Below are 53,145 nucleotides of genomic sequence, written 5' to 3'. Positions count from 1 at the left end.
CCCCCCACCCCCACCCCCTCGCCAGCCCCAGCAAGCCACAGATAATCTCATCAAGCCTCCAGTTCAACAGCAGATGAAAACGTGGGCTCTGGCACGTTGAGGCCAAAAATCCATGAGAATTAATAAGTGTGAAAGTGCTCTGGCATTTCCTAGAATTATAGTAAATTTCCCATGCACAGTCAGTTGAATAAATAAAATGCAAAGAGGTGAATAGCTGTGAGGTATGTAGCCCTAAAATGTGCAAAATATAGTTAAATCTTGTTGATGAAGGTTATCTGGTCTTCATCATGTCTCTGGGTCCTCAGTGAGAATGTCAGTCTTTAATCCCCAGAGGCCCACAAACCATGGAAACTCTAGTGGTTTTGTTTTGTTCTGTTTTAGAGAAAGTCTTTTAAACTAAAGACTTTAAATAAAGTCTTAAAGATAATTTCCTTATCATTTGCTTCTTTCTCATCAGACAAAATTTTTAAAAACCTGATCATAAGAATTCCTTTATTATTAGGGATAAGCAGGCATTTACTCTAAATTTGTGGTGTTAGGACAGCTTTGTCACAACAGAACAGATTCACACCTGCAAAGTTTTGGGTAAAGAGGTTTTGTATTAAGCAGATTATATTTTCCATGACGACTTTTCACGCTTGTGTTTGTACGTTAGCCTAATTTTGCTTAAAGACATTCCTGTGCTTAATCTCTTAAGAGAATCGGGCTAATTATTTCTAAGAAGAGAACAACATATTTCTTAGGCATATAACACTCTGCTACGTTGTCGACCAAGATGCCAATTAAGCAAGTAACTAGCAAAAGAAGAGACACAGATAGCATAGAATTTAAAAAATATTTAGGTTAGAATTTTATTATATGACCATGTGCACCTTTAAAATTGATAAAGAATTTTACAGGTGGTCTTGATAAAGAATGGTTTAGTCAAGAAATGTAGTTAGCATAACTGGTTATTCATTTGGAGGAAAACGAAACTAAACCCCTATTTTATACCGAAACCTAAAATAACTCCAGAAGGACTGAGAATTTTAAAGTATATAACAAACAAATGAACTAACTCACTGAAAGAAGTGTTAGAAGATAATATAGGAGGATATGTTTACCATCTTTTTATAGAAAAAAAATTCTTAGCATGACCCCATTTTAAAATCCATAATGGAAAGGATTGACAGAGACATTCATTGATGAATGTCTTAAACTTTTGTGCCGAACAGGACAACGTAAAAGTTAAAGACCAAAGACAAATGATGAGCACATATTTATAACACGAGTGACAAAGAGCTGATATCCATGCTATGATGAGCTCCTAGAGCAGTTCTTAAGAAATAGGTGAACATTCCAATAGAAACACTTTGGACAATGACTTAGTCAAGCCAGAAAAAAATATATATAAATGACCAATAAACATCTGAAAAAATGCTTAATTTTATTAATAATCAAAGGCATAAAAATTAAAGCAATTAGATAAATAGTTGCCTATCAGTTTGGCAAATATTAAAAAGATGTTGGGGCAGTGTGATGAAACAGGCATTTCTACACCTTACCAGGGACTGTAAATGGTTACAAATTAGGAGGACCATTTGGCCATGTCTATCAAAACTCAAAATGTAATAACCTGGAATTAAAGATGCACAAGAAGGTTAACAGAAGGAACATTTGAGGCAGATTATAGGAGAGTCTAAATAACAAATTTGCCATGATAATGTGTTAGATTTTCATCTGTACATAATGTGAAGCCCAGAAGGTTTTTGAGTGTGGATTGGCATGATATTTGCAGGATAGGTAGAATGCCAGGCAACTGGCTTTAGGATAGGTAGAATGCCAGGCAACTGGCTTTATTTCTAGAAAAATCATTTGGGGAATATCATTGGAAAATGTGCTTTTACTTATTAGGAAATTATGATGAAAACACTGTTAATATGCTTAGGGAAGCTTAAAGAATGAGTGTTTTTTGGTAGATTTGAAACAATTGAGGTTTAGCAGTGTGAGCACTGAATGAAAAGTCAGATATTGTTTTACTCTTATTTAAAAATAGATCACGCAAGAACAGTTTGCAACATCTTTAATCTGACCTTTCACCCATGAAGACCCCATAAAGCCCGTTCTGTAGGTTCTTTCCAGTAGGCCTGATGAATTGTGTTTTCTCCCTTGAAGAGCTGAGTTTCCTTGGACACTGGTGACACTCACATTGTTAGGAGGATAGCTTTGAAACATATATTCTTCTTTTTCCTGAATAAAGAAAGCTTAATTGTCAGGAACTCGGATGGGGATCATGTTAATAATCATGACTCTAGTTATGAAGAAACCTAGGGGTAAAACAGGAATAAAGACACAGACCTACTGGAGAACAGACTTGAGGATATGGGGAGGGGGAAGGGTGAGGTGTGATAGGGCGAGAGAGAGACATGGACATATATATACTAACAAACGTAAGGTAGATAGCCAGTGGGAAGCAGCCGCATGGCACAGGGAAACCAGCTCGGTTCTTTGTGGCTGTCTGGAGGGGTGGGATAGGGAGGGTGGGAGGGAGGGAGACAGAGGGAAGAGATATGGGAACATATGTATATGTATAACTGATTCACTCTGTTATAAAGCAGAAACTAACACACCATTGTAAAGCAATTATACCCCAATAAAGATGTTAAAACAAACAAACAAACAAAAAAATCATGACTCTATTAAAATCATGGCCTAGCAACAAAACGAACTGGGCCCAGAGTCCAAGAGAAATAACAGGTTCTTTGGGGAGAGAAACTTAAGGAAATAGTCAATACATTCTTTTTATTTAGAATTTAGGTTTACCCTTCTCATTTTACACAAGTGTAACACCAAAATAATTCCTACTTAATTGCCAAAATAATCAAAGCAATACATATGAAAGCATTTTGTAAATTAGAAAGAATTATCCTATTTCTTCTTATGCAAATATCCCCGCCCTTGAGTGCGGTTCTGGTACTTTTTTCAAGCAAAAAGTCCAAGAGGAAGGTCAAATTCTCTGGGCTTTACTGATTGTCAGTAAGCAAATTCGAGTGGGGAAGATGGGAAACAATGACCTGGGGATTCCAGGAAGGCTGGGTCCCCAGTTGCTAAACTGAAGTCTTGGCTGAAGAAAGAGCTTGGCACCTTTTCTGGAATGCCATTAATCATGCTTTAAGGGCTTGGTGGTAACTTGTGTTCTACTGAACCATGAGTGACGGGAGCAAATCCTCAGTTACGGGGGGTTGGAATAGAGCCAACCCTTGAGGCTGGCAGTCAGGCTTTTTACAACAGAATTGAGCTAGACTTGTCTGTGAGTGATAAACTCAACCAGTACACCCAAAGCAGTATTGGGTGACCAGCTAAGAATGACGAGTCATTCTGTATCTCTTCTAAGAAACAAAGCAGAGATAAATGAATTTTAAAAAACCAGAATCCTTGTGAGGAGGGAGCAGACAGCTGAGTTAGGCGGACAGCACCAGTAACAGGAGAAATGCTCTCTAGCTGAAGTTCCAATTCATGGCAAAGGACAGAAGGCCTCGTCAGAAATGTATCTCAATTTTTGGATGGAAAAGAATCAGATAAGAGGCATGGTCACAAACTGGACTCTGAAGGGAGATCCATTCAGTGAAACATCAGAGAGTTTAAATAGGGCACAGAGAGACCCAAGCAACCCAGCAGTTGCTTTCAAAAGCAGGTCTGATCATGGCTCTTGGAGTTTTCCCCAAGTGGGTGGCACGAACACCCTGCCTGGGAAATTGGAGGCGCTCAATACACAAGGCTCTCGATACACAAGTGATTGGACAGATCAAAGTTTAGCAGATTGGTAAAGTGTCACAAGGAAAGGGACATCTTAGCTAAGTAATTCCTTTTGTCTCTTCCAGCCTTACAACTCCGTAGCTCTTAAAAAACCTACCGCTATTCTCAACCGAAGGGCTTAATTCTTATCAGGTTCTCAGCCCATCTCAAAAGATGTTCAGGAATGATAATAACCAGTATGAGGAGGACACAGAAACAGAGTCCAGTAAAAACAATTTAATCTTTCTAGACTCGGATTTGATGACTGACAGACACTAATGAAAAGAACAATTACATATACAAATAGAAACTGGGAAATGGGCATATAATAATGGAATCTGAACGTGAACAGATCTGAGTGCACCCTATTTTCTTGTTTACTTTATAGAAAAGGAAACTGAGTCCAGCAAGTTTTCTTTTTAACTTTCACAAAGTCTAGCAGATAAGGGACAATGCTGAAGTTAGGGTCTAATTCATCTATAGGTCTTTTCCCACTAAGTTTATTCAACATGAACACACTAAAAACATGCTGAAATATAAAATATGTGTTTAAAATTTTACTGGGAACACATGTTTATACAGACACTCACTGAACTTTTAAATAACTTTATAGTCCTTCCAAAAGAAGTTGGTCTAGCTCAAACAAATTACCAAACCACCAAACATTTTTCCATATATGACATTGGTTATCTTTTCTGTCTCCCACCTATATTCCCACCTGTCTTTACCATATCTGCCTACTGAAAGGAATGCAAAGAAACTCTTCTCAAAGGCAAATGGCCCAAGGACTCCTATACAAAGGCAGATCCCAATGAAAATGTGACTAAAAACTTTTAAAATAAGAGGTAAAATAAAACCAAGATTTTAAAGGTCCTCTGCCTATTAATCAGTTCTATTTGAATCCTGATTTCTTTCAGATCCCAGCTGGAGATCTGTTCTTTCCATTTGTGTGTGTGTGTGTGTGTGTGTGTGTGTGTGTGTGTGTGTGTTATGCATGTGTGCACATGTGAGTCCAAGGCAGAGAGGAGGGTGACAGTTCTACTGGGAATTCTTCTATTTATAGAGGAAGAAACATAATCCCATACATATTGATGCCAGGAAAACAGCCCAAGAGTTTAACTCTGCCTAAGAATAGAATGTTGCTAAAAATGCTGGAAAATGTATGTGAGAGCAGTGCCAGTTAAGCACCACTGTTGATAAGGAGACAGCTGTTGATATAAATAAATGATATTTGGATCCATAAATACATAACTGGAAGATTGAGGAGACAATGGGCAGCTGTCTCCAGAGGCGTAATAGCAAATTCTAATGATTGTTCTCTAAAAACTGAAGGACAGGGATTATCAGGAATGAATTCACTTGAATGAATTCAAGGAAGTGAGGGGAGTCCCACCACGGCCAAGCCTTCCCATGGATGCCGGGGCCTCCCATGGACGCCCGGGCCAACACAGCTGTAGGTCAGGCATCGCTGGCCCCCAGCTGCAGAGAGACACGTGTGTTGTAAACAAGCACACACACTCTGATGACAAAAACAGCTTCTTGTCTATGGCAAGGGAACATGGATTCTGAGAATTTTTTTTTAAATAATCAGGAGCCTTCCAGTTTAGAAGGGACGTGCTGAAAATACCACGGGGTTTGCCCCTAGCGAAGGCAAAATTAAGTTGGATTTAAGATTACACCTCCTCAACACACACACACACACACACACACACACACACACACACACACACATACACACACTATTTCTTGACCCTCTTTAGAGTCAGATAACTGAGCTACTGTAAAAATGTATTTTTACTACCTCCAAGCTGGGATCCCTCCATTTATACAGTGCTAGCTATTAACCCAGGGGCACCTTTTATTTGATCAGTTAATCTGCCTCAGACTGAAGTCAAGTTCTGACACAATCCAACAAGTAACTACAAAAACTGGTGGTGAGATTGAAACGCTAGTCATACTAATATCAGCAGCTATCAATCATTGAGGCTCACCACCTGTTAGGCATTGTTCTGAGTCCTCTATATTCAATTACTCATTCAATTCTCCGAAGAACCTCTGAATTAGATACGACTTTCCCCATCTTATAGATGAGCAAACCCAGGCATAGAAAGCCTAAAAAAGTGTCAAAAGGAGTCTGGTTGATAAACGCCAGGACCTGAAGCCTTTGCAGGCTAGCCACAGAGCCTGTTTTGATCCATGCACCTGGAGATAACGATTTTCCTCCTTTTGATTAGTTGTCAAATACAGCCCAGTTAAATTTGAATTTCAGAAAAACACCTGTAATTCTGGACAGTGAATAGTGTCCCAAATATTGTGTGGTGCATACTTACACTAAAAAATTATTTGTTATTTATCTGAAAGTCAATCTTCCAACCCTACCCCAGAAGGAGCTGAGTTAGAAAAGAAAACATTTTGATAAATTTGATGTTTGGTCCCAAATCCCAAAGGAGAATTCAAATCACAGTATTAGCCTCGGGGCAGAACTCTTTTTCCCTCTCCTAGAAGCAGTCTAGAATAACAGCTCTCAAAGCTGTCTGGGGGTCAGCCTCACTTGGGAAGCTTTAATAACGCACATGGCTGTGCCTGATCTGCATAAGATTTAGTAGACTTACTGTGGGATAGGGGCACCATTATTTTCAAATGAGCCCCTAAGTGTTTCCTTGTCTCCTTCCCAGCTCCTCCCCCTTTTTCATAGTCCGGCTATTCATGACTGGCCTATAGACCAGTGACTGGGAATCACTGGTCTGAAACCCTGATTATAAGTTCCAGTTTACCATTTCTAGCCAGTCCAAGGAGACAGCCCAGGCTCCACCCTCCAGTGTGGGAAGAAGAGAGAATTAACAGGCTGAGAGGATGAGAGAGTTTCCTCACAACGCTTGGAGCTGTCACCCAGGCCTCCTCACACGTTGGGTTTGCAGCCTCAGGCCTGAATGCTACATGCGAGAAAGAGATTTTTCAAAGAGAGAGAGATAGAGAGCAAGAGCCATATGAGGGCCAGGCCTCCCGTTTGGAAGCAGGCCCTGGCACAAGAGAGAGGGTAGATCATGTTAAAAATTGTCCCTGGAAGTGGAGGAAAATTGGGAAAGGGGCTGGAAAGAGCACAAGCTCCTTCTGCAATGTGGCTGCACTCCAGGAGGGTACCAGGAAATAAATTTAGCAGGATGTGGCAATTCACCAATAAATAAACAAACAAACAAATATATAAATAAAAACAAATAGAAAATATCCAAAGGGCACAGAAAAAGAAGTTCTATTTCACAAAACTGTTCAGTTATTTTACATATATATAAAATTTTCATTATATGTGTATATATATATATACATAATACAGATATATACACATTTTATTATGTGTGTATCTATATCCTGTTATAAAATATGTTTCTTTCTATGGGGTCAAAAATATTTGAAAAACACCACTCCAGAGACAAACATCCATCACTTTTGGAAAGCAGAAAGCACAGACCGGAGCAAATAGGACTCAGAGCAGGTTTTGGGAAGGAAGATGGGGAAGAATGATCTGGAGACTGGACGACTGCCCAAAGAAAGTTAAAGCAGTCGATTTAGGGGGAGGCTTGGCAGGCAGGTGGATGGGAGCACGCGAGGACCATTCACTAAGGGGAGAAGGTAAATACAAAACGGGTATGTGTCTCATGGTTTATTTTTCATGCTGCCCTAGAAAGCCCTAGAAAGAATCTCTGCTGATATGTAGGCCACATCTGTGGGAGTCGTTACCCTGTCTCTAATGCCTTTTCTCTTTTCTTTTTTTTAATCAATATTTTTTTTAATTGAAGTATAGCTGATTTACAATGTTGTATTAATTTCTGCTGTACAGCAAAGTGACTCAGTTATAGGTATATATACATTCTTTTTAAAAATATTCTTTTCCATTATGGTTTATCCCAGGATATTGAATATAGTCCCCTGTGCTATACAGTAGAACCTTGCTGTTATCCATTCTATATATAAAAGCTTACATCTGCTAATCCCCACCTCTCACTCCATCCTTCCCTACCTGTTCTCTTTTCTTGTAGGTCAGAGAGCAAAGCCTGAGGCCGCACTGTTGGGATGGCAAGGCGTGTATGAAGTTTAAAGTGCACCCAGGAAGCAAGGTAAGGGCTGGAGAACCAACCCTGGGCTTCTGTGCTGCCGTCCCCAGGCACTTATTCCAATGGTGGGTTATTGAGCTTGGGAATCATAGCTCTTCATCTTTTCCTATGGAGATGTAAAGAGAAAGGGAATTTTATGACCATGACTATGGACTTTTGTCTAAATTATTCTGAGATAATCATGAACTTGAGGACAATCTGTTGCTAACCACATCAACTATGACGAAGGCCACAGGGGAGTATTCCTTCATGTTCTGTCAATACTGGCCAATAAAACTTTTTAAAAAAATTTTGTTAACAAAACCCCACACAACATAAAATGTACCATCTTAGCCATTTTTTTTTTTTTTTTTTTTTTTTTTTTGCAAGCTCAGCGGCCATGGCCCACGGGCCCAGCCGCTCCGCGGCATGTGGGATCCTCCCGGACCGGGGCACGAACCCGTATCCCCTGCATCGGCAGGCGGACTCTCAACCACTGTGCCACCAGGGAGGCCCAGCCATTTTTAAGTGTAAAGTTCAGCAGTGTTAAATATATTCACACTGTTGTGCCACAGATTTCTAGAACTTTTCCTTTTGGCAAAATTGAAACTCTATACCCACTGAATAACAACTCCCTTCTACCCCTTCCTCCCAGCCCCTGGCAACTGCATTCTTCTGTCTATTTCTATGAGTCTGACTTCTTTAGATCCTCATATAAGTGGAATCATATAGTACTTGCCATTTTGTGATTGGCTTATGTCATTTAACATAATGCCCTTAAGGTTCATCCATGTTCATAGCACGTGACAGAATTTTTTTTCTTTTTAAAGGCTGAGTAATATTCCATGCCCAATAAAACTTTTGGCAATGATGAAAGTGTTCTGTGTCTACACTGCCTAACATGGTAACCACTAGCCACATGTGGTTATTGAGCACTTGAAATGTGGCTAGTATGACTGAGAAATTGAGTTTTTCATTCCATTTTATTCTAATTAAAATTAAATTTATTCTAATTAAAATTAGACTGTCACATGTGACCAGTGGCTACTACATTGGACAGAACAGTTCTAACTCGTGATTTTTTTCATTGCCACCAAATAACCTGTGTGTAAATGATTAAATCTTATGACCGTGACTATGGGCTGAGTTTGGTCTAAATTATTCTAAGATACCCATGAACTTGAGCACAGTTGGTTGCTAATTACATGAACTATGAACAAGGAAATTTGCTGGATTGGTTCACTATTATTTTTATGCTGAAATACTCAGAGTCTATCTTTATATTAATGGTTCTAGGGTCCTTGGTTATTTGAATGCCTGTCATTACTGAGATGAAAAGAAAACCTCAGTGAAATATAAAAAGCTGGATGTTAAATGCACCCAGCTACAAAGTTAAGCAAGCCATGATTTTAAAATAGCCTGTGTTGAGTCAAATTTGATCACTTAGATCAAACTTAAACTTAGAAGAGAGTTCTGGAGAAATTTTCTAGTAGGTTTGTAAAGAGAAAAATTCACCAGTTCTGCAGTGGGAGTGGAAGTGATGTTGTCTCTGGCGGAAAAAAATAACCAAATGCTCAGGGCTTCTGATGAGCCCAGCTAGGCTTTACCCCTGTGTGCATTTTAAAATGTTGGCTTGAATGACTTGTTTTTGTGCCTCAGCCTTGCATGGCGCAAACGTCTAGTCACAGACTGTGACTCCAGCTGTTCTTGTCCTGTCCAGAAGCAGGAGGGGCCAGGGGAAGATGAGAGTTCCTGTGCCCTGGCTCCTCTCTTTCTTCATGATCACCGAGTGCTGGAATGGCTTCCTGGGGGTGAGTTTGTGTACGTCCCGTTTTCTTCTCTACCACCTCCCTTCTGTCCTTCTGGCACTTTGAGCGTCTGTCACTCTCTAGGCAACTGCAATGACAAAATTTCATAGACTTGGCATCAGAAGTGCTGGATTCTCAACAATACCAGCATTAGCTGTGTGACCTTGGATGAGTCACTTCATCTCTTGGAGCTTGGATGACCTGACTGCAAAAACCGGGATCTTGGACTAAGCCATACTGGAGATGTTTTCTAACTCAGCGCATCCTCTCCTATGGCCTCTTTGATGGAGAAAAAGTATATAGATCGACATTAGCAGCCCTTGGCCTCTTCCCTACCTATACTCACTTTCCTTTTTTTTCCCCAATAACCTTTTTTTTAATTGAAGTAACAATTTACATATTTTAGTTTAGTTTACATAGCTAATTTACAATATGTTAGTTTCAGGCATACAGCAAAGTGATTCAGTTATACATATTCTTTTTCAGATTCCTTTCCATTATAGGTTATTATAAGACTTTGAGTATAGCTCCCTGTGCCATACAGTAGGTCCTTGTTGTTTATCTGTTTTATACATAGTAGTGTGTATCTGTTAATCCCCAACTCCTGATTTATCCCTCCCTCCCTGCCCCTGTCCCCTCTGGTGACCATAAGTCCGTTCTCTAAGTCTGTGAGTCTGTTTCTGTTTTGTAAGTAAGTTCGTTTGTATCATTGTTTTAGATTCCCCGTGTAAGTGACATCATATGGTATTTGTCTTTCTCTTTCTGACACACTTCCCTTAGTATGATCATCTCTAGGTGCATCCATGTTGCTGCAAATGGCATTATTTCATTCTTTTATATGCCTGAGTAATATTCCACATCTATACCACGTCTTCTTTATCCATTCATCTGTCAATGGGCACTTAGGTAGCTTCCATGTCTTGGCTATTGTAAATAGTGCTGCTGTGAACATTGGGGTGTATGTATCTTTTCAGATTAGAGTTTTCTCTGGGTATATGCCCAGGAGTGGGATTGCAGGATCATATGGCAACACTATTTTTAGTTTTTTTAAGGAACCTCCATACTGCTCTCCATAGTGGCTGCACCAGTTTACATTCCCACCAACAGTGTAGGAGGGTTCCTTTCTCTCCACACTCTACTCACTTTCTTGATGCTTTCATCTGGGGTCATGGTTTTAATGTTCTCTGCATGCCAATGACTCCAAAATCTGTGTCTCCTTCTCACACCTGTCCCCCAAACGCCACACTCACCTATCTACTACCTACTTGGTATCTCCAGTTGGGTGCCAATATCCCCTCAACTTAGTATGTCCAAAATTAAACTCTCGGTTTTTTCTCACCAAACCTGCTTCTCCTTGCCCATCTCAGCAAGTGGTATCACTGTCTCTCCAGCTGCTTAGGCAGAAAACTTATTATTACGCTTGACACTTCTCATAATCCACATCTAAACCATTAGATCTTTTTTTCTGGTTTTCTCTTTAAAATATATCCAGACTCCAAACACTTCTCACCAACTCCATGGCTACCATCCTGATCCACACCTTCATCATCTCTCACCTATATTATTTCGGTAGCTCCTGAAACACTCTCATTGCTTCGGTGCTTGTCTATTCCCAACACGGCTGCAGGATTGAGCCTTCTAAAAAGTGGAGCAGAGCACATCTTTCCTCTGTTCGGAACTCTCCAGAGGGCTCCCATCCCACTCAAGCAAAAGCTTAGCCCTTGCCACAGCCCAGAAGGATCTACAGGACCTGCCTCCCCAGAGATTCTCTCTGATGTCACTTCCTGCCCCGCCTCCCCGACTCCACTTAGCTACTCTGGCCTTCACGTGCCAGGTATATTCTTTTTTTTTTTTTTTTTTTTTTTTGACCGTGTGTTTTTTTTTGCGTTATGCGGGCCTCTCACTGTTGTGGCCTCTCCCATTTGCGGAGCACAGGCTCCGGACGCGCAGGCTCAGCGGCCATGGCTCACGGGCCCAGCCGCTCCGCGGCATGTGGGATCTTCCCGAAACGGGGCACGAACCCGCGTCCCCTGCATCGGCAGGCGGACTCTCAAGCACTGCGCCACCAGGGAAGCCCGCCAGGTATATTCTTATCCCAGGGCCTTTGCACCTGTTCCTGCCTCCTCCTGGGAAGTTCTTTCTCAGGGATCCTCACTTTCCTGCTTCTTTCAGGTTTGTGCACAAAAGGTGCCTCAGCGATGTCCTTTTCTGCCCCCCTCCCCCACCATCCCTGGCTTGCATTTTAGATCCATGATTTCAGTTTATCTGGGAAATCCAACAAGGCCTTATGAAATACAATATGACCAAGCCTCGCTGTAATTCTTCTTTTTTTTCTTTTTTTTCCTCTTAACAGAGTGATGATGGCATCAAAACAAAGCAAGAACTCATTTTGAATAAGAAAAAGCCTCTAGGTGAGACTCCCTCAGATAGCATGGTACAGCACACTCTGGAGCCCAGAGAGCAGGGTTCAAATCCCAGAGGTGCTCCTGATGGGTTTTATGATCTTTGGCACATCGTTAAATACCTCAAATCTGTAAAACGATAATTACAGTAATTCCTTGTGAGGATGAAATAATATGATAAAGGCACAGTATCCTGTCCCATAACCAGCCAGTAGCTGCTCCATACTCGTCCTTTCCTCCTTCATCTTGATCCCAATAATGTATTGAATGGCACAGACTTCAGTCTAATGAGCTGTGGTCTGAAATTTGATTTGCGGGTCTGATGTTTCAAGCATGGTATATATTTCCTCATGGAAACAATGGTACACACAGATGGTGGTTAGATTCCTGGGTCAGTCCTCAAAAGCCTTTTTATGGTGCCATGAATCTGCCATCTAACAATGTGCTAATAGGGCCATAGACCTTACCACACTGTAGCAAGGCTACAATTCTTTGGGAAAATGAAACCAGAACTTGGAATGCCATGGAAAGGTAAAAGCACAAGTATACATTGAACTGTTACCAGTGCCAGGCACTATTCTAAGTGTGTTAGATGAATTAAATCCTCACAAAGACCCTCTGAGTTAGGTACAATCGCCATCTTTATTTTACAGATAGTGAAACTGACAAGACCGGTGGGTAGGTGGGGCAGGATTCAACGCCCAGTCAGTCTGGCTCCAGAACCAGAGCCATTCATCTTTCCCCCCTTCCCCACCTATTACCTGCTTGGGCCACGGGAGTGGATATCCCCTTAGCTTACATCCCTTGGAGTAATTCCCAAGGCCGGGACAGAGTTTCCGGCCTTAAGGAGATGCGGGGAGGGGTGAGTTGGTGGCAACCACAGCAGGCAGGAGTCTCCCGTAAATGTCCTGGGACATGCTGCAGCTTCTGGATTTCCTTCTGAGAAGCCTAGGGACTTATCCAGCTGCTTTTCTTCCCTATAAATCTCCCAGCTCCCCTGGACCCTTAAGAAATGGGACAGTCTCATAGAAGCTCCCCATCTCACCTGTGCCTGTAGAAAGCATGGTCCCGTCCTGAGAGATCTAAGGGATTCTAAGAGGTTTCACTGCCGATGATAACAAAATGAGACCCAGGAAAAAAGGATGTTCACCTTTTGCCTCTTTTTCTCTGAGGCCCTTCACATTCTTAACCTGGGGTCCACAGAGGACCTTGGGAGGATCTTGAGACCCCATGGAACTTTATACAGAGTTTCATGTGAATGTGCCTCAGTGAATTCTGGGTGCGATTCCTGTTCTCTCCCAGCCCAAAACACCTAATGGTCTCTTCTTAGGGAAACAAAAGGTACTGCTCAGAAACGATAAGATGGAGGTGAGGGTGCATCAAGGCTCAAGTAAGGTTTGGTTTGGTTTTACTCGTGCCTTTCATCTCAGTATCAAACTCAGCTAATTAGTGGAACATTTGTACAGGAGAGGGAAGGGCTCTTTGGAGAGGAAAGAGGGGACTGGGGGTTTTATATCAGAGATACGTCCAGGAGACCAGAGCTGGGGGAGGAGCGGGGGGAGTATGACCAGGACTTTCTCACCTGTTCTCCCTTCAGTCTTGACCCTGAAACTTGACTCTGGATGTGACCTGAGAAGTGTGTAAAGTCAGGAGGGCGATGCTCGGGTGGGTCAGAGAACACAGAGCAGCTGGTCTGGCCGAAGTCAGAGGAGAGAGGTGTCTTCGGCATCTGTGGACCGTCTGATGCTTTGCTCGGGATGCTCATTTTTAGTCCATGTCTGGATGAATGGAAGTGACCAAGCCATGATCCGTGATCCTCAGGCTGAATCTGACAAGTGCTCCGAGGTCACTTGCTCTGCAGTATCTCCCTCGCAGCCTGAGAAAAGAAGCCTTTGAAGGTCTCTCTTTCTTTCTAGGTCCAATCCAGGAATATGAGCTGTTGCTTCAGGTAGCCTATCGAGATTCCAAGGGGAAAAGAGACGTGAAGAACTTTCTGAGGCTTTTGGAGCCTTGCCCTTTTTTGGGGCCGGTGAAGATTATCAGAGCAAAGGCCACCACGTGTGAGTGGGTCTCTGGTAACTGGGAGTGGAAATGGGGAAGGTGGTGTGTGAGTCGGGAGAGGTTAGGTTATGCTGGGGGATCAATCATCCCCTCAATATCTGTGGCTGAAAAGAATAAATGCTTGTAAAACATATCTGGCCAACAGCACTAATGACCACCACAATGGGGTTAGGAGAAGTTAAATGATTTATCTAAAGCAAGGGTTCTCAGAGTGTGGTACCCAGACCTACAGTAGCAGCAGCATCAGGGAACTTAAAAGAAACGCAGATCCCTGGCTCTATTCCAGACTTACTGAATCATAAACTTTGGGATGAGACCCCTCCCAGAAGGTTCTGATGCATGATCACGTTTGAGAACCATTTACTGCACACCACTGTGCATATTTTCACAACCGTATGTGATGCCTTTCCCCCATTTTTTTTTTTTTTTGTCTATTGGAAAGGTTTTTTAGTGGGAGTTTCAGGTCCAATACAAGCATACAGGATTGGTTAATAAAATTTTTCATCATGACTCTCAACAGAAAGGTCTCTCTGCCTTTGGGGTAGTGTGATGCTAGGTGGATGGGAGCCTTCGATAAGACAGTGGACAAATACCATCTAGATCCCTTTAAATAACTCTCAAGTTGACATATCCTCTTGTGCTTCTTTCTCCATGTAAGTGGTACCAACTGGGCACACATCCTTCTTTTGTATGCTAGCCCCAGACATTTATTGTTATGTTAGCTGGGTTTCTGATCCAACCTCAGTATCTATTGAGTGGGATGTTTCCTTAACCTTAAACATACTTGTTTCCATCTTGTTTTCATCCTTATAGCTTTTGGAGAGAAAATCTCTAGCTTTTTTTTTTTTTTTTTTTGGCGGTACGTGGGCCTCTCACTGTTGTGGCCTCTCCTGTCGCAGAGCACAGGCTCCGGACGCGCAGGCTCAGCGGCCATGGCTCACGGGCCCAGCCGCTCCGTGGCACGTGGGGTCTTCCCAGACTGGGGCACGAACCCGCGTCCCCTGCATCGGCAGGCGGGCTCTCAACCACTGCGCCACCAGGGAAGCCCAAATATCTCTAGCTTTTGGTTCAGATTCTATATCAGAACCAAAGATGAGAACTCAGCCATAGCCAATTTATTAACCAGGTCCTGTGAGACCAAGCTCTGTTTTTTTGTGCAGACTGTGGCATCCAGAACGGGGTCTTTCGCTGTGCCTGTGACGACGGCTACTCCTGGTTTCCTCCCTCATGCCTTGATCCCCAGAAATGCTACCTTCACACGGAGGGATCTCTCCAGAGCTGTGATTGTCATCTCAACAACCTCACCCAGAGTGTCCATTTCTGTGAGAGAACAAGTAAGTGTGTAAGGATACCAAGAGGGGAGCTGGGGCCCCTGCCACCTCCACATGTGACAGAGAGAGAAGGACCACCAGGTCTGTACCCCAGTGTTTCTCTTTGCCTCCCAGAGAAGAGCCAGTGTTTACAGGGAATTGGAAGGGCAGTGATGACGTACCCTGCTAGGCTTGGCTGGACACAGTGAGAGCTTCGTAAGTGCAGAAAATTCAGAAATGCGAGCTGATGTTTGGGTGCCAGTTCAGCCTGGAGGTACATCCAGCTCACCTCGACAATTCTACGGTCCTTCTGAGATTTAGGGAGATTCCCTGAAATTCCAAGTAGGGGAACAGCTTGAGTAAATAACGTTTTTCTCCCACCTTCTGTTTACTTCTTTGGCCAACTTCAATTTTCAGAAAATAAAAATTTAGAGGTGTGCAGGCAGGGAGGGTTGCCTAGTGATTATATTGCAAGAAATTCTGTAAATTGCCAACAAATATGTGTGTTGAATGAATTGCCAAAACCAAACAAAAGTTGAAAGTCTAGTTTAGGAGCCAGTGAACACTGAGGGAGCTACTACTGACTTAGGTTGATGTTCAGTGGATGATGGCGTGAGCCAGATGACGTGGGCTCCGACAGCTTGAAGGACTTTAAGAAACGTCCCCAAAGACAAGTCCAGTTATCTTGAAGCTCCAGATTTTGGTAAAGTGGAGCAAAGAGTGAAGGAGGACCTGAAATAACCCAGCTTTCCTGGGTCTCCCTGGGTCCCTTTCCCAGAACCACAGCAGTTCAGGTTAAGGTAACACTTATTTATTTATTTATTTTAAAAATTTGATTGAACTATAGTTGATTTACAATGTTGTGTTTAATTTCTGCTGTACAGAAAAGTGACTCAGTTTTATATCTATCTATCTATCATCTATCTATCTACACTTTTTCATATTCTTTTCCATTATGGGTTATCAAAGGATATTGAATACAGTTCCCTGTGCTATGCAGTAGGACCTGTTGATAATCCATCCTATATATAATAGTTTGCATCTGCTAATCCCAGACTCCTAATCCTTCCCGCCTCAAGTAACACGTATTTATTAAACACCATCTTTATACCCAGATCTGGGGCAAATTCTGGGAGGTCACCATGAGGCATTTCTCTCGCTGTCGATCAATTAGCAAGCTACTTGGGGAGGCCAGGCTGTTAACACATGAAAGAAGACAATGTGATCTCTTCAACAAATTTTGATGAAAGCCTACACTTTTAAAAGTGGTCCAAGTCTGATCCATCTTTGGGGGATACGAAGGTGGATCAGACAGGGATTACACTCACAAGGAGATTCCCAAAGTAGAGTGGGGACACACATACATGAGGTGTGTTCACAGATAGATGTGTAGGTGAAGAGGCTGGAAGGGACGTATGGATAACGTACTGTAAGAATTTAAAGGAGAGGAAGACTCTTTTCATCTGGGGCCCAGGGAAGGTCTTGCTAAAGAGGCCCATTTAACTAAGTCCTGAATGAAAGATACACAGGATTTGTCCATCCAGAAGTTGGGAATAACCTGTCCCAGAGGAGAGAAACACCAGTGATGGGTAAGCAAGGGGTAAGTTGGAGTTAGCAAGTAGCGATTTTTTTTTTTTTTTAATTTTTAAATAGGGACAACGTTTAAGCTCAGGGTCTAGACTGGGATAAGTGACTGCCTCGTATAACCACATGTGAGTGGCTACTCATTTACCTGCTTATAAGGTCATCTTGATTATCGCACTTTCCCATTATGTTCCAAATCCACAAAAGAAAATTCCGGTTTTATGGATGCTTCCTATATTACTTTAGGTGAACATTCATCATAAAAAGAAATTGACAAAGAAAAAAGAAGAATAAAAGGAGTTGAAGTGTACCACTGTCAAATAGATGGGCTGAATTAGACTTCTGTAATTTTAAGTTATAATATATCAAGTGAGCAATTTTTATCTCTGTAAATTTCTTTTTGTTTTCCATAGAGGTTTGGGGTACTTTCAAAATTAATGAAAGATTTACAAAAGACCTTTTGGATTCATCTTCTGCTATATACTCCAAATATACCACTGGAATTGAAATTCAAGTAAGCACCTTCTACTTATTACAAAAGAAATCGTTGCCTAAACGTAAGTTCAGAACACGTATTCTTAATTTTTCATTTTCAATGAGTTATTACATAGCAGTTAATCACTCTGCCCACAAGTGATGTACTTTGAACATTTTCTTTCAAGGAGCGTTAAGCAATTGACTTCTTCCCGTTTCTTTAGTGTTTAGTTTTGCTCATTAGTTAGGGTAATAGTAAACCAAGCCCTCTTGATTATTTTCTTTTTTCTTTCTTTCTTTTTTTTTTTTAAGTACTAAGGACCTTTATTCTCAGGTCTGATATTGAATCTGTGGCTGCAGATAACGTCACTATTTTGAGAATAAAAGTTCCCACTATCTTCATTCTTTGCAAGTCTTCAGCCACAAAGTTACACCTTATTCTCATAACAAGATAAGTGAATCAAGCCTTCTTGATTATTTTCTGATTTTTATATGTCAAAAGAAAGTTTTCATGATCTAAGCTCAATTGTTAACATTTGGGATTTGTTCCTTAAAGAAGCCTCTCTTGTTAGAGGCTAAAGAGGGTTACTGACCAAAATTTTGGACTTCATAATGAAGTGACATAAAACCACCTCTGCCTAGGATGGTGGTTTAGATGTGGCTCTAACTGAAGACATGCACAAACACTTCGCAGGTAGATTCAGTTTAAGCATCTATTGAAATCAATGACTTATTTAGGGGAAGGAGAAAATAGATTTGGGGTGAATTTATTACATTATCTGGCACCCGACCCATCCCCTAGTCTAAGCAGGTGGTTCTACCTTCTTTATTAGCAACCTCAAAATTAAATTATATGTGTGTACACAGGCGTGTGTGTGTACATTTTCTGATATCATTTTAAATGTATTTCTACAACATGCAGCTACCTCTCACCATATCTCTTTCCTTTTCTTGGTGCTTCCGTTGGTTATTTATTGTCTGTGACCATTTTTTGCTCAAATGTCTTTCTTGTGTGGGAACAAAGATCAACATATTGCTCTTTGCTCTCTTTGTAAAGCTTAAAGAAGCATACAAAAGTATCCAAGGTTTTGAGTCAGTTCAAGTCACCCAATTTCGGTAAGTAATACAATGGTCTTAGAAGGGCATCCCTGGAATCATGCACCCGTCCTGCAGGATGCCTCATGCTGTTTCCAAGTGACCTTGACAGAAAATAAGTCAACTGCTTTTTGAAGAGGGATTCTTAACTAAAACTAGATAAAAGTCTGTGGTGCTTTAAAAAATCTTAAGAAGAAAGCCTATATTCTCATTTAAATGCCTTTGCGAATATAAATATTAAATGGCATTCTCGAAGCTATGGATCAGAAACTAGAATTGGAAACCCGCATGGCTTGGAAGGAAGCAGGAGGACGTGGTGTGCATGCATGGGAAGGGGCGAGTGGTGGTGACAAGGGTTGTGGGTTGCGGAGGGATGGGTTTTCTCCTTCCATTAACACAGAGGGTGTGATGTTGTATAACTGGGGGCCAGAAGGGGCTCCTTGGGTAAAATATTATATTTTTGTATAGATATCATGTACGCACCCATAGTTCAAAGCCCAGTAGTCATTGTCTACAGCAAATAAAGAGATATTTAGTAAATTACCCTTTTGTTTATACTTTAATTCAAAAGTTATTTGGTTAGTTACCCATGTGTGTATTGATTACCAGCTATTTATAGTCTGCTTGATAGAGGAAGTGACTTAGAGGTCAGAGAACTTAACTTCTTATATACTTTTTTCACAGCTAAAGAATAGCTATAGGAAATTTTCAGTAGCTTTTGCTATAAATATACTGTCCTGGACATTATCCTTTAAGCCCTCTCATGTACCTATAAAAAGGCTCACATGTATAATATTCTTTAAAATTCAGTGCTAGGAAAAACACTGCTTCTTTCTTCTTATATCAAGGTCTATATAATTAATCTAACTTCTGTTTTTGACTTTGCCGTCATTGAATTCATGGACAGCATTGAAACTCAATCAACAGTTTTGTATTCAATATTCACATGTTTCTTTTCCTTGGTCCTGGTTTTCTATTTATATTTCTAATTTATATTCCATCATACATATATATATATGTCTTACAAACTGTCTCCAATAATTTGTAGACAAAATCACAGTAAAAGTAGACATAAGTCTATAAAATACAACTCTCTTGGTTTTACTCTTTACATACATGATCTAAAGTAAATCTTAGTCTCTCACAGTCTCAATTTATTTATCTGTCAAACAGGACTGTTAATACCTGTGGAATTTGATTTAACCTCATTACATAAAATGAAATAATAGAAAAATACTTTTCACATCCTATAGAAAGGCCGTATCAATGAAAAGACATTGTGATCATCACAGCATAAAAGTGTATTTGGGTTTATTTATTGTGAGTTCAATGTAGTTCAATGTTAGTTCAATGTAGTGATTAAGAATTTTTTGAGCTTTTGAGCTTTAGGGCTTCCCTGTTGGCGCGGTGGTTGAGAGTCCGCCTGCCGATGCAGGGGACACGGGTTCGTGCCCCGGTCCGGGAAGATCCCACATGCCGCGGAGCGGCTGGGCCCGTGAGCCGTGGCCGCTGAGCCTGCGCGTCCGTAGCCTGTGCTCCGCAACGGGAGAGGCCACAGCAGTGAGAGGCCTGCATACCGCAAAAAAAAAAAAAAAAAAAAAAAAAAAAAAAAGAATTTGAGCTTTAGAGAGCCAGAGGTTCATATCCATCAATTAATAATTAATGACTTGACCCAGCTTCTTTAGGACACAGTTCTCGTATCTATAAAATGAGAATTACCCTAACCCTCATGGATTTGCAGGATTAAATTAATCCATGTTATCTCACCTGCTTTCATAACTTCAAATACCATCTGTATACAGATGGGTTCTAAATTTATTACTTGACCTCAGCCTCTCCCCTAAACTCTGGACTCCAATATCCAATGCCTGTTAACATCTCCAGGTGATTTTCTAGTAGGCCTGTCAAATGTAACATGTCCAAAATGGGAGTCCTCCAACTGCCCCCCGTCATAAGCTTTCATCTCCTTCTCCCACTGTCTTCCCCATCTCATTTCCAGAGATGCTATGCTGTTCTTCTAACTGCACAGACCCAAATCTTAGAGCTATCCTGTCTTAATTTATTTTACAATAAATTATACTTAATTATTGAAGTATAATTTACATACAGTGATATGCTCAAAACTTAATTGTACAGCTTTATTAGCTTTGACAAATACTAATACACGCCACCTCCTATCAAGGCAGACCATTTCCATTATCCCCAAAGTTCCCTTGTGCCCCTTTCCAGCCAATCTCCATGCACATTCCTACCTCCCTACCAGAAATAACCACTGATCTTATTTCTATCACCATAGGCTGGTTTTGCTTATGCTAGAACTTTACCTAAATGGAATCATCTAGTGTATAGTTCTTTTGTGCCTGGCTTCTTTCACTCAGCCTAAGGCCTTTGAGACTCATCCTTGGCTTTTTGAGTATCAGTGATTCCTTCCTTTTTATTGCCCAGTAATAGTCCATTGTATGAATATACTACAATTTGTTTTTCAATTCCTTGGGGTCATTCTTGCCTGGTTTCTTTCTCCCACACCCCAAATCTGCTCTGTTAGCAAGTCTTCTGGCTCTGTCTTCAAATACAACCTGAAACTGACCAGTTCACTTCTCCCCCCACACACTGCTACTCAATCAGTTCAGGGCACCACCCTCTCCTTCCTAACTAGTTTTCCTGCTTCTCTGCTTCCTCCCTTCACCGATTTTCTACACAGCAGCCAGAGTGATGATCTTAAATTATAAATCTGATCATGCCATGCCTTTTCAAAAAGAATAAAACCTTTTAATAAAAGATGAAATTCAGACTCAAAGGCCCTGTTCCATCTGGCTCCTGGGTACCTCTCGAGGGTCATCTCCTATCCATCTCTCACCTGCTCATTGAATTTTAGTCACGTTAGCCTTGAAGTTTGTCAGACTCACAGGCATTTTCTTGCCTCCAGCCCTTCTCAGGTGCTGGCCACGCTGTACCAATTCTCTTTGCATCACTGGCTGTTTCTTTTCATTCTTCAGGTCTCAGCTTCAAAGATCCTCTGCACAGAGAAGCCTTTCCTGACCATTCTTATTTAAAGTGGGCCTCACGTCTACTTGATATTCTTTTTTTTCACAGATCTACATGAAGAAAACTTTATTTTATTTTTTAAGTTTTATTGGTGTGTTGTTGATTTTCAATGTTGTCTTAGTTTCAGGTGTACAGCACAGTGAATCAGTTATACATATACATATATCCACCCTTTTTAAGATTCTTTCCCCATATAGGCCATTATAAAGTATTAGGTAGAGTTCTCTGTGCTGTACAGTAAGTCCTTATTAGTTATCTATTTTGTATATAGTAGTGTGTATATGTCCATCCCAATCTCCCAATTTATCCCTCCCCCCACCTTACCCTCTGGTAACCATAAGTTTGTTTTCTACATCTGTAACTCTATCCCTGAACTTGTCTCTCATAACACGTAACAAAATTTGGAATTATATGTATATATATATATATAAATATTTATAATTATTATATATATATATTTATAAATATTATATATATATATTTGGTGGTTATTTGTTTCTTATTTGCTTTGCCTTCTCCACTGGCACGTAAGCTCCAAGAAGGCAAAGACCAAATCTCTTTGATCTATTCCCACGGACCCAATGCCATCCCCACACAGAATAAGCCTTGAGTGACCAAATGAACGAATCTCATTTTTCTTTCCACGTCATCATTGTAGAAATGGAAGCATCATGGCTGGGTATGAAGTTGTTGGATCCAGCAACACATCTGAACTGCTGTCAGGCATTGGGCAGGCGGCTAAGAAGGCTAAGACAGGCCTGCATCAGCTGTTTCCACTAGAAGACAACTCTTTCAGAGTGTTCGGAAAAGGTAACACTGGATTCCCGTCCTCTGTAGGAAAGTAGATTAGGGGAGCCTAATTAGTAGGTTGCATTATATATTGGAGATGTTCCCAAAACAGAATTGTTCTAAGCTCACTATTTCAGACGCTTGCCCATGGGTCAGCTGACCTCCAGTTCTTAGTGTAAACGTCACACAAGACTGATTCACTGCAGGCGCTGACGGAAATGATTCAGCAATAGTTTCCTGGTATACATGCTGGAAGAGCCCTGAGGCTGATGAAATTCCTAAATCATAATCCAAGGGACCCAGGAAAGAAAGCATTTTTTCCAGGTCATTCACATACACCCAGACACACAAACACACACAGATATACATCGACACACACACCCTGCTTCTCTTCTTCAGATGTTTAAAAAATTCTTTACATTCAGTTTTAAACCTCTTACCAAGCTTTGCGCCACTTTCAACATTTATTCAACAAATATTTACTAAGTATCCAAAGTGATTAGGCACTTAAGACACATCAGCGGGGAAAAGAAACAAAATTCATAGCCCTTGTGGTTCTTCCTTTCAAGGCTTCCTCTTCGCAGTCCCAACGTGGTAAGAATATATTATGAAGGGCCAGCTGCAAGAGGAACTAGTGGCTGATCACGATGTGAGAAGCCTTTAAAGGGGTACAAAGTAGGACATGTCACCCCCAAATGGCAACTGCGCATCTTTTAACCCCATCATGCCTGCTTTTTCCCATAGTGTCTTGAAGATTTTCTGGTTTTCTAGCATTCCCTTAAAGAGTGAAAATATTTCCTGGGAGGGATCATACCCTGTCTTATTTGCACCGAATACTTAACTGTTCGATAGCCCATTAAATTCAGATTGTTGGCATAGATCAGACACCTGGAGGGAAAGGGGGCCAGTCTTGGGGAGGGTAGGACATCAGGAAAGAGGAAAAGGGGTTGAGGGGGTGAAGCTGGGCATCAAAGACAAACTTCTCCTACTCCTGGGTTTTGTCTGAAAACATGACTTAAAAAGTACTGCTTTAGAGTTTATAGAGAGTGTCAAAATATTCAGGGACATTTTTCTCCTTTGTTTCCATTCTTTTCCAGCCCAGTGTAACAGCATAGTCTTTGGATTTGGGTCTAAGAATGATGAGTATACTCTTCCCTGTAGCAGCGGCTACTCCGGAAGCATCACGGCCAGGTGCCAACCCTCTGGGTGGCATGTCCTCAGGGAGACATGTGTGCTCTCTGAGCTGCAAGAACTGAAGAAGGTAAGAAAAGCATTTCCACCTTTGCAGATTTGCCTTGTTTTTGAGTTTCACAGCGGGTGTCTCCCAGTGAGCATGGCTGGGTGGAAGGTGAAATGTATCAATTTGTCTCATTGGCCAGAAGTCAGTGACATCAGACCCTGGGAAACCCAGGGAGTGTAGGCGTGAGTAGTGAGTCTAGGTAGCAGCCGAGAACCTCAGAAACCTAAGATTGGGTGGTTTTCGGGGGAGGGTGCTGCATAGGTGTGAATCAATGCTGAAGAGAGCTGAAGATGGCAGAACACAACTAAGCTGGCCTCTGAAAGCCTGGGAATCAAAGATCCAAGTGAAGTTATAAGTCAGAAGCTATAAGCTTAGTACATTTGTCAGAAACCGGGGCAGGGAATGAGTCAGCCATATAGAATGATAGAACTTCAGTGGCTCTCCAGGGCCATGTGCCTCACCAACTTCCTTCTATAGATCAGAAAAGGGGAGACTAAGGGGCTAGTGGTCCCTCTGGTAGCAGTAGTGTTGAACTAGAAACATGGTCACTTGATTTCCAGTCCAGTGCTATGACCTTCACATGATGCTCTCTTAGGAAGTTTCAAGTACTTAAGATGTAGTAGATAGAAAGATGGAAGCAAATGGTGAGGATTTAAAACTCAAGTCATGGAAGAGGAACTCCAGGACCAGTTCACAGACACTATCCTGCAAATAGTTCACAGTGAGCAGAACTTCAGTCCCAGCCAGAGACCCTGCTTTGGAAGGAGAGAACCCCACAATATTCACCAAGGGACCGTGGAAGGTTTACTGCTCTCTTTCTGGACCTCAGTTTTCCCATCTGTAAACTGGGGAGGTAGATTGGAGCACATGTCTTCTGAGGTTCATCCTTGTTCTTGCCTTCTTTGGCCCAGTTTCTGGACACGAATCGTAGCTGGGACTAGGTCACCCCAGGGTGTGAGGACAGTCAGATCCCAGGCGCCCTAGGCAGAAAACAGCTCTGTCAGCTGAGAAGAGTAAAAAGGAATACAGGGGGGGATCTGGGATCCTGGGTTGATGTGCTTTGAGCAAAGGGAATATCCCTCTTGGCTGCCTTCCAAATTAGCTCAGTGTCGCGGAAGCAGATGGGAGCCTCAAGGAAGAAGTGAAACCCCAAATCCTGTGACCAAGTGTAGGAAAATCTCCACGTATGTCCCTCTAAATCCTCTGTAGGGATTTCTCAGCATAGTATAATGGATATAACATAGGATTTAGTGCCGCGTAGACCCTACCTTTCCACTTCCTAGCTGGGTACTGTTTGGAAAGTCACTGAATCTCACTGAATGTCAGGTTCTGTATAATCAGGGTAACAATTTATATAGAAGTGCTTCTTAGTGAATCTCTTCAAGTTTCCATTTCCTTAATCATAAAATGAAAATATCATGGTACCTCCTTTAAAGGGTACTGTAAGGATGAAATCAGTGAATCCCCAGTGAAACGTTTAGCACACTGTATGGAAAATAAAAAGCACTGAATGACAGCCGTTATATCGTTGTTATCATTGTTATATGATTATCCTACGTTATAATGCACCATACAAATGCTGGTTATTCGTGGCCATGAAATCTGATTTAAGTCTGATGAGGCACAAGCATTTCATTGTTTTCTAGAACATAACCATTTCTATTCCTAGAATTTCAGTGTGATTGCCAGCAACGCCACTGAGGCAACCGTGTCATCCTTGGTGCAGAATCTTTCAATGGTCATTCAGCAAAACCCATCAACCACAGCCGGGAATCTGGCTTCTGTGGTGTCAATTCTGGGCAATATCTCGTCCCTGTCCCTAGAAAGACACTTCAGTGTGTCCAATTCGACAATGGAGGTAAGGTCTGCCTGAGCTTGAATGGCTCACTTTAAATACTCAATCTTGCAGGAGGAATGGCAGAAGCCCCAGTTGATGGGGTGCTGTTGAAAAGGACCAAAGAGCCATGTAACAGTCTTGACGTGAGCTTCACTGCTTCCTCAGCAGTGTATAAGCAACCCCCAGGGTCAATTATGTGAGTTCAAAGTGAGAGGGAGCTGCCTCCAGGCAGACTGCCTGGACAGCATCTGGCTGAGGGGAAGGCGTGAGCCTCTGCCCTGAATGACGCTGAATGACACAGGTGCCAACTTTTTAATATTTAGTATTGAGTCGGCCGTTGTTCCTTCCCATGGCCATAAGCTCTGACTTTAGTATATCATATTTAGTATATTTTAAGAATTCCATTTTTTCGACTGGGGAATTCATGACTTAGTTTGGATATTTAAAAATTAACTTTAAAAATTACTCAAATGAGACATGCTCACTATAAGATATACAAATAAACAAAAAGAAAAATAAGTAATATGTAATCTTGTCACCCTAGAATAGCCACTGCTTACATTTTACGTGTCACCTCAGTGCCTAGAAAATTGACAAGGGACACATAGCAGGTACTCAATAAATATTTGTTAAATAAATATCCTTCCAAACACTTTGGATGTGTGCATATTATATGTTAAAGCATATACTATTTTACAAAATTGGGTTGTATAATGTATATTGTTACATAATCACACAATCCTGTTTAACTGTATAAGGTGAACATAACATCAGAGATGACATTAAGTGTGAATAAGTTAAACTCCCTGAATCAAAGATGCTCAGATTTGTTTTTTTTTTAAAGTCTGACTCTGCATTGTTTACAAGAGACCAACTAAAACAAGATGACACAAAAAGCCTAAAAATAAAACGAAGGACAAAAGCAGAGCAGCAAACACAAACAAAAAGAAGGCAGAGGTTGCTGGGGCAATAGGAGAAGCTCACTATGGGATTCGGGCCAGAAGCCACAGAGGGCTCAGTTAGGGTGAGACTGAGCCAGAGGGATAGACGCCCGCAGCAGATGGCTGGGAACCAGACCCATAAGAGTGAGTGAAGGTCCTGGGTGAGAAAATGCTGCCTTTCAGGTACGTTTGGAAAAGGAACCTGGTTTTTGTTGTTGCTATTGTTTTTGTTTGCTTGTTTGGCCTTACTGTTTGAGGGATCTTCGTTCCCCAACCAGGGATCGATCCTGGGCCCTCAGCAGTGAAAGCACAGAATCCTAACCACTGAATTGCCAGGGAATTCCTTGAAAAGGAATCTCAAACTGAGACTGACCCTTAAAACCCACAACAATTCAATGCTTCCTTGTTGCATGTCCAGTGTTTAAGGATTTTTGCTTTATATTCCCCTCTATTAAAGAAAAATCATAAATACAAATGAATTAAAACTTGAACATTCATGACATGAATTTAGAACTTCTGATATTAGCAAAAAAACATGATATGGGAAAGCAATTACAAGTAACGTTTCACTCTTGGACCCTCAGCCTGAGGAGTCACGCAGTCCCGTTTGCCATCTCAGAAGGAGGGAGATGCACACTCTGCAGCACCCATTGCAGGATTCTCCTTCTCTATGCCAAAGCCCCAACTGGAGTATGAATTCCCGGGGGTGATCACCCTGGAACTGACATGATTCTGCTGACCCTCATTTCTTTTTTTTTTTTTTTTTTTTTTTTTGGTCACACCACATGGCTTGCAGGATCTTAGTTCCCTGACCAGGGATTGAACCTGGGTCCCCAGCAGTGAAAGTGCCGAGTCCTAACCACTGGACCACCAAGGAATTCCCCTCAATAGCTTTTAACAATGTAAAGGGGTTCTGAGACCAAAAAGTTTTGAGAACTGATGTTCGGCACGTGGGATCCTCCCGGACCGGGGCACGAACCCGTGTCCCCTGCATCGGCAGACGGACTTTCAACCACTGCGCCACCAGGGAAGCCCTGCCCCTCCTTTCTTAACCCAATGCTTCCACTGCGTGGAGCCCCAGAGCTGAATTTCATTGCTGAGTTTTAATGTGGTCCTAAAACTGAGCCAATTCTCTGGGCCATTTTCCTGAGCTTAAGACTAATGACTACCCACCCGTAGTCCTCTGACCTGTTTACTCAAAATCCAAACTGACTTTCACCCTTGTATTTCAGAATGTCATCAGTATATCTGACTACATCCTTAATTCTACCTCGGTAACCAACTGGACAGTGTTACTTCAGAAAGAAAAGAATGCCGGGTCCCAGTTACTAGCGTCACTGGAAAACATCAGTGTTCTGGTCCCTTCGACAGCTCTGCCTCTGGAATTTTCTCGAGAATTCATTAACTGGAAAGGGATTCCAGTATCCTCAAATCAAAGCAATTTGGGTTACAACTATCAGACTGAAATGTTCCCCCCAAACCCCTCCATTCCCATCAGAGGCCATGCATTAATTAGGTCAGACCAATTCCAGGAGCCCCTTCCAGAAACTATCATCAGCATGAGCTCCTTGACCCTGGGGAGCATTCTACCTGCTACCAAAAATGGAAATGCTCAGGTCAATGGGCCCGTGATATCCATGGCTATCCCAAACTATTCCATCAATGAAATTTTCCTGACTTTTTCCAAAATAGAAGCAAATCTGAGCCAGCCTCATTGTGTGTTTTGGGATTTCAACCATTCTCAGTGGAACGATAATGGCTGCCACCTAGTGAATGAAACATTAGACTCGGTGACATGCCGCTGTACTCACCTGACCTCCTTCTCTGTGCTGATGTCACCCTCTGTCCCCCCTGCCATCGTTCCCGTTGTGAAATGGATCACCTTTGTGGGACTGGGGGTCTCCATCGGAAGTCTCTTCTTATGCCTGACCATCGAAGCTCTGTTTTGGAAGCAGGTCAAGAGAAGCCAAACCTCACACGTGCGTCACATTTGCATGGTGAACATAGCCCTGTGCCTCCTGATCGCAGACATCTGGTTTATTGTCGCTGCCTCCGTGGACACCACGGCAAACCCTTCTGGAGTCTGCACAGCTGCAGTGTTCTTTACACACTTTTTCTACCTCTCCTTATTCTTCTGGATGCTTCTGCTCGGCTTCCTGCTGGCTTATCGGGTTATCCTCGTGTTCCACCAAATGGCCACACCTTTGTTGGTGGCTGTCGGGTTCTGCCTGGGCTACGGGTGTCCTCTCATTATATCCATCGTCACCATTGCGGTCACACAACCCAGCAATGGCTATGAAAGGAAAGATGTGTGTTGGCTTAACTGGTCCGATGGGAGCAAACCTCTCCTGGCCTTTGCGGGTCCCGCCCTGACTATTGTGGCTGTGAATCTGGTGGTGGTCCTGTTAGTTCTCACGAAGCTCTGGAGGCCCGCTGTTGGAGAAAGGCTGACTCAGGACACCAAGGCCACTGTCGTCCGCATGGGGAGGAGCCTTCTCGTTCTGACCCCGCTGCTAGGGCTCACCTGGGGGTTTGGCATAGGAACAATGGTTGACAGCCGGAATCTGGCCTGGCACGTTATTTTCGCATCACTCAATGCATCCCAGGTGAGAGCGATGAGAACAACCTATTACATCATCGGGTAATTGGAATAATTGTAGAGAATTGAGGATGGGAAGACCACTCTGGGGGCGATCGATCTCATTTCCCTGCCTCTAGCCGGACTATTTTAACCCAAATTGCCTGGCAACCGTGAATAGAAAAAAATAAAATAAAAAAAGATCCAGTCTTCCCAACAATTATTCTCATAGTGAAGCAGAATATTAGGCTTCTTCAGTCATCCATTCCAGGGTTTTAAATCTGTTAGAGTTCACATAGCTAACACTAATCTCTCTTGCCGTTGACCCAGTCCTCTTTGTCTTGTGCTGATGTCTGTTAAAGCACACAGGGAAAGGGAGATAAATCCAGAGTGCTTTTTGAGTCTGAATGGTGCAAAGGAAGTCCCTAATGTGCCATAAAGCAGGGCCTGGCCAACTGTAGGCAGCACTGTCTTTGTAAATAAAGTTTTATTGGAACACAGCCATGCCCATTCATCTACATAGGGTCTGTGGCTGTTTTCCTTACACAGGCAGAACTGAGCAGTTGTAAGAGACTGGATGACCTGCAAAACCTGAAATATTTACTCTCTGGCTCTTTACAGAAAAAGTTTGCCGAACTCCGCTGCCAAGGATGGGTTTTACATGCCATGGTCAGAGAGTGTTCAGAGAGTAGGTGGGCAAAGCAATCCTTAGGTTTTGGTGAATCTGGAAGAGAGCCTTCAGTCCTGGTTCAAGAAATATTTGCTGGGTCTCCTCTGGACAACGACTCAGGGTAGTGGTGGTTAAACGTTTGAGCTCTGGAGTTAAATAGCTCTGGGCTCAAATGTGTCATGCTATCCAACTGTGTGACTGCTAACAAATTATTTAAATTGTCTATACCTTAATTCTCTCAATTATTTAATTTCTCTATACCTTAATTCTCTCTTAATTTCTCTATACCTTAACTCTCTCGTTAATTAATTAATTAATTACCTGTAATATTGAGTACCTGATAATATTATTAATATTAATTAATATTATTAATATTAATTATCTGATAATATTATTACCTGTATCTTAGAGTAAATGTGAAGATTAAATGAGATCATTTAGCACTTAGTGCAGTGCCTGGCACAGAGTAAGTGCTCAGCAAGTATCTCCTGAATCCAGTTGGTTCTCCACCTACTGCAACAAACCAGGGTACATTTAGGTGGTGGCACAGAGGGCAGTCATGGAGAGCACACACCTAATGGTGACAGGTTTAGGGAACTGCTGTCCAGGGCCCTTGGTGACACGCTGTCTGAACAGGCACCAACTGAGGGTCCTCTGCCTGCGAGGAGAATTTCAAGGTCCAAGAAAGACTCTGCCAAGGGTTACCCAAGGGCTGGATGGACCTGATGGAAAGGATGCTGATATAGTCAACTTCCTCTCCTTGGCCTTGGGGTCGGACTTCAGTACTGCTGACATCATAGACGCTTAGTTAACGTTTGTTTAATGCCTAAAGGAAGACTAAGACATAGAAGCAAATGGAAGTTCTTTGTTTTGGGTTTAGGATGACACCAAGGGGAAGATGGTGCTCCACGTGTGTTTCAGACTTTATTCACGCAATAATTTAATTATATGTTCAACCAAAAAAAAAAAAATGTTTGTGTACTTTGTGTTAATCCAGGCATCGTGGAGTTTACACAGTATCCTTACCTTCAAGGACCCACAGTCAACAGGGGGACAGACAAGGAAATAATTTCAATGTTGGGGGATATAATAGAATAGTAATACATATAAATGCTTTCTTTACTGGAAAAGGAAAAGATAATACATGTGCCTTATTCCTTTTTTTAAGGGCTTTTTCATCTTATGTTTTGGAATGCTCTTGGATAGTAAGGTATGTGTATTCATTTCTCTCTTTCTCCTTTAACCCAGGCATCTAGTCCCCCCCCTTCAGTTCTAGGGCCCTTATTCATATATAAGAAGTTAGACCATGGGTACCTGCATAATAAAATTCTATAATTTCACAAAAGGCAGGTTCCGTCAGGAGACAAAGAAACTAAACACTCATTGCTGATAATAGAGCTGTAGAGAACTAACCACAACATATAATGTGAACATTGTAGAAAAAAAGGGGAAACTTGTTTTTACTTTTAAATTATGATTTGGCATAATTAACCAGCAGAAAAACTTTCCTTAGGGGTGAATTCCTTTTTGCTCCTTTACTTAATTTATTCATTCACTTAGAATATGCTGAAAAGCCTATCTACTTGTATGTTTCTAGAATTTTATATAGTAAATATTACATAGCCTCTAACATTAAATAGAATTCCTAATGAAGGATGACCAATGAAAGTAAAAGATAATAGAAAAAAACTTAAACTTCTTTCATTATTTTTCCAAGCTTTGCTCAATTCTGCAGAGAGAGGTAAAGACAATAAGCTAAAAAATGTAGCCTCTGTTTTAATAAGAAGATAAAGATATTTTATAATTATCATAATTGTTGCCCATGCCTGCAAACCCCTGTTTACAAAGAAGCAATTTGCCTCCTTCTTGATTGGACTAAATAATTCTGTTGTTTGCACCACTCACTTGATGAGGACACTCTTCACTTCAAAGACAAACTTCGATTTGCCAATTACTAATGTCTAGAATCTGAATTATTATGTTTTCTGGAACTGTTGCTCTTTGTTTCATTCTAGATTTGCTTACAGGTAAAGAAAAGAAATAAAACAAAAGAAATCCTTTCATCAGATCCACATGCTTATCGTCTATTAAATGCTTCCGGGAAATACTACTGCTAAATAACAATTACACTCTGCAGTTTTGTTCTTGATTTGCCTCTGTATGATTGCCTATGTGTAGTTTCTCACTATTTCTTTTTTGCCCTGTAGCTGCGACAGCTGCTACTCAACAAGTTGTCTCCTTTAAGCTTTTGGAACCAAGCATCAAAGGTAATCATCTCCTGCAGCCGTGGAGGCAATTCGTGAAGTTCCAGTTTTGCACTTTTTTACACAGTCCCACGGCAAGCCCACTTTTGTGTAAACCCCTTGAGTTTCTGTCACGTTATATTCCTGGTATCTGGCACGATGTCCAGCACATGGTCAATACTCATTAAAGAGCTGTTGAATGAATGAGTGAATGGGTGAATGGATGAATGGATGCGAGGGTGTGGAAAGCTTCAAGGATGCTCAGGCATGGGGGTCTGTGGTGCTCTTGTGAGCAAATACATTTCAACGGTGTTGCTTGTTATATTCTGACTTGTCTCCCAATATCCAAAATCAGTAGGGTCCTTTTCTCTGCCTGCCTGTCTAGATCTCCTGCAGACCCCTTTTCCTTCTCCAGAAAATCAGAGGGGGAAGTCTTCATTAACTTCTAATACGTAAAATGATCTTTATGAATTTTCTCTTATGCTGGTGTACCTGACTTTGTCACTTGCAATTTTAGCTCTTCAGTCTACAAACTGACAAGTTTGTATGGAAACAAAGGATTCTTGTTTTCATTCTTTGCCACAAAAGTGCAATCCACGTAAGGAACAGTATAGTTAGGAACAAAAGTACTTGCCTCTCGGTTTTGTATTTTTGACGTTAACTCAGACTTTTGTCTTTTAGCAAGACACGGAGGGCCTTTCAGAAAGGGTTCTAAAGCAGAAATTTCTGTGTGTGATAAAAATCAGCCGATTTAAGTGCATGAAAAACTACAGGGATATTTAGAGATTTTTAACAAGGGATAATATAACGTTTTGAAATTAAAAAAATAAAACAGTTAGGAAATTAGCCTCTGGCATTTTTATAAAATAATTTTCCTGGGTCTGCATTTCATAGGAGAGGGTTAGGAAGCTCTGACCCCAGGAGCTGACAGACCTGCCTTGTATTTCTGATTCAGTAACCAATTGGCTGTGTTACCTCAGGAAAGTCACTTAGTACCTTTTGGTTTCAATGTTCTCAAGATGTAAAAATTAAGTGTTAGACTAGTTACTCAAAACAGAAGTTCTAATATTCTGTGATTTTGATTTTATGTCTTGAAGAACTAAAATCCCTTGAACCAGAAAATGTGAAACTAATGAATCATTCTCTACTCTTAAGAAAAGGAGGGAGTTACAGCATGTGTGACTGCATTAAAGTCAAACCTTTAGTTAGTAAATCAAGACAGGACACTCCCCACCCTACAAAGCAGGAAGTCAGAATTTTTCTCACTGGAAGGCTAAAGAGAGAAAAACACTGAAAAGTAAAATACACCAAGACCAAAAGTAAAGATGCCTGACAGTGGTTTATCTCCCTGTTTTTAATGTAAATTGTTGACCCTTTTCAGAAGGCAGAAGTGGTCAGTGAGGGCTTTGCATCTTCTGGATTATACCCCTTCTCCAGTTTCACTTTCAAATTAGGTGACAAAAATGAGATTTTGTTTTCTGGGTAGGTGGCTCATTTGCTTTAAAGTAAATGCACATTTGGCAGAAGAAAAATTGAGTATTTGTAATCTTCTGAGGGAATTTGAACGAAAAAGCAGGCACCTGAAAGAATACTTTGAATGCCTAAATGACTTGGTTTTCTTTTGTGCAGCAAAACTCATCAGATTCATCTGTCAAACCCAGATTCAAAAAGACTTTCAACCCATTCCAATACAAATGTGAGTTACAACAAACCAAAGGATCTAAGGGGTAGGAAGAAAGAACATGAATCCATCACGGGCAACTCACTTTAGAGTCCAATCAAAATTCTTTGGATTTCAGATAAAGTTCAAGTGTCGGAACTTGAAAAAGCATATTTCCCTCCCAAAATGCTCAATGTGCTCATCCAGAAGCTTTGGGTCCTGTTATCACTGCCACCAACCAGCCTGAGGGCTTTTAATAAATCTCTTTACCTTTTTGGACCTTTGTTCCTCATCAGTAAAAAGAAAAACTAAGAGATCACTAAGTTTCCTTCCAGCAGTAACATTCAGTGATCTCAAACCAATCTCATTCCCCAACGTCTGAAAATATGGTGCTTCTCTTCTCAAATGAGAGATGTCTGACAAATGTAAGCTTCTATGGCATTAATAAAATGCCATACACCCTAACCTCTTCCTAACACTGTCCAGAATTGTAAGGAATTGCATAGGCTTATTTTCATTTTGGTCTTATGCTTGATTCCAACATAGTAGCAATAATTCTTATCCTCTTTTTCCTCTTTTAGGCAACAAATATGTACTTTCTTATACTGGAGAGTCCTCAAGCGACATCACGCTAACTCAGTTTTCATCAACTGAATAAGGCCGGGAACCCTAAAATCAAGGAAAATTTTTTGGAGCAAATCGACATTAGAGCTAAATGTCAGTGAAGAAATCATGCTGAATATTCAATGGATTTTTCTGATTTCGGAGTCTGAGAATATAATAAGGAACTCTCAGCAGTTTCATGACAGTCATCTTTATCTTCAATTAAATGGAGAGATTTACTTCCATGGGGTTTGATTCAAAGGAATTGCTTCATAAATGTAGATTAGGTTTTTGCTGGAAATTATGTCAGTTGTACTAGCTTCTCACTGCCACAAACTATGGTTTCCTTTTTCATAAAATAGCATTATTCTTGTGACATTTCTAATCACCTGAATTGGAGTAAGGAAATGTCATGAAATCACTTTAGATACATTGATGGACCATGTTCACTTTCTTATAAAAAAGTCACTGGTGAAATTTCCTAGAGAAAAGGCGTTTTCCTCCAAAAACTTCCAGTTGGACTTTATGCTTGCTTTTGTTTTTTAGGTACAGTCACTGAACTTTGAAAGTTAATCAGAAACAAAATAGAAGTGTCCATTTCAGATAGCTTCATAGCCGTTACTTAGGAAGTATAAAGCAGTATTTTATATATATATATATATATATATATATATAAAATGCATTATTTTTCAGTTTACAAGGCACTTTCATCTGGTCCCCCATCCAATGATGTGAGGTGTCTAGACAGACCTAGTGCAGACATGATGAAATAGAGGCTTGGACAGCTGAAGTGACTTCCCAAAGTGAAGCCAGTAAAGGGCGCTTTTAGGACTTTTGGTTCCTAGTCCGTTTCTACAGCCTCATAACAGCCTTGAAAATTACCTGCAGTCCTAAGGAAGCCTTATGAGGTTAGATATGAGATTCATCACTCCCAGAATTCTCTCTATGTAAGAGGAAAATTGAGGGAGAATTTGGTTGTCAGCATCCAGAAAGACCTTAAAGCACCTGGTTTTCTTTCATAATACACTGTCGGCACTTTTGGAAGTCATTTACATGTGTGGCCGATGCTACTTTTGGATGAGATAGAGAGCAGCAGGTGAAGGCACTGTAGGAAGCAACATTTCCCTTCCGTACTGCCATCACTTTGGGCTCACCTGAGTTTCAGTCCTGACCACAGTGCCCAGAAGAACTAAGCCCTTTGATTCATCCTTGCTTCCAGAGTCTCCTAAAAATCTGCTGTGTCATTTTTAAAGCAAGTGTTGATTTCTTTCAATAACAATTGCAGTGATGATGATGATGATGGTGGTGGTAAGAAGTCATAAAAGAAGAAGCAACATGTAGAGAGTACTCACTATGTGTCAGGCATTATTCTAAGTGCTTTGCATCTATTAACTCATGTAATCTTCACAATAAGCTTGTGAAGGGGGAGTAATATTTATCCCTGTTTTACAGCTGCCGAAACTAAGACACAGAGAGGTGAGATGTGAGCAGGGCAACATGGATGGCAAATGGCTGTGCCAGGGTAGTAGTTATGGAAGTGGAATTACAATAAGAAGAGGGTTATATAAGTCAGCCTAGCAGGATTGGAGCTGCTAATTTAATAGTAATTAGGATCCTAGACTCCTTGGTCTGCAAGGGAGCTCAGGCATCATCTAGCTACTATTGTACGAGTAGCCCTGATGTCCTAAGTCACAGCAGCCTGTGATTACAAAAGTAAGTCAAGTCCACATTTACTGCTATCTGTAGGAGTATATTAGTCAGCTCAGACTGCCATAACGGAACATCACAGACCAGTGGTTTAGACAACAGAAATTTATTTTCTCACAGTTCTGGAGTCCAGGAAGTCCAAGTTGAAGCTGCCGCTGGGCTTGTTTTCTAGTGAGACTGCTCTTCTGTCTTGTCTGTGTCCTCACACGGCCCCTTCTCCATGCACATGCAAATAGAGCTCTCTGGTGTCTCCTTCTCTTCTTATAAGGACACCGATCCTATCAGATTAGGGCCCCAGCCTTATCAGCTCATTTCACCTTAATTAATTCCCTACTGACCCTGTCTCCATATAATCACACAGGCGGTTAGAGCTTTGACATATGAATTTTGAAGGGACACTATTCAGTCCATAACAAGTAGCTAGGATTTTTATTGGCCTATTTAATTGAAATTAGGGTCTTTTAAAAGTGTGTTGGATCACATACCATGTATCATGTTTGTCTAACCCAGTGACTACACACACATTCAGCTCAGCTCCCTTCCAGAATGCTACTGAAACAACAATAAAAGAATTAAAAAAGGAGAAAGACATTGGAATATTTTCTATGGCTGTGTAAAAAACTGCCACAAACTTAGGGGTTTAAAACAACCTGCATTTATTTTCTCAGTTTCCCTGGGTCAAGAGCCCAGACACAGCTTAATTGGGTCCTCTGCTCAGGGTCTCACAAGACTGAAGGAGCTAGCTGGTCTACCTCTTTATCTGGAGGCTCGACTGGACAAGAATCCACCTCCAACTCATTCAGTTTACGGGAAGAACTTATTTCCTTGCAGCTGTGGTAAAGAGAACCTTGGCTTTTCGCTGACTATTGGCCAGAGGCTACCTTGGGACACTAGAGGTCACCTACACATCCCTGCCACTGGGATTTTCCAAAATGGCCTCTTATGTCATTAAGCCTGCAAGGAGAGTCTCTTAGTCCAGTCTGCTTTTAAGACAGAGTTTGTACAATATAAGGTAATCAGGGGAGTGACATCCTATAACTTTTTCCATATTCTATCGGCTAGAAGTGAGTCACAAGTCCTGGCCACACTCAAGGGAAAGGAATTTCTAAAGGTGTGAACAGCAGGAGGAAGGGATTACCAGACCTGAACTACTAAGGATAAGGAGAGAGAGAGAGGAAGCAACAGCAACAGAACTTTGGAAAGCAGGTGGGGTGAGTGCAAATTGACTTAGCTGGCCTAAGAAAACTAAGTATGAAGCCAGAAGTGGGGGAAGCCAAGAAGCAAAAGCTGCTTTACCCTGCAGAACCCCCCAAGAGACTTGAGACTTGGCAGCACCAGTGTCCGTAAGAAGTGAAGTGAAGGTGGAACTAAATCGTACAGTTGTTCAAAGCCAGTTTAGGAAACAGACTCTCAGATGCCTCCCTCACCCCAAGCAACCAAGTAACCATCCCTTCCTTCATCTTAACAATAGAATATATGGATATGTGGGGAAAACATGGGATTTGGGGACTGAGAGACTCCAGAAGCATTTGAGAGAGAGTTTACTGTCTCCAAAACAGAGATTCAGTGAAAGTTAACATACAACACCAGAAGCGAGGCTTACCTCCTCCTGGCAAGAGACTGGGACGGTCCTCTCTGGAGAATCTGATCACCAGGAGAAAACACTGAAAGATACTGACTCTGGGTGTTTGCTAATGAAATGTTCACACCTACAGTGAAGCCAAGAGCCATCATACGCACTTTGTTCACAGACCTTCCAATCAGCTCTTCAATGTCCTACTCTGAAAAGTATAGCCAAACTGTCACAGCCCACTAGGCTCTCCAGGAAAGCACCCAGTATTAAATGCAGAAGCCAAAACAAACTGAAAGAGCCAGTATGGTGTCACCTAGAATCCAGTTCTATGAGCTCAACTAGAAGATGAAGGAGAAAACAGAGAAAGGAAGCTGGGGCAGGGGCAGGGGGTTGGGGGGACATGACTAGAAAGAGGGAGAAGGGCAGGGATCAATACTAACCTCCAGCAGAACATTGCCTTTATGAACAGGGTGCTATAAAAAGGCACACTGGGGCCACAAAAAGAATCTTTGGAACTAAAAATAGAATAACATAACCACTAAAATACTTCAACTGAGGGGATGGAAGATAAAGTTGAGGCAATGACCTGGAAAATAGAAATAAAAGAAAAAGACGTAAAATGAAAGAGAAGAAAATTAGAGGACTAGACCCAGAATTTCACCATTTGAATAGTAGGATTTTCAGAAAGAAAGACCAGAGGAACAAAAGGAAGACATCATTAAAGTAATAAGAAAAGAACAATTTTTGGTCACTTAGGGTCATGAGTTTCTCTACTGAAAAGGCCCACAGAATGCCCAGTATGATAAGTGAAAATAGACCCACAGTCAGACATGCTACCATCTGAATGTTTGTGTCTTCCCCAAATTCATATGTTATGAATTCATACCTAGTCCCCAAGGTGATGGTAGTAGGAAGTGGGGCCTTTGGGAAGTGTTTGGGCCATGAGGGTGGATGTTGCATGAATGAGATTCAAGCTCTTATAAAAGAGGTCTCACAGAGCTCCCCAGCCCTTCCCGCCACCCGAGGATTTAGCAAGAAGCCGGACGTCTGCAACCCGGAAGAACCTTCACCAGATCTTGTAGTTCCCACCTCCAGAACTGTATTGAATAAGTATTTGTTGTTTATATGGCATCCAGTCTATAGTATTTTTCTATAGCAGCCCAAATGGACTGAGACAACATTATTGTGAAATTTCAGGTCACAGAAGAAAAAAAAGAAGATGCAAATATTTTCAGAGAGAAAAAGTGGGATTTACCTGAAGGGTCCAAATCAGAATATTATCAGGACTCTTCACAGCAGCAGTATAAGCGGGAAAACAATGGAAAACATCTTCAAAATGCTGAGAAGAAAAGACTGCAGCCTAAAAGCAATTAAGTGTGAGGAAGAATAAAGGTAGTTTCAGACGCAGAAATTCTTGACACATTTTCCTGCAATACTTTCTTTCCCAAAGGTTACTGGGGAATAGACTGCACCAAAGGCAGCAGTAAGCCCAGAAAGACCTGGGACACAAGATGCAGTAGAAGAGAGAGAGAGAGGGAACCTCTAGGGTGGGAATAAGGGAGTCGCTAGCCAGACAGCAGCCGTGGGGCAGGTCCAGGCTGGACCCACAGGAGAGACTGCTCAGCAAGGTGAAAATGATAGGATACCTGATATACTTGAGTGTTATTTAGAAGAGACCTACATACTTTGAGGTAGGTTGGGTATGGATTTTTCATAAGAGCACAGAAATCTAAGCAAGTAAAAAAAAGTTACACCTAACAGAAATAAAATGTTGTGCAGAAAAGGAAGAGCAATTAAGCATACTACCTGGCTCAGCTATGAATAGAGCATACAGAGTGCCAATAACGTGAAATGATTTTGATAGAACCAAAATAATAACGATGTATCGGGAAGGTGGAAAATCGCAAGTATATTTGAGAGGATAGGAAAAGAGATCTAAATACTCATTCTTTGTTTTTTGGAAATCAATAAAACTGAGAAACCAAGAAGTAGCATTATAGTCACGTTATTTAGAAACAGAAATAAATATCAAAAGAATCAACTAAATCAGTTAAAAGAGTTTGTCTGTATGTGACTTTGGTTTAATGTGTGTGTGTGTATAATTGGAGACAGCATGAGACATCCTGAAATAGGAAGTCCCCTTGATTGATTTGATTGGCCACAAGCTTAGGTAGCCTTGGTCAGCTGCTTGAGTTCTTGGAGATGCCTATGAAACCTTCAATTTGTGATGTCCAGTAGGCCACTTGGCATACCAATCTGTTGTTCAAGGGAAAATCTGGGATAGAGATTCACTCTTAGGGTCTTCACCCTGGAGATTATGGTTAAAGCCACGGGACCAGATGAAATCACCTGGCAGGCACAGGGAAAGAAGTGACTAGGTCCAAGCATTGAGCTTTGAGGGTACCCCATCATTTAGAAGTAAGGAGCGGACGAGGATTCAGTAAAGAGGAAGGGGAAGGGCAGCCTGTGAAGTAGGAGGGAAACCAGGACAATGAAACCCAGAAGCAAAGAAAAGCATTTCAAGGAGTTCAAGGACAGCAACTGGGTTAACTACTGCTGAGAGTCAAGAAAGATAAAGGCCCGACTTGCCCATTCCAGTTTGAATGTGAAGATCATTAACGTATGAATATAATAGGCACTCAGAGTAAGAAATTCCACCAGTGGAAAGTTTCACACTGAATACAGAGAACGGAATCGTGTTTAGATGTTGCCATCCCTCATGTTGGATAAGCTCTTCCAGATCTGCAACTAGCTATTTTAGAAAGATTAATTTTCTCCCTGTTTTTTGGATGCTTCCAGAACAGATGGAGGGGCTGAGGGATGGTCATTTTGTCACACCTAGAATGTTTCCCAGCCTGATGCAGGTTTTGGTAGCAGTCCCAAATCTATTTCTTTCTCAATGATTCTTATGAGGAAAGACAATGTGCCTTTTGTTAAAAGAAGGCAGCAAAACTGTGCTGTACTTACCTTTATTAAACTTCAGGGGGCGGGCTCTGACCAAGAAATAAATCCTGGACAAATTGCTCAAAGCTTAAATACACCTGAGATCCAGCCTGGAATGTGGCGAGGTGAAAGGCTTTTTAATCCAACTACTCTAATTAGGAACAATGTACAGTGTTGTTACTGTGTTTTGTCTAGTAAAAGAGATGAGGGAGCTAAGAACATAATAACTCTGTTTGGGGTTGGGAAACAATACCTCTGTTTCCTGGGTTTAAGCCCAAGGGTGCTGACGAACAGTTGAAGGCTGCTTTTAAGCAAAGCAGGAATTAGCCATGGTTGGCAGGGGATTTTTGCCTGCTAGAAAACCATTGCTTTACTTAAAATGTAGGCTGTCTTAACAGGATATACCTTGGGTAACTTGGGCAAATGCAAGTTAATTCAAGTATGTGGCACCAAATAGATTGGGGATATTCCTAGATTTTTGGATTCATTGTTTACTTTGGGGGAAAATGGTTTGGCAGATTTTGTACAGTTTTGTCATACATGAGCTTCCATGAATGAATTGCCCTAACTCTTCAGGGCAGAGGGAACAAAACAAAAGAAACATAAAATAGGGACTTCATTCAGAGCAAAGATTTACTAGGTCCTCAAAGATTAATCAGGAAAGATCAGGGATGCTTGCAATTTATTCCTCAGCCCTCCCCTTGCTGCCAGGGCTTGCGTTAGTGTTATGCAGTACAAGCTCATACTGCTCGCTGCACAACAGGCCAATAAATCAAGAGACAAGGTGTTGGGACAAGGAATAGTGACCTTATTTGGAAAGCCAGCAGAACAAGAAGTTGGTGGACTAGTGTCCCAAAGAACCATCTTGCCCAGATTTTGGGTGCTAGTTTCTTTTATAGAGCCAAGAGGGGAAGGTGAGGAGGTAAAGTTAAAAAAAGTGTTAAGTTTTGCAAATATTTCCTGGTTCTGGCCAGACTCTGGAGGGGATGTGTTGATTTCTTCTTTCCTGCAGCCATTCATAGGTTGGCCTGGTCAGTATGTTTCCTGTGAGCTAAACAAAGGTATTTTAGCTTAATCCTCAGGCATGGGAGGCAGGGTTCCCCAGGATGGGCCATTATGTATACTTTAAGCCTTAGGCAACATCCCTTTAGTGATTTACTTGTAGCAAAAGCAATAGAATACAAAGATTAAAATAAAAGAGACAGATCCAATATGGAGTCAGATTTGCTCTTCCCTATTACATTATTGAAAGAAAGGGTGGGAAAGGGAACAGAGGTGACCAAAGCCCTCAGGATTCCAGTTTCTGTGCTAGACTCAGCATAGATCATGCCTTTTAATCCTCAAAACAACACAGTAAGTTGCATATTATTTTCCACCTTCTATAGATAAGGAAGCTGGGACTCGGAGAGTTTGGGTAAGCTGCACACAGCAGAAAGGATCCACAGCACTCCACTCTGCCTCACTTCCCTTGTTCAGAAAGCCTCCTTGCTTCACTCTATGCAAGCAGCAATCATTCCTAATATTTTGTGAATAGAGATTTATTGCTTTGGGATAAATATTGAACCCTCAGGCTGTACCATGAAGTAATTTATCCAGACACTTGACTCCAGATTCTCCTGATAACCCGGGCAAGGTCAGGGAAGGGTTAGAACTTGAGAAAAGGACAAGTGATGGGGGGAAAGTCCATTGGTGACCACAAACTCTTCTGTAATTTGTCTCCATTTCACCTGCTTGATCCAAAAAAAAAAAAAAAAAAGTGCCCATGTACATTTCCATGATGGGCTCCATGGGGCTTATGTAGAGGGTTCTCTCTGGGATGGAGTCCTTGGGAGGCCCACCTCTAGTCTGCCTCAATCACTTCTCTGTGGGTCAACTTCCCATCAGTAAAACCACAGATCTGCATTAATTAGATAAGCTCAGAGAGCCCTTCCAGTCCTGACTTTCTCTGATTCTGTGTCTCTTCATAGGTAACACCCTGGGAGAAGAGAAATTTATCACCAAAGAGTACCAAGTGGGTTTGGCAAGACCTTATCTTGCTGGGTAGGAATCACAGATAAAGCATTGCCAACAGCTACTTTTATGCCAGCCAGATGGGAGGCAACACCCCTCGGGAATTCTGACCTGACACTTGAAACCAGAGCAGAGGAGTGCCCCAGTGTGATGTGTTGCCAAGGGACACATTGCTTTTATGGATAAGGTTTCCTGGTTCTTAGATCTCAGCCATGCCCCCCAGTAGGGCACGGCAAGGCAGCTGTGGATTCCATGACAACACACAGCCAGGCACTGCCAAGGACAACTCTTTGTGGCATGAAAGCTTTGCCTGGTGCTGGTGATAATGTGACTTTGTTTTCCTGAAGTAGGCTGGGTGTGGGGAGCCAGCCCCACCTGTCGTCTATGTCACCTGATGCAGGGAATGTTATACAGCCCCCCTCCCCATCAGCTTTCAAAGGAATATGTAAGAAGTCACATTCATGGAATCACTTTCAAAATTTATGTTGATAATTTTTTACATATTAAATTCTGCAAACATGCAGTGCACCTGCCCTGCTTTCTTTTAGACTAGAGCAATGATTCCCAAACTATATCTCCAACCGGCAGCATCAGCATGACTGGAACTTGTTAGAAATGCCAATTCCTGGACCCCACCCCAGACCTCCTAAATCAGAAACTCTGGAGTGGTGCCCAGGGAGTGCTGTTTTAACAAGCCCTCCTGGGGATTCTGATGCACACTCAGATTTGGGAACCACCGACTTAGAGAACTGAAAGGGGGAATGTTTCAGGCTGAGAGCAGGAGATTAGGATCTGAATAAACCTTGCCCTGTGCAGGAGGGTAGGGCAGGGAGTGAGGACTTTTTTGTTTCATTTTCTAATGACAGCTCTTCCGTGAGCCTCAGGAATCAAGACAGTCTTGGTACTGGTGCGAGCAGAGAAGTGTTAATGATAGATGTGTAATGTAACAGAACTGATAAGAAAGAAAAGGGGTTGAGGCCTGGCTCCAACACTTACTAACGGTATTAACTTTGTTCCATTCCCAAAGCCCAGTTACTTCATCTGTAAGCTAAGGGTAATAACTCTTTGTAAAGTTATTATTGGGAGTTCATGAGAGAAGCCTGAAAATTCTCAGCATACTGCCTGGTATTTGGTAAGCCTCCAACAAATACCGGCTATTACTAATATTAATAATGTTGATGTTAATAAAGCAGCATGAATTCTATATGATATTGTCACGACCCCAAAGTAGTGTACTTAGAGGAAAGATACAATCTTCAAGGTCCGGAGACAAGGGTTCAAATATCAGTCCTGCTATTGACCACGTTGGACAGGCTATCTTATTTCTAGTTATTTGTTAAAAATCGGAAAGATGACAATTATCTATTGTCATCATGTTCAGGCTTGTTTAATGCCTGAATATATAGGAGTCCAATACATTCTTTTTTCTTTCTCTTCTTTCAGTGGGAAAAGAAACCCAATTTTCAAGGGTATGAAGGTCAGTGTGTCAGCGATTTAATCATGCAGAACATTCATATCGGAGCATTCTGTCGAAGCTGAGGAGAAAGGCTATGGGCAGCTGTGAAGGAGAGAAGGACCCTGGATGTATATTTCTTTTTCTTGTTCATTATCCTATAGAAAAGTTTAATGACCCTTGACAAGTAGAAAGAAAAATAGTCCAGACCAAAGAAGGCTTTACAGAGAAGAATCCTGAAGACTCACAACCAAAAGAAATGTCTAATTATTTTTCCCTTGTTAATATAAAATAGACTTTAAGAATATCAAAAGCATTGCCACAACTTCCGCTTAGGACATTTCCAAATGTACAGGACTCTCAGGTTCCTAAATTACAATGCCTTTCTAGCCCATCTCTCTTTGCTTTTTGTTTTTTACTTTAACGAAGACTGGTCACCAGCCTCAGATGTCTTTTTCTGGCCTCTCTTCCCTTCTGCCTCTCCCCAGCCCAATGTGTATACATTTTCCTCATCCTGGCATTGCAGGTGCTGGGAGGGGTTATGTAGTACAGTCATAGACATTTGGTTGAGTGTCTAAATGAAACAAAGTGTACATTCCAAGTATAGAGCATAAGATGTATAACAGGTGTGACTATGAGTGAGTGAGATTGATTCTTTGTTTCCCAAAAAGGAATTTTAAGTTTATTCATTGGAGGAAGTTGAGTACCGTGGCAGGAAGTATGGAATCTGGACTCCGAGTTTGCACTGTAGCATAGCTCTTGCACTTAGCCCTGTCCTCTGGCAAATGATTTAGTCCCTCCAAGCCCTCAATTTGCTCAATGGTAAAATTGAGACAGTGATAGGAACTGCCTATAGGGTTGTTGTGAGAAGTATTGATAAATGAAATAACACATGTAGCAAAATTCCTGGAACATAGTATGTGCTCAATATATGTTAGCTATAATCACTTTTAGCTTTTATTTTATTATAAATAAAAAAATACATATGATAGGATATAAAACTCCGTTTCCTTATTTTACTTTTGCCTTCCCAGTACCCCGCCACACACAGTAAGTAATCGTTGTTTTTGGACTATATCTTTCAAGACTTTATCCTTCCACACAAATGGGATCCACTTTATATGTGCATGTATTCTCCCTTGTCAGCTCGTGTTTGATGTTTACTTCAAAAAAAATCACAGAAGAGATTTGGAAAATTTCTGTGAGACTGAACCAGGTATGAAATACAGAAGGAATAGATCTCATAACATTAGAGCTTTGGAGTTATACCTAATTTTCAAAATAAAAACTGCCTTGTTCTACATGGCTACTGAAATATTCACAAAACAATGGGTCTGGATACATGTGAGTTTCTTAAAAAATTCATACCTTTCTCAAAGTTGCTGAAATTGTCACCATAGCAGATATTTAGAAGACGGTGATGCTGGCCCTGAAGGTGGGGAAATGTTAATTCTGCACACACATGCCCTTCTCCCATCTCCCTGCCAGCCCAATAGTGCTGTAAAGCCCCAAATCAAAGTGTTAACTCGGATCCTCCCTCCAGCGCAGCCGATAAACCCACGGTCATGTGCAAAAATACACTGTAGACACAGAGATGGGCAATGAGTAATTTTGTTCAAGATCTGACATTGTCTTGGCAGGGACCAGCAGCTTCACTGCCAAGAGGTGAGACTTCACTATTGAAGTCCAGCTCTTCCTTTGCAAGCGTTTCTTTCGGATAAACAACAGTACATGATAGCGTATGGTTCCTACATGTGCTCAATCATCTTACAGGATTCCCAGGGCGAGGAGGGGGTGCAAGCAGACCAGGAGTTAGGGTCCGTATGTATCACTTTAAGACACGGTTCTGGCTCCTGGTTGAACAGTTGCCTAGATACAAGTACATTTTTCTTGTGCCATCACTTAGTGGTGTTCATAGTTATCACCTCCGCCTTATCCAGTCCTCTCAGAGCACATCTTATTAAAAATCAGTGCTTTTAGTACAGGAGTGTGTAGGAGTAACATGATATGGTATCAGAGATCTGCTTTTTTTTTTGGTATGCGGGCCTCTCACTGTTGTGGCCTCTCCCGTTGCGGAGCACGGGCTCCGGACGTGCAGGCTTAGCGGCCGTGGCTCACGGGCCCAGCCGCTCCGCGGCATGTGGGATCCTCCTGGACCGGGACACGAACCCATGTCCCCTGCATCGACAGGCGGACTCTCAACCACTGTGCCACCAGGGAAGCCCAGAGATTTGCTTTAAAAGTTGACAAGAAAACATCAAAGAAAAAAAAGATAAAAGAAGTGTATCAAAATGCTGACATTTGTTGATCCAAGTGAAGGGCATCATCCAGTCCCCTCTACTTTTGTATATATTTTTTTAAACTTCTATAATAAAAAGCTTTTTTAAAAGAAAATCAGTGCTTTTAGAGTCAACAAGACTTCTATTGCACGTCTTCTGTGTTCCAGGTACAATTGTCAATACCAGTTTCTTTACCTAGAAAATGTCACTTGATCCTCCTTATAGTTCCCCTTTCGGTACTGTAGATGAGGAAACAGACACCAAGTCCACCTAGAAAGTGACCAAAGTATGATTTAAACCCAGGGACTCTCTCACCTCAAAACCCATGTTCTTCCTACTCCCAAAACTATTCAAGACTCAAGACTCGCCGTGAGGCTGGTGAGGGAGGGATTTACCAAGATGCCTTCTGGTATCTATCCCATTAGTCTACTTTGGTTAATGTCTTCCTATCAACCTGTTCATTCAGCCTCAGCAAGAAATGTCATCACTTAGCCACTAACATACTGGCCATGGACTTCACGGTTGACGGTTCTACTTGTGGGTCTACCTACATCCTTCACAGTCTGTGCATTTCAGGGATCAAAACTCCATCCTCACTTCCCCAACCTTAGTGCCCACAATCAATGGAGAGACAAGAAGGTCAAGAAGTTTGAATTACCTCCTAGGAGCATGAGGACACACTCTCAGGAAGTCACACTTCCAGGCTGAATTTCTTGAATGAGAAGGTTAACTGTTGTTCTTTCTCCCACAGTGGAAAAGTCAAAGACAGGCATTGAGAAGCCCCTAGGAAATCTTCCAGTTTCATTCTCAGCTCATCTCCAAGGGAGATAGGGACAGGGGAGAGCTGTCCAAGAAACAATCAAATATGCAAAACAAAGCGAAACAAAACAAAACAGAAAACCTTTATTGGATGTTGGAGTCATGAGGGGGAGGAAAAAAAGTAAAAAGGAGGGAAAAAAGAAATCACTTCTATTTCTACTGCTACTGAGAGCACGTTGTGGAGAAATTGCAAAGGGTTCTATATTCCTAGAAGGAAAACAAAGTGCAGACACTGGGATTACTGTACAGGGGACACTGACCTTCCTCTTTTCCTGAAGAGCTTATGAGACCACACAAGGAAAAAGAGATTTGTGCTGGGAGAATCTCTTTACTTTCTTCCATTTGTCAGAAGTAAAATATCAAGGTGGAAGAGGTGGAAAGGAGAGGAAAGGGCCACTTTCAGAAAAAAAAACCCAACAACCCTGAAATATCACAGTTACCCTTAGTTCTAGGATAAGGAATAAAACATGGTCTCCTTTTTATTTTTATCTTTTGAAGGGGCACCTGAACTCGCCATGTTTTCTTAGTTGGAGCATTTCCTCCTTCCAAATATATCCTGTAAATCTTGGGACAGATCTTTCCTTTGTATTTAGTTGAAGCTCAGTCAGGGGATTTGACTAGATTTGGAGCCATTATGCACAATAAACTCTACCATACATATTCAACCCTCAGAGTATGCAGATGATTCCAGCAAAATTAATAATTGAGTTGTTTGTAAAGGGCTGAACACTTGTGTGACCTTTATTAACATTAGTAGTCATGCCGACTTTGGAGTGAGCTGTCAAACTTCAAGCTTCCAGGCATGGACAGGGAACAGGTCTGCTTAGAAAAGGACATTTTCTCTCACATACTTCTGAAGGGAAGAGAACATTCCTTGAGTTCTTTCACCTTTACTCCAGTGGGCAAATGGGCTTGTATTCTTAGCAAACGCCACTGAAGACCAACCCATTCAGGGAAACAAACATTAACAGTAGCTCTGTAGGTCTGAAATGGCTCTGCTTGGAAGTGTATGAGCCCAGGTCTCACTTTGAGTCTTTCCAAGATTCATTCATCCATTTGACTAAAATCTACTGGGCACCTACTACTACGGGCCAGACACTGTTCTAGGTACTGGGGATACAGTGGTGAACAAGATGAAGAGATGAGGTTCCTATGCGCCTCTCACCATCCATGTGGGTACAAACCCATCACAAGTCTACAACTTTTCAGCTTGTCTGGTCAGTCTCTCCTAGGCTCTGCTACTTTTCGAGAGGTTATTTTTTATTGATTTGGAATACTTGGGCCCTGTCAATAAATAATCTGATATTCATCTACTTTTATGCTCTACTTCCAAAGGAAAAACTTAACACTCGCCATGTTGTTTCATGCAACCTAGAAAGCCCGCCCACTCTCCCTTCCACCTTTGCAAACCTCCTTGGTTCTTCAAGGTTCAGATGGCAGCCTACGTCCTGCTTGAAAACATTTCTGCCTGCTCCTGCCTGAATCGACTCCCTTGTCCTCTGAATCTTATCATACTCAAGTAGCCACCAAGATGTTGCAGGAGGTATTGATTGCATAGTTTTTCTATCATTTGCTGTTTTTTACCCCTATTAACTTTGTTTCACCTGCTGGATTATGCATTTCTCACCAGTGAAGACTGTGCTTTATACTTTGATGATAGCTGACTCGTTGGTATTAGACTTGAATATCAATTGCATATATTTGATACACACAATGGAATATTACTCAGCCATAAAAAAGAATGAAATAATGCCACTGGCAGCAACATGGATGGACCTAGAGATTATCATACTGAGTGAAGTAAGTCAGAGAAAGACAACTATTATATGATAATCATTTCCATGTGGAATCTAAAAAATAATACAAGTGAACTTCTTTACAAAACAGAAACAGATTCACAGACACAGAAAACAAACTTATGGTTACCAAAGAGGAAAGAGGGGGGAGAGATAAGTTAGGAGTGTTGGATTAACAGATACACACTACTATATATAAAATAAACAAGGGCCTACTGTATAGCACAGGGAACTATATTCAATATCATGTCAATAATGGAAAAGAATCTGAAAAAAATACATATATGACTGAATCACTTTCCTGTACATGTAAAACTAGCACAATATTGTAAATCCACTAGACTTCAATAAAAATAAAGAAATGAATTGCATCCCTTTGAAGTATACATTTTCATTTGCAAATTAAAAAGCTTTTCACAACATTGTAAATCAACTATACTTGAATAAAATAAATTAAAAAAAATTTTTATTGGAGTATAGTTGCTTTACAATGTTGTGTTAGTTTCTGCTGTACAGCAAAGTGAATCATCTACACGTATACATATACATTACAATTTTCTACAGGAAAGCCAGGTGATCGGATAAAAGCTGAAAGAGATTTAATTGATCATCCAGATGTTGAAAACAGAGAAAAGAAACCACCAGAAGATTGACCTGCATCTTCTCAATACTAAGCTACTAATTCATGAGCGAGTCCTAAGTCAGCAGTTGTTCACAGGCATCTCCCTCTTCATGCAGTTTGAAAAATGGGCATCACTCTGGTCAAAACAATTTTGCCTTCTATATCATTCGTTTGTAAATTTGGAGTAAGAAGAAAGTGGCTCTGGGTGTGGGAGAGAAAATATGGCTGGAGGAGATGCAGAAAGTAAAGCTCATTCATTTAATGACTGTGTATTCACCTCAACACAGCACGATCCAGAGCCACTCATAGCTCCCTGTTTTTTTTTTAAACACACAAATAAGCACTTCAAGCAGCTTTTTGGTATTTTCCCATCTCAGGTCTCCCCATTGTTTGCCAAGTCCTTCTGGACAAGACAAAATGAAACGTATTTCCTTCTCGGTGATTGTTTGGTCTGTAGACCTGTGTGTGCGTGTGTTTGTGTGTGCACTGCCCAGCTGGTAGGTAGACAGATTTCCCCCACGCCCTTGGCCTTTGAATAGAGCAGAAAGGTGGAGATTGTTTTTTAACTTAGTAATAACAATGCTGTTACAAAGCAATTAAGAAAATACCTAAGGCTGCATCAAAAACAGCTGACTTAGATGTGACACATAGCAGTGGTGACTGTCATTAGAGACAGGGTCAAAGACAATTTTTATGGGTCCTCAGACCAAAGGACATTGGGGCAGATTCTGTGTTTAAGGGGGTGGGGAGTGACATCTTATTTCCTGAGTAGGATATGCCAATTTTTTTTCTGTATTTTTATAGTCTTTTTTCAGATGTTATGGTATCTTCCACTTTGTGTGAATGTGTGTGTATACCTGAATATATTGAAGAATATTTTTATAACTTATTCTTTCATTCAATCAATCTTCTATTTTGATGGAAAGTAAACTTGTGCTTTATATTTTATTTTACTTCATTTTGTCTGTTTGTTTTGCTCTGCAGCAAATGGCAAAACCAGAAATGGTGCCAGGTGAATGACCGTGAAATCAGTACAGATTAGGTGTGGAAACCTTGGAGTCACTGGAAGCACCTCCTTTAAGTGTCAGTCCTGCTATTCTAATGTCTTGAATAGCAATGAAATATGCCTTTTGAGTATGAGGGTTGGAAGGGGAGCAAGTGGTCAAACTCCAAAGTAAATAGAAGAAAAGAAAGATAATTGGGATTCTGGGTCCATAAGGTGGCAGATGTCTGGCTCACCATCCTAATACTGCACTCTGAGATCTGTTTGTGGCCTGGAAGGTATAGGACCTATGGAGAGAGGTGAGTTCTACTGTGGATGCCCTACTTCTATGGCTCTAGCTAGAGTAACCTCTCATTGATTTTGTAAGTTTCTAGACTGGAACTTGCTGTGGCACTTTGGGTTTTAGGGGGTGAGAGGACACCACTGTCCTATATGGTAGCTTAACCTTTATATGTTTCCTTCTGTCACCAGATTCCCAGTGTTTTGAGTGTGAGACCACATGGCTCATGAATCTCTATAGCCCCAACCTTGCACACATCCCACGGGGTTTGTTCAATGAAAGAAGGAATGAGGAATAGATTCTATAGGTGGAGAAACAGAGAATTCTTGCTGTGAAATTCTCTGCTCTCTACAACTGACTTTCCAAAGTGACTTTCCATTCTTTGACTTTAAACATTGCCACAAGTCCTGGTTTGGGGTTAAACGTAATAGGAGAGAAGGAGAGGCCTCTGTTATTCTGTAAGAAAATTCAGAACTTGAACTGGGGCATAAAAAATACATTTCATAGAAACTAAATTTGTGGACAATTTGAAAAATCATTAAAGCAGAATGTAAATATATCATTGGTTCGCTGAAAGACTTCACACACACACACACACACACACACACACACACACACACAATTTAAAAGAAGTACAAAGACTGTGCTCTATAAATTTCCCCACGTCATAAGTAACTTTCAAAACATATCTTTAGTGAGCTGCCTGCTCCTCCATCACGATGTTGGACTATATTTAATTTAATGAATTAAACTCATTTGGGGGGGCTCTGTAGCAAAGAACTAATCACACCCAGAGAGAGATCTGGCCTTTGACCTTGGCTACGGGGAGGTATTCTCTTGGCCGTTGGAATGTCCTGCCTGATAAGAATGTCTTTGTTTAACTTGGGGTCTTGTGCTAAACTGGACAGTCTAACAGTGTGATTTATAATGGGCCCTTTAGGCCACACAGCATTTGCCCCAGGTGCAGAGGGGCAGGAGATTAAGTAGGATGCACCACACAGTGACACAGGCAGCCGCTCAAGTCTACACGATTGAGCCCAGTAAACACTCTGGACACCCAAGGATCAGGTGGCCCTCTCTGGGTGGCAATACTCTAGGCATATTGTCACACATTGTTGCAAGGGGACTTCACGCTGTCCATGACTCTACTGGGAGAGGCCAAATGGACACTCCACCTTTGGAATTTTCTGCCCTGTGCACATTTGCCCTTGGCTGATTTTAATGTGCATTCACTGTAATAAACTATAACCATAAGTATAACAGCTTTCAGTGAGTTCTGTGAATCCTTCTAGCGAATGATCGAATCAGAGGGTGACCTTGAGAGCCCCCAACTCTGCAGTTGGCATCAGACATGAGGGTGGTTTTGTGGACTGTACTCCCTAACTTCACAGGAGCATTAATATTTCCCTTTGTTCTAAGTTGTCAATGATTTTAAAATGAAATGAGTTTAAAATAACATTTTGTAGAATAAAGAAAAATTTACATTACATATACATCATTTGTAATATGCATTAGAAAGGCTAAATGTGTTAAGATATGGCTCTTAGAATTAAGAAAATTAAGCAAACTGTTTCAATTTTTTATAATATAAAATAATATAGTAATGTATAGTATGCACTTGGATATGTATCTTTGATCATTTCTTTACATTAGATTCATAAAAGAATTAATTGGTTGAAAGACCTGGACATCAAGCTTGAAGGATGTGGAGCTTTGAATGTGCAGCAAGAGATGGGGAAGGAAGGGGCTTCCCTGGTGGCGCTAGTGGTTGAGAGTCCGCCTGCCGATGCAGGGTACATGGGTTCGTGCCCCGGTCTGGGAAAATCCCACATGCCGCGGAGCGGCTGGGCCCGTGAGCCACGGCTGCTGAGCCTGCGCGTCCGGAGCCTGTGCTCCGCAACGGGAGCGGCAACAGCAGTGAGAGGCCCGCGTACCGCAAAAAAAAAAAAAAAAAAAAAAAAAAAAGAGAGAGAGAGAAAGGGGGAAGGAGGACAAGAGCCTTCCAGGTGGGTCAAAGAGAGGAGGCTGATGCATGGAGACAGGGAGGCCAGTGAGAGAATGATCTGGGCTGAACAGAACGAAAGCTTGGACAGGTGAGTGTTTGAGGAAAAGTATTAAGAAGGTAAATCTTCTTACAATAGTGAAGTTATGATAATGAAGTCATCCAAGATGCTTACAGGCCTGCAAGGTAGGAGAAATTAAGACTTTCAGGCCTTGCAAGAGGCTAGCTGTTGTTGAACCTCATTCTACAAAGGATTTGAGGGAGCTGAAACTCCCATCAAAACCTATTTAAAAGTTGATCATTCCAGAGCATCCAGAGGAAATAGGTAGCAAGCAGATCATTTGTCACATGGACAGAGTCTAGACTCAGAGGCTTCTTAGTAGAAGGGGAATTACTAAGACCTCAGAATTCTTACAGTTCTTACACACAACTTGAAACAATGATAGGCTTCCTGCT

The 53,145-nt window shown here is 41.5% G+C and overlaps 1 protein-coding gene and 1 non-coding gene across 2 annotated transcripts; one reads left to right on the top strand and one right to left on the bottom strand.

Moving 5' to 3' along the window:
- The first annotated feature begins 7,856 nt into the window (after positions 1–7,856).
- ADGRF1 (adhesion G protein-coupled receptor F1) lies at positions 7,857–34,257 on the top strand. The gene is made up of 15 exons (XM_007451907.1): positions 7,857–7,886; positions 9,545–9,673; positions 12,024–12,081; positions 13,989–14,132; positions 15,294–15,467; positions 17,441–17,541; positions 18,559–18,617; positions 22,300–22,451; positions 23,528–23,691; positions 25,340–25,528; positions 27,681–29,054; positions 30,865–30,906; positions 31,904–31,963; positions 33,569–33,635; positions 34,181–34,257. Exons 1-15 carry the CDS (start codon positions 7,857–7,859, stop codon positions 34,255–34,257), a joined length of 2,820 nt encoding a protein of 939 aa, XP_007451969.1.
- On the bottom strand, positions 27,253–27,325 carry TRNAE-UUC (transfer RNA glutamic acid (anticodon UUC)). Its single transcript has one exon. It is a non-coding gene; the product is annotated as a tRNA-Glu (tRNA).
- Positions 34,258–53,145: the final 18,888 nt, after the last annotated feature.

The sequence above is a fragment of the Lipotes vexillifer genome, unplaced genomic scaffold (genome assembly GCF_000442215.2).
Source record: "Lipotes vexillifer unplaced genomic scaffold, Lipotes_vexillifer_v1.1 scaffold147, whole genome shotgun sequence".
Taxonomy (NCBI): domain Eukaryota; kingdom Metazoa; phylum Chordata; class Mammalia; order Artiodactyla; family Lipotidae; genus Lipotes; species Lipotes vexillifer.
The sequence above is the reverse complement of the archived record's forward strand: the minus strand, read 5'-3'. Positions and strand labels throughout refer to the sequence as shown.

Excerpts from the sequence above, each read along its gene's own strand:
- ADGRF1 (XM_007451907.1), top strand. The coding sequence starts at position 7,857 with ATGAAGTTTAAAGTGCACCCAGGAAGCAAG. Across the intron at positions 30,907-31,903 it reads GAATGCTCTTGGATAGTAAG|CTGCGACAGCTGCTACTCAA; the intron begins GTATGTGTATTC and ends TTTGCCCTGTAG. Across the intron at positions 31,964-33,568 it reads TTTGGAACCAAGCATCAAAG|CAAAACTCATCAGATTCATC; the intron begins GTAATCATCTCC and ends TCTTTTGTGCAG.